The sequence below is a fragment of the Schistocerca serialis genome, chromosome 2 (assembly GCF_023864345.2).
Source record: "Schistocerca serialis cubense isolate TAMUIC-IGC-003099 chromosome 2, iqSchSeri2.2, whole genome shotgun sequence".
NCBI classification, from domain to species: Eukaryota; Metazoa; Arthropoda; class Insecta; order Orthoptera; family Acrididae; genus Schistocerca; species Schistocerca serialis.
The window spans coordinates 125,297,746-125,369,834 of record NC_064639.1 but is presented as its reverse complement, the minus strand read 5'-3'; the positions used below and the strand labels follow the sequence as shown (position 1 = coordinate 125,369,834).

At 44.2% G+C, this 72,089-nt stretch overlaps 1 protein-coding gene and 1 pseudogene across 1 annotated transcript; one reads left to right on the top strand and one right to left on the bottom strand.

Moving 5' to 3' along the window:
- Nucleotides 1–3,857: 3,857 nt before the first annotated feature.
- Nucleotides 3,858–3,975, bottom strand: LOC126459255 (5S ribosomal RNA; annotated as a pseudogene).
- A 10,936-nt stretch (nt 3,976–14,911) lies between these two features.
- LOC126456808 (farnesol dehydrogenase-like) lies at nt 14,912–68,627 on the top strand. Its single transcript, XM_050092600.1, has 5 exons — nt 14,912–15,070; nt 19,394–19,523; nt 47,282–47,411; nt 57,061–57,204; nt 68,452–68,627. Exons 1-5 carry the CDS (start codon nt 14,947–14,949, stop codon nt 68,497–68,499), a joined length of 576 nt encoding a protein of 191 aa, XP_049948557.1. The 5' UTR covers nt 14,912–14,946; the 3' UTR covers nt 68,500–68,627.
- Nucleotides 68,628–72,089: the final 3,462 nt, after the last annotated feature.

The following is a 72,089-nucleotide window of genomic DNA, read 5'->3' as shown; positions in this document are numbered from 1 at the left end:
CGTTCGCTGTGCTGTTTGTAGTAGCTTACCCGCATTCCTATTGCTTTATTCATTATTAAACCTACTCCTGCATTAGCCCTATTTGATTTTGTATTTATAACCCTGTATTCACCTGACCAAAAGTCTTGTTCCTCCTGCCACCGAACTTCACTAATTCCCACTATATCCAACTTTAACCTATCCATTTCCCATTTTAAATTTTCTAATCTACTTGCCCGATTACGGGATCCGACATTCCACGCTCCGATCCGTAGAGCGCCAGTTTTCTTTCTCCTGATAACGACGTCCTCCTGAGTAGTCCCCGCCCGGGGATCTGAATGGGGGACTATTTTACCTCCGGAATATTTTACCCAAGAGGATGCCATCATCATTTATCCATACAGTAAAGCTGCATGCCCGCGGGAAAAAATTACGGCTGTAGTTTCCCTTGCTTTCAGCCGTTCGCAGTACCAGCACAGCAACGCCGTTTTGGTTAGTGTTACAAGGCCAGATCAGTCAATCATCCAGACTGTTGCCCCTGCAACTACTGAAAAGGCTGCTGCCCCTCTTCAGAAACCATACGTTTGTCTGGCCACTCAACAGATACCCCTCCGTTGTGGTTGCACCTACGGTACGGCTATCTGTATCGCTGAGGCACGCAAGCCTCCCCACCAACGGCAAGGTCTATGGTTGATGGGGGGAGGACGAGACGTATACTGACATATATGGCAAAAAATGGTAAACGTAAGTTGCGTCGATGAATTGATAGTTGCTCAGTTTGGTAACATTTCTTCCAAGAAAAATTAACTCGGGATGTACGATGCGTTCGATTAGGTTTCTCCATTAACTGCCGAGGGAGCCCTAACATCGAAAGAAACAACATGTTAAGACTGCAGCCCACTAGTATCTGTGGTTGTATATAGATTGTATATGGATTGAAATACAAGTCGAAATAATCATATCTTTATTGTATATCAGTTACGACATTTTATTGAAATTACGTATTAACAAGGGACGCTCACTAAGCAATGCAACACATTTTTCTCGGCCAATTTCAGTTTAAAAAACGCAGAATTTGTTGTGGGACATCGTAGAATATTCTCGCTTCAGCTCCCATGCTTTCATGGAATTCTGATAGGTGACGGCCCTATACGTAGCATTCAAAATGGCGTCTATTGCAGAGGTGCCTTCCAAGAGAGAGCTGCCATTGAGTTCCTACAGGTGGAAAACCAGAGCATCACAATAGCCGTAGCCGCTTGCAGAATATCTACAGAGACCTGGCAGTGAACAAAAGCACAGTGAGTCGTCATCGTAACAAGACCGCGCAAAGCTGTCCGGCTTCCCGGGCACAGCTTACGTGCTGCAACATTGGAACGTGTTTTAAAGGCACATTTATGGGAAGGGCTTGGATATGTAGCAAAAACGTAGATATAGGTTCAGAATATTAATATGTTATGTTATTCTTTATTTATTAGTATACGCGGTTGTATCGACCGTGACGCGCAACCGTTAAAACATTGGAATAATTACGCAGTTCAGTTGGCATGCCGAGAAGACGGCACTTTTTTTTTTTTTTTTTTTTTTTTTTTTTCTTCTGGAAGACGTCCTGATCGGACGCATATCTGCCATTGCTGCATATAATTATTCGGCACACCACCATTATTATATGTATTGAGACGCAATCTCACTAGGCGTACTCCTAGTTGCACACAGCAACATAAATACTAAATTCAATAACACAGACACTGACATTATAAGATTTTGTGAGTACAGTGATATAATTTGTAACACGGAACCTTTACCCTTGCCGAGACGCCGTTTAAATTGAACAATATCTTGCAATATAAATGAATCACAAGATTGAATAATTCCCAAGCTTTGGTTCGTACTGGACCTTTGATTCTTTATCGGACTTCGTACATTAAATAATTTCTGACACGGTAAAACTTACGATGAACGAACCTTACGCAAAAAGCCATTGTCAAGCGCGAAAAGTGTGTATAAACTGATCACATAATATGAAGATAGTAACTGCTTCGAACGAACAGATACCATTCATGACCATGCACCTTCTCTAGAAAGAAATGATAACTAACCGAAACTCTAAGCTGCCAACAGGTGGTGTTGATATGGGGACAGCTGAAAATGTGTGCGACGAACGGAACATTACGAATGTAGGTTGTGGACAGTTGGGAATGTGGGTCTCACGGGAAGTGTGCAAGAGATAAGTCCCTGCAGTCGCGCTATCCTGTGTGCCCTCGGTGGCTCAGATGGATAGAGCGTCTGCCATGTAAGCTGGAGATCCAGAGTTCGAGTCACGGTCGGGGCACACATTTTCAGCTGTCCCCATTGAGGTATATCCGGCAACACCTGTTGGCAGCTGAGGGTTTCCATTAATTATGCTTTGGTCACATAGTATTATTAAGATTTATTATTACTTATCTGTTGTCCGATTCCTCTCGCCGTGGTTTTCCCTGTCTGGTTTGTGAATATCAAAGTGTGGAGACTCTCATTCGAGGAGATCGACGGATCATATTCAAAGTGTTGCCGTTCAAATGGACGCCCCTAGTGGTAGTACTGACACACTCGTCCACCAGCTGAGTTTCTCGCAGCCTAACAAATGGCCACAAAGAGCAACGACGAACCATCTGTGCTGAATTGCTTGCGCCTTACCAGGCTGATCGTGTAAATTGCTTGTGGAACATCCTCACAGGCGATGAAACATAATTTCATTACTTCGAACTGCAAGGAAAACGGCAACCTATAGAATGGCGCGACACCGTCTTCTCTCTGAAGAAAAAGTTCAAAGCCGCACGCTCAGTAGGTAAAGCCTTGGCGTCAGTCGTTTGGGACTGCATCAAACGGAATAACCCCTTCAAGCATGCAGTGCCTTGTGCTATCCTCTGGAAATTGAAGAATCGACTTCAGTATTTTTGTCGGCACGAATATGAAAACGAACGTTTTTTCCATGATCTTCCTCATCACCCTACGCCTTCGGATTTCCATATTTTTGCCCAATGAAGGATGTACTCTGCGGGAAGCAGTACGTGCATGATCGGGATGGCGAGCATTAGTGTGGTTCCATGAGGAAATACAGGCCATACCAGTAAGGTGGTGTAAGGCGGTCGCATTGTACAGAAATTATGTTTCTTTTCTTCTAGAAAATATTGTAGCTTCCTCCTGCTACAAAAATTTTATGGATTATTATTACATATTTTATTATCAATAAAATAATTGTAATAGAGTTTCTATATTATAGCTGTAACGTGCTTTACATTTACGCACACTATTGACAAATTTATGTTATGAAAAATAGTGTACAGTTGAAATTATGGTAACTCAGTTCACCGAAACGGATTATTGAAAATAAAGGTTTTATAAGTGCGCTTTCTTCTGAGAAGCTGTCTGCACTACAGAGCGGAATTTGTCAGACAGGATATAAAACGCAGATACTAATGAACCTCTTTTTGAGAAAAGGTTTTGTTGCCAGTCTACCTCGGCCACCGTCAGTTATTTCGCTGCCCAAACAACAAAACTCACCTCCTACTCTTCAAGGTCTCATTTCCTAATCTGACTTCACCTACTCAATATTGCCACATTCCGTTACTTTTGTTTTTTTTTTCTTTGTCCTTAATCTCTTTTCAAAATTCTATGCACTCCGTGTGTAAGTAAGCAGCAGCAGCAGCAGTAGCACTACTCCATCTTCAGGCGACAAGTGGCCCACCGTGTCATCCTCAGATGAGTAAGCGGGTAGGAGGGACGTGTGGTCAGCACACTGCCCTTGCGGTGGTTATGATGGTTTTCTTTCACCGGAGCCGTTAACATACGGTCGAGTAGCTCCTCAATTGGCATAACGAGGCTGAGTGCACCACGAAAAATGGCAACAGCGCATGACAGCCCGGATGGTCACCCATCCAAGTATCGGCCACGCCCGACAGCGCTTAACTGCGGTGATCTAACGGGAACTGGTGTATCCACTGCGGCTAGGCCGTTGCCGCCATATTTAAGTACGTCATAATTACTTTATGATACTTTTCGTGCGTTGTAATCAATCTACATTGTTACATTTACATTTAGGTCGTGGAATGTATCTCATTTACGAAGAGACTTCAAAAATTAAGTGGCACATTACTGTGGCAACAAAGTAAGTTTATTTTTCATCCATCTACGTCATTTTGAAGGTTTCGCAGTATAGTATAGTGTCAACATAGTCGCAGAGCATCCCTAAATCGACAGCAGAAATCCGCTTCTTGGGCGAGGAGCCATTCGACAACTACTTGGTGAACGTCCTCATTGTCGGAAAATCTACGACTGCCGAGACACAGTTCCGCGACTGCCTGCAGATTGGTTCTGACACAGGAGGAAGACCATCGACATCGACCAGTGACAACACTCACGCCTTTGCGACATTTCGTTACTGCTGGTGGCGACATCGTATATTGCCAGGATTTCAGACTATATGCACAGTGATTCCTTGAGCACTTAATCCTACCTACGTCTCCACTCTTTAAAACTAGACAGGCATCACATGCAGCTATCATCACAACAGTTGAGGACACGTACTGTTTTTGGACAATGTTATATACGGCGATTGTGTAGCTCTGATTTATATTTTGTGTTTTCCAATACGCACATTTTTTTCAGGGGTTCACGATTGCCTAGGTACTTCAAAGTCGGTTTTATAATATCTAAATGAGCATGTGGCACTGTACACAGCATCATCGGTTCCTTCACTAATTTTCTTCTTCGATGAACTCTGTGACTTTGTCGAAAATTGTTACAGATGCTGCTCTTAAGAGTGAAGAACACTTGTCGAATTTCACGTGTAGAAGGTACAGGAAATTTAAACGTTTCCTCACTTTTTTAAAATTATTTCACGACCCATTTCGGATAAAACAGGTTGTTATATGCAAAACTAAAAACTGTAATACGTTTGTAACATATATTGTTCAAAAAACACTTTGTAAACGAAGGAGAAAGCAAAGTTAATCTTTCTTACGGCATTCTATGCCCATCTGCAGTTCGTTACGAACAAACGTTTTTAAAACATATTTCTAGCCAGAATTATTTATGAACAACATCACAAAGTTTCAATATATAATCAATGTAATAAATTACGCAATTAAACAAAATGGGATTTATCGCAATTATGCCCTACATCTGCCCTTACGACGTTTTTCTCACATGAATACTACTGTACCTCGTATTTTAGCACTGGAGTGCGTTTCTTGTTGTTGCACCATTTCACTCGCACACTGTGATGAACCGGTTATTCGTTCCGGAGGAGAGCAGTATCAGCAGTAAACCCGGAATAGGTAGTCTCTTCTGACACTGCGAGAATTTTGTTGCGCAATGGTCTTTAGAGTGTGGCAACATGTGTAACTTACTTTTTGAAACAGCCTCGTATTTTCCAAGTTGCCACCGAGGTTGCCGGCTATAGTCAGATGGACTGAAACTGGTATGAAATAAAGGTCTGTTTAGCAGCAGCCCAAGGTGTTCTACGGAAATGACATTCTTTAAAAATCTGTCGGAAACATCGTTCCGATTTTCATAAACGTTTGCAAGTATAGGGTGTCGAAGTGTCAGATCCCAGTAGAATAGGAAACAACTCGGCTGGAACCGGACGAAGTCCGTCATGCTGAGCATGCAGAATTTAATCTAAATACCGAGAGCGAACAAGGCAGCTATCGTTATCGTGTTTACGCATGCGGCTGGGTCACGGCGGGAAGGCCCTCAGCAGCCGCAGCGGACGGCAGAGGTCTGCAGGCATCGGCATGGAGCGGTACGCCGGCCGCGTTGCCATGGTGACGGGCGCCAGCTCCGGCATAGGGGCCGCCGTGGCGCGCGCGCTGCTGCAGCGCGGGCTCACCGTCGTGGGGGTCGACCTGCGACCCGACAGGATGAAGGTGCGTGCGCCCGTAGCGGACTCAGTACTGGTGACCGCTCACTGTATTTCAAGTAGGTTCAAAGCAACTCGAACGTGCTCTTCACAGACAACAACAACGAGTTATCTGAAGGAATAAGAAGTCGTTGTGGTAGCGTATTTCCTCAGGAGCGCCAGAGGTGTCAGTCTCGGGCCCGGCATTATTCTCTTTCTATGTGAATGGGATAACATTAACGAAAGGACGCAACTGACGAAATTTCTGTTTCGATTATCTACAGTTTTAGCGAGGTTTTCAGTATTAGAAGGTAACCGATATCGAAATTCAGATCTAATTCGTTAATATGCCGTACTACAACTGCTTGAGACTTCTTCGCGTTTAGTTTGAGGTTTTGAGTCCACCCTATCAGCTGTTTTTTTTTTAAAAAATAGGTCAGGTTTTTTGTAGGTCTTATTAAGACGAAGGAACAGCATTAGATTCTAGAATGAAACAGTTAGAAACACGTGCTCTGCAGTTTCGCACACGAGCTATACCTTGACGTCTACCGCAGACGTCCAGCTGTGTACAAAAACAAGAATCGAACTGGCGGAAACAGAGTCTGTGCGAACCTCTTAAGCCGGCCGGTGTGGCCGTGCGGTTCTAGGCGCTTCAGTCTGGAACCGCGTGACCACTACGGTCGCAGGTTCGAATCCTGCCTCGGGCATGGATGTGTGTGATGTCCTTAGAACTACTTAAACCTAACTAACCTAAGGACATCACACACATCCATGCCCGAGGCAGGATTCGAACCTGCGACCGTAGCGGTCTTGCGGTTCCAGACTGCAGCGCCTTTAACCGCACGGCCACTTTGGCCGGCTACCCGAACTCAACTGGCTTACAACTGGGAAGATACTACGGGAGGGGACATATCGACAAGCGCTGCTAGCGCCGGTCACGGTCAGGCTAAGCAGCAACTCAGTGACAGTAGTAAATTAAATTAACGTAGTGAGGTGGAAGTACGTTAAAAACAGGGTGTAAAATACGTGGTGCATTCAAGTTCTAAGGCCTCCGATTTTTTTTCTAATTAACCACCCACCCGAAATCGATTAAACTGGCGTTACTTCTCGACGTAATCGCCCTGCAGACGTACACATTTTTCACAACGCTGACGCCATGATTCCATGGCAGCGGCGAAGGCTTCTTTAGGAGTCTGTTTTGACCACTGGAAAATCGCTCAGGCAATAGCAGCACGGCTGGTGAATGTGCGGCCACGGAGAGTGTCTATCATTGTTGGAAAAAGCCAAAAGTCACTAGGAGCCAGGTCAGGTGAGTAGGGAGCATGAGGAATCACTTCAAAGTGGTTATCACGAAGAAACTGTTGCGTAACGTTAGCAGCCCTTCCCAGACGTTTTTGTTGCAGTGCAGGAAGGAATTTGTTCTTCAAAACATTTTCGTAGGATGCACCTATTACCGTAGTGCCCTTTGGAACGCAATGGGTAAGGATTACGCCCTCGCTGTCCCAGAACATGGACCCCATCATTTTTTCAGCACTGAAGGTTACCCGAAATTTTTTTGGTGGCGGTGAATCTGTGTGCTTCCATTGAGCTGACTGGCGCTTCGTTTCTGGATTGAAAAATGGCATCCACGCCTCATCCATTGTCACAACCGACGAAAAGAAAGTCCCATTCGTGCTGTCATTGCGCATCAACATTGCTTGGCAAACTGCCACACAGGCAGCCATGTGGTCGTCTGTCAGCATTCGTGGCACCCACCTGGGTTACACTTTTCGCATTTTCAGGTCGTTGTGCGGGATTGTGTGCACAGAACCCACAGAAATGCCAACTCTGGAGGCGATCTGTTCAACAGTCATTCGGCGATCCCCAAAACAATTCTCTCCACTTTCTCGATCATGTCGTCAGACCGGCTTGTGCGAGCCCGAGATTGTTTCAGTTTGTTGTCACACGATGCTCTGTGTTCGTGGGTGTGACAGTTTAATGAAGGCACTTTTGACACATCCATAACTCCATCACCACATGTCTCCTTCAACTGTCGATGAATTTCAATTGGTTTCACACCACACAAATTCAGAAAACGAATGATTGCACGCTGTTCAAGTAAGGAAAACGTCGCCATTTTAAGTATTTAAAACAGTTCTCATTCTCGCCGCTGGCGGTAAAATTCCATCTGCTGTACGGTGCTGCCATCTCTGGGACGCATTGACAATCAACGCGGCCTCTTTTTAAAACAATGCGTATGTTTCTATCTCTTTCCAGTCCGGAGAAAAAAATCGGAGGCCTTAGAACTTGAATGCACCTCGTACATGATGGCGGGACCACGGGCCACGCACAGCTCAGTCTGCATATATACATTGCATATTTTTGTAGGTTTTATACTAAACCAAGACGTAATTACAGTAAGCGAGGTGGTTGGTATTGTTTCTTTATAACATTCTTTTTTATATTGGGTTTGATTTCAGCCACTGCACATCATAAATCGTGCTCAAAGGGCAATCGGTGCCTTGCTTTTGTTTACATTGCCATCTTAGTCGAGAATCCGCTGTCCTGCTTGTATGATGTGGCGACTGGAAATAGTATTCTTAAGCCTTTTTATGGTAGCAATAGAGACTCGTCACCATGCTATCCCCAAAATGTTGCTACTTCTGTTTTAGAGAAATCTATTTTCAGTTTGTTGATTTGACGTGCCCCAAGAAGTTCTTCTTTGGCATGGACTTCAATTTCGTCGAATGGAGGAACATTTACAGGCAATGGTCATAAAACCCACGCACTTACTTATCATCAGTAACAACTCTTTCATTAACTATTTATCTGAACCGGAGAACCGATAAGTGCTGACCTGTTCCATGTGTGACTGAGCATTTTTCACTGTTGGTGTCGAACATTACTATCAGTTCTGGAAACACTGGAATGTGTTTAACTTTGGCAACTTCATCGACACAGGGCTAGTTTTCTTCGCAGATTGGAACTTCATCTAGTGGTGTCAAAGTACTCACCATATTTCCTTGCAAGCCGAGGTTAATCTTATTGATTTCTACCACGAGACCCGCAAGATAAGTCACGTTTAAAATAAATGTATTATCCGTTATTCTGAAATGGAACTATTCTCCTTTTCCCTGCAATTGCCCTTTCCAGGCACAAAGCAATTTATTGTCAACCTCCGAGTGCGGTTGCAACTTCTTCCACACAGATGTACTATAGCTATCACGTGTCAAGAAGGCGCATTAAGGGAAATTCAAACTTCTTTGCTACACAATCTCCGATATCGTTCACAAACTCAAAAATTATGAACGAGTGTTACATCTTAACTGTCTGAGCGAGTTCATTCAAGAAATCAGTGGATGTATTTTCACCGCCAGAGTATGACTGTGAATAATGCAGTGACTGAACATCGCATTTTAAGCAATTTCTTTTACCAGTGTGTGGAATTCAGAGGTAACGCTCAACATGGAAGACGCTGCGTATGTGCCTACACCTACCAACGTCAACCAACGCATCTCATTTTTCTCAACAAAATTCCCCACTGATTGGACATAACTGCACGCGGAAAAAACGTTTTACAGTGATTCGGAGAACAAGTATTCTTATTTGAACACAGAGAAGCAGCTGAGATAAATCGACCGACTTTGAATCTTGTTCTAATTGCAGTGCGAGTAGCTGACTATGTTATTTAGTTGAGTACCGTTTCCAAAATATCCAAACTTATGTATTCGATACGACTTCTCATTGTGTTGGGTAAAAGGTAACTAAACTATTTCTTTCTAACATGATGATCTCCTCGACCTAGCTTCAGTGCGCCTAGTAAGCAAGGCTTGATGAGATCCTCTCCTGTTGTATGAGATTTCTTGGTTTTAGCCATTCAAAGAACGATTCATTTCCAGTTAAGTGCTTCTGGGACAGGGTTTCGCAACTTTAGCGGAACTGGGATAGTCAGAGTCGATATTGCAGAACATAGTCAATGCAAACATGAGTCATCGATAACAGGCAAGTGAATATCGCACTGCACAGCCATCCAGTACACGATGTGGCAAGTCACAACATCCCACAGATTGCATTGCCCGCATCCGTGTTGAGGCAGAGAGCGGGAGGGACAGCAAAGAAATGCAACAACTTGTAGCTCTTTACAGAGAAAACGGAGAATAGTGAGACCCTAACGATATTAATTATGGTTCTAGAGTTGACCGATAATAGGTCGCATATGGTGTCGGCTGCAAAATCGATCAACAGAAGAACATGCAAACTTCGATGACAATCACTTCACTTTGCACTTCAGTATATACATCAAAGCTATTGCTAGAATCTCTTTGCTAGGAATTGCAGTTGTATCTGAACCACGAATAACGGACAGGAACTGTACAACGTCTGTTGTGTTGTGGCCTGGCAAGACAGCCAAGCCACTATGAGTTAGCCGTTAGGCACGCGTTTAAGCTCACGCAGGCTGCCGTGAGGTCTGGAACAGGTAAAGTAATTGAGACTAGCAAATAAAGTACGTAGCTGCTGGAATACTTAACTTTAATCCATAATTGGTGAACATCGCTCTTGACAGTACATGTTTTACAGCATCAATAGTAACTGGTAATGGCGCCTTGCTAGGTCGTAGCAAATGACGTAGCTGAAGGCTATGCTAACTATCGTCTCGGCAAATGAGAGCGTAATTTGTCAGTGAACCATCGCTAGCAAAGTCGGCTGTACAACTGGGGCGAGTGCTAGGAAGTCTCTCTAGACCTGCCGTGTGGCGGCGCTCGGTCTGCAATCACTGATAGTGGCGACACGCGGGTCCGACGTATACTACCGGACCGCGGCCGATTTAAAGGCTACCACCTAGCAAGTGTGGTGTCTGGTGGTGACACCACATGTCGTAAGTCCTAAAATGTTCGAACGGTCCATTACTGCCATCAAGTGGTACACTCGAAATATTTTTTTCTGCCTTACGTTGCACTACTTTCTAATACTGGTGTCACCCGCTGACGATAGCTTTTCTCTCTTTTGTAAACGACGGTACAATCCCATAAATGCAATGTCGACTTGCTCCCGCTGTGACCTTGCATGCCCTCCTACTTGAATCACTATGTTCGCTGCAGTTCAGCGCACGGCGCACTCCCATCCGAAGTTGGCACACGCAAATGCTCTGCTTCCTCTGATGTACCGACAACAGGTGGGACATGTTCGGCACGGGGCAATCAGTGTGTATGCACCTTGACGTGTTCAGATTTTATTTGTTTGGACAGTTTGAAATTATGCGTACGACTGCTAAACGATAAACGAATCTCTGATACCGCTTTCTCCCCAGCAGTCTTGTACGCTCATATATTCACACACAGCAATGTATAGCCTGAAGTGCGCCAGCCGAAAAGTACCAGCATTTCTCGTAAACGTTGGTGCATTTGTGAGCTTCGCAAAGAAGGAAACAGACATGGACACAACTTTCTTGACCTCTTAATAATGGATGATGGAATAGGATTCAGTAATTCCTTACAGATGACTATCGATGTTTTCGAAAGACCACTGAACATTTTTGGGGGATGCGATTGGAAAGAGAGATTTTCTACTCCCAGTTTCTCCTTCCCTCAGATTAGAAATTACAGTTTCCACTCACAACACTGGCTTCTGTCAAAAAAAACGCTTTAGACCAAAAGTAGACGGTCCTTACACGTTTGGATGCTCTCACCGTGAATATTATGTTAAAACAGTCGTCTAGCTCGTGATGCTACTATAAAGTTCCAGCGTACTTGTAACCCTAAGGAAACCGTAAACATTAGGTAACTTAAATTAACGTTTGTGTTCTAGTTTATTAGCACTGTTTCATTGTCTTTCTCCTGTGGATGGTATCTGGAGCACCTCCCTGTAGAACCCAGCAGAAATCAGCATAATTGACTACAGCCATGTTGGCTGCATGCTATGGTTCCATGAGAAAAATGAGCTCATCGAGCGTTCCGACTAGGACATCACTCAATGCACCGCATTCCTCAGGGCACACATCGAGGTAGGAATAAAGGAAGGGCATCTTCAGGGTCACGTTGCCGCCAGTGACCTCATAAGCAAAAATGAGTTCACCCAAAAGGTCTCTGCTGTACTTCGGAAACAGGTGAACCGAAACTTACAATGATCAATGGCATGAGGATGCAGAAGGCAACTGAAACCATTGTAACGTCCCCTTAGAAAAATTAATGAATTACTGTGCTGGTAAAGCCCTTGCCCAGCTGTTTGAAAATCAGACATTTCTCTCTTAACTTATTCTGATCATCACTAAACTGACACAAAATATTTTTAGCGCAACGCAATCTTTCAGTAATCCCTACAAAAGAATGGCCCTGACTAACAATAACCTATACCTTTCATGAATCACTTACCTCACACAATTCTTCGTTACTCGAACTACTGCAATACAGCGAGCGCCAATACTGCCAGCTAAATACAAGATTCTAACCACTGAAGGCACTAACTGTGGTGTCACCGCCAGACACCACACTTGCTAGGTGGTAGCCTTTAAATCGGCCGCGGTCCATTAGTATACGCCGGACCCGCGTGTCGCCACTGTCAGTGATTGCAGACCGAGCGCCACCACATGGCAGGTCTAGAGAGTCGTCCTAGCACTCGCCCCAGTTGTGCAGCCGACGTCCATAGCAATGGTTCACTGACAAATTACGCTCTCATTTGCCGAGACGATAGTTAGCATAGCCTTCAGCTACGTCATTTGCTACGACCTAGCAAGGCGCCATTACCAGTTATATTGAGCTTATTATAAAACCTGTACCGTCAAGAGCGATGTACACCAATTATGGATTAAAGTTAAGTATTACATCATCTACGTACTTTATTTGCAATTCTCAAGACATTGTCCTGTTCCAGACCTCACGCCAGTCTGCGTGTAATTAAACGCGTGCATTTCGGCCTCCTCTAGCAACACGGTGTTGGCTCTTCTGCCAACACTACACTAACTACCGGTAGGCATAGTCAACAAATGAAAGATTTTGATAGAGAACAAACAATGTATTTACCTTAATAATGTGGAAAAGTCATCATATACATATCAATTCATGACGTACAGTCTTACAAACTCACTGTCTCTGATGGACACACGTCCAGATCATCCGCTCTCAAAACTTCGCCACCTCTCTCCCCACATCCACCACTGCTGGCGGCTCACTTCCAACTGCGCAACACTACGCGCTGTTCACATCCAACTGCCCAACACTACAATAGCGAATATTACAACAATGCCAACCAGCCACAGACTGCATACAACACAGCCAGTGATTTTCACACAGAGCGCTACGTGGCGTTACCAATATAAAAACCTAAACAGCCTACTTACACCACTGTATTAAAGACGCACAACGTGCACCCACAGGACATGAGGCCTGTAATTGAATAAGTGTCATGATGATTTCTCCATTGACAGAAGATTCTGGGATAGTCCCCCATTCGGATCTCCGGGAGGGGACTGATAAGGGGAAGGTGACCATGAGAAAAAGATTGAATAATCAACGAAAAGATAACATTCTAGGAGTCATGACGTGGAATGTGGAAGCTTGAACGGGGTAGAGAAGCTAGAAAATCGTAAAAGGGAAACGTAATGGCTCAATTTAGATATAGTAGTGGTTAGTGAAGTGAAATCGAAAGAAGACAAGGATTTCTGGTCAGATGAGTATAGGGCAATATTGACAGCAGCAGGAAATTGTATAACGTGAGTAGGATTCGTTATGAAAGGGCAGAAAGTGTGTTACCGTGAACAGCTCAGTTACAGGGTTGTTCGGTTCAGAGTCGCCTGCATACCAACACAGACAACAATGTTACAGGTGTAACTCCAACGTCGCAAGCTCACGATGAAGACAGGGAGAAAGTATATGGCGATATTCACAGTGTAATGAAAGGAGATGAAAAGCTAATAGTCATGGGGACTTGAATGCAGTTCTGGGGGAAGGAGTAGCGGAAATGATTACATGAAAACATGGGCTGGTTACAAGGAATGAGAAAGTAGAAAGACTAATTGAGTTCTGTAATAAATTTTAGCAAGTAATAGCGAATCCTCAGTTCAAGAATCACAAGAGGAAGAGGTACACTTGGAAAAGGCCGGGTGATATGGGAAGATTTCAGTTAGACCTGGAGAAGAATCCAGTAAGCAGATTCAGAAGGATGTAGGTTGCAGTAGTTACTCAGAGGTGAAGAGGCTTGCACAGGATACAATGGCATGGAGAGCTGCATCAAATCAGTCTTTGCACTGAAGACCACAACAACATCAACAACTCGTTACCGACTGGTGTTCTGAGTAAGACGGTGTAATATATTGACGTATTAAGAACTATTTACTTACGTTTATCGTGTAGTTTTCTTTTAAAATTGCAACCTTAATAGAATTATCAGCTGAACAGTTACGTTACCTAATGATTGTTGTGAATAGTGCTGTGTTTGTCTGAATTTAAATTACACAACGTATTTTCTGTTCGATCAATAATTGTTTTAACTGAAATTTAATAGTACTTAGCAACCGTTGGTTTGGGTAATTGCCATTTTTCGGCGTAGTACATGTTCTAATGGGATTTTCAACGATGAAAGCAATTGTTCTATGGAAAACGCAATTGTAATTTGCTGAGATGTGAACGTTTCTTGAAAATAAAACTGTTTTCTTTAATGCGTATGTCACTCAATCAATAGTTTCCATCCTTTTCTAATTTTCGGGTCCCGATGCTTCTGCACAATATGTACATTTCAGTCAGGTCGAGTTACTAAATTTGTTCTCTTGAACATTAAATATAGACATTCCGCATTTCATTCAATATTCGGCCCTATTTTATCGCGACCTTTGTACGTTGTGTGCGTGGCGCAATATAGACTGCGCTCAAACTGCTATGTCGCCAACTGCGTTTTTGCTCTCTTATCTTCTCTACCACGCTCACTGTGCTAGCTACAGTCGAAAAGTAAATTGTACAGTACATTTTCGTGGTCTACAGTCGTACTGTTACAGGCACTCAAGCACTCATTGTCTCAATTTTTAGACGTTTCTTAAGAATAAATCTTCTCATAGTAACAGCAATATGTTTCTCTTTCCCTAGGAATGGCAACTGAAAAATTCCACCAGCCAACTGCATCCAATGTATGGAGATGTCACTGACGAGGAAAGCCTACTTACTGTATTCAAATGGATTTCTGATAACCTGGGAGGCGTCGACATTCTCATCAACAGCGCGGGATTATTCCGCAATCCTCTCTTGACTTGTAAGTGACTAATACTGTCTATTAGTATACGAAGTAGATATATGCGATGGTCAGAAACAGCTTGAAAAGTTTGTAAGGGTGTTGCAGGTTAGGTTGTGCTGAGAAAGAGTTGTTAAACAAATTTGATATGTTGCGCCGTTTCCGATTTAATTGGCACTGACATTAGCTAATCAGGTCGTTGGACACGCAAATTCAGACAATTTCACCCGCTAAAATGCGGGAATGCACACATACCTGTGGATCCATGAGTTACCACTTGTTGCAATGGTCATTACCATTTAAAATGTGCATTTTTCGGTACGGATAAATTTAAGCTGGGTGAGTAAAAGCTTCGTTTGTTTGGTTTGAGGAAACCAAACGAAGAACACGTTTCGCAATACTGTCCCTGGCAGGCTACTTAAATTTCCGCGCGCAGCGACCTTGCTTGCTGACTTCAATACTATTTTATTGGGAAACGGCGCAACGTATCGACTTTTTATTTTAACAATTTTATTCGCAGCACAGCCCGCCCTGCGACAACATTGCAAGCTTTTCAGACTCTTCCTGACCACCCCGTTTAAGTTAGGCTGAATTTTTTTGTAACTTACCAATTCACTACTCAGTTGTCCATCCCGGTAGCTGCGTCGTCATCGTGGCGGATTGCCGAGCGAAGGCGCCTGGGTTCAATTACCAGCCATGTTGGAAATTTTCACTGCTCTGGGACTGTGTGTTGTGTCGTCGTTACGTTCGTGTCGTCATAATTGACATTCCACTTTTGAGATGAGTGTATGGGCTGGTCCCGAAAGCCGATAATAATAAAAAGAAAACTCAGATGTTACGGAAATCGGAGGACGCCGAAACCTTCCCGTCTTCTCTATATCTCTTTTGTTACTCAACCTTCCCTTCTACAATAACCTATGAAACTTTCACTTAGGATTTCTATCTCTTGCTTAATAATAACAAATGAAATCTTCCCTTTGAAATTTATTCTCTTTCTTAATCTTCGCATACAAATTTAATTGCTGCTTATTGAAAGTGATTTTCTGATTATTTCGACGAAACATAGAATGTGTCGTCGTCATGGCCCTCAGTCGTTACCTGCAATAACCCAAAACTGTTCCTTACCTTTTTTACTGTTACTGGATCGCCATCTGACTGCTACATCGAACTGCGACATGAATATACTTACTGTTTTACTATACTCTATTAGCTGCTGGTGGGCTTTCATAATAAGTGGCTGTATTTATTACCAAAGCTGACATTATTCTTTAATAGCAAACCTGACGTTATTCTTTGCAAAATTTTATTGTTGTCAAGAAAACGTTTGACTGAAGTTACGTAATTCATAGTTAAATTAATTAAAGTTTTACGTTGATGGTTTTTTGGATGGATTATAACCAGAAATGCAATATTTCTGGCAAAAATTAATTATATTCTTAATGAAATGATTTTACAAACGTTCAAATGGGACTTATTTCTTACAATAATCTTACAACTAGCATTGCGCAAACGTACCTTCAGCAGTATTGAGTTTCTCAAAAAAAAAAAAAAAAAAAAAAAAAAAAAAAAAAAAGTTACATAATATTAGTTCCTCTTATGACAATAGTTAGCTTATGTCTCTGTACATCCGTTTATAATCTCTTGTAAATCATAGCTTGTGGCTGGCAGGGACACCGCTACTCTTAACCTCTCGCTTCAGACCTGCTACCGACTCGCTTCACTTCTCACTTACTACTGACTTCCTACGAACGCTAAAGTGCGGTCTCTCCCACCAACAATGCTTTCTGTTGCAGACAGTCCCTGCTACCATTACAAAATGTATCAGTGCGCGGTCTTTCCGGCCCTTTTCTTAAAATGTATCCATACGCTGTCTCTCCCGCCCTTTTTAAAATTATATCTACGTGCGGTCTCTTGCCAACAAAACTTTGGTGCAGACATTTCCTGCTACCACAATTATTTCCAACATGACATATATTAATTATTCCTACTTAAACCTATTAATAAAATATAAACATCTTTCATAAATTGTGGTTTGACAATAGACAATAGAAATATACACGTCTTACAACGTGTAGGTTATCGCATGCTCAAAGTTGTCTGACAGAGATGAAAACCAAATAGGAGGAACATTTAAATCTCTTTTCAGCTCAATCATTTGGTTTTGCTAGTGAGCTCAAAATGAGGTGCCACTTCTTAACAATCTGTTAAGAGTGTGACGGAGATACTCTTAGCTTCTCTGTAAGAGACAATAGAAGTGATGTAAGCTTCGGTCGTAGACCCAGTGCGCTGATTTATCTTTCACTACCAGTGTGACAGTGGCCTCGTTCGTGAGCGGCTGCGCTGCTTGTACCTCTTCCAAGCAGCTGCCAATAATGAGTCGACAACCTCTGACCACAGCCTAAGACAATTAGTCTGATGCACAGTGGCACCGACATCGGTGGATTCCACCAATGACCGACATCGGCCGCAACACGCCAATCTTTTCTAGTCAGTAAACCAATACGTGAGGTCACAATACAACCGACTTCATCGCGCAAAGGTGTGGACTTAGGACGTCGGCCGAATTTCACAGATTGTTGTCTTAATACACGAAATATGGACTGTGAGAAACTCGTAAGTTTCGTCCGGGAAAGAAAGTGTTTGTGCCATCCTGACAATAAAAAATGTGAACGGGATGTAGCTCGACTGGAAATCACAAGTAGAGAAAACCTATATCGGAAGTTGTGACCGTAAATTATCGGGGGCAAAATGCTCCTATCGGAGCACAAAAGACGAATATGCCCTTGTTTAAAAGACTATGGCTCAAAAGTGATTATCAGCTATCTCATTCCACCTTCCTCAGCACCTTTAAAAATTCCCACAAATTATGGCACACGGTTTTTAAAAAGGAACTAATCTGATACCCTTGCAAGAAACCCGAACTGTAATTGATGTACAGCGATGGGCTAGTGAGTGTGAGACAGTCATATCCATCCACTCCCGGTTGCCCATTCTCTCTCACTCTTTCAGACCAACTAATTGTGTCAGAGAGACACAACGAGATAATGACAGTACTGGCAGGGCAGAAGGAAGACAGTGACAGTAACAGAGAGCAGTAAGGAGACTTCCTCAATCATCCTTCTCACTGCCGCTACCTCTTTTCACCGTCACTGCTCTGAGCACTATGGGACTTAACTTCTGAGGTCATCAGTCCCCTAGAAAGTAGAACTACTTAAACCTAACTAACCTAAGGATATCACACATATCCATGCCCGAGGCAGGATTCGAACCTGCGACCGTAGCGGTCGCACGGTTCCAGACTGTAGCACCTAGAACCGCTCGGCCACCACGGACGGCTCTCTTTCACTAGGTCACTGTTAAAGACTCTTTCATCATCACTGGCTGTCACCGACTTCCACTTTCTCTGTCTCTCCATTCCTCGTCCACTGCACTGTCTCTTTCACTCTTTTGGCAGCGTTTTTCTATCACGGTCAACTGTGCTCCACTGCCACTGTCTCTCTCTATATCTCACATTCCCATCATCTCCTTCGTTCTTTCAATACAACAATCACTACCGCCAAATTTTCTTTCCCACCGCCAATGTCTTCTCTCAGCATAAACAAGCGCGAGTATGTTCGAATGCCAAAATTTTTGGGAAATGTTTTGAAAGTGCTGAGGAAAGTAACGTACCAACAGCCCCGTTCTGTCTATTTAACGGAGCATATTCCTTTTTTGTGCCACAATAGCAGCATTTTTCTTTTCCCTCCCACAGCAGGGCGTGTCACTCATACGAAAAGAACTTCATAGGATAGTAAAAGTTTGATTGTTTACTTACGTGAAATTGAAAAAAAAAAAAAACGCAAAACAAATTTAGCACCTAAAACCAAATTTTATGCACACAAAAAGTTTGCATCTGCTTCAGAACTCCTCTTAACATGGCAGAAACACTTTACAGCATATTTCTCTGTGCCGCATCACTCTACAAACTATCTTTCGCCGCACACCGAAATTTACGTGCGTATTTTACTTGTTCAGGTAGGATACCTCGGAAACGGATAATGATATCAAGAAAAATTTTCGAGGTTGTTCGAGAACTGAATCTGAGGAATATATCGTTCAAATTTCAGCAATTTGTTGCGCATGGTCGTCTTGGAATCCGTGGCTTTTTGTGGGGTGAAAATGGTAAGAAAATTTGTTGGATTTTCTAAGCATCTGAAGGTCTCATTACGGTGGTTATTGCAATCTTGCTGGTACTTAAGCTTTTCGAAAAAGTTTCTGCGACCCTAAACTGTAAATATGTTCGCATGCGTGTTTTTAAGGATTCTTTTGATGCAGTTTCGATTTCACTATTTACACTGCCAACAGCTACTCCAACGTCGGAAATAAAAAAGACGCTGGACGTGAACGTGCTGGGTCTGAGCATCTGCACCAGGGAGGCCGTGCAGGACATGCTGAGCAGAGGCGTCGACGACGGCTTCATTGTGCACATAGGCAGGTACGAGAACGCTGATTTTTACACAACTGTGAACAAACAACATTACTTCACGACACCAACATTGGACTTCGTTTGTAGTATTTCTCAGCCTCCGCTCACACAAATAGTATCACGACCGGTTTCTACGTCTCAACAAATCATAGTGAGACGTTTTGCCGTGAGTTGGTGACGTTTTGCCCCGCTCATCAGGTGGCGCCAAAGCTGCAAGTGTTTTTCGCACAGAAGCCAGCGGGTGCGCGAATTTAAAAGGCCATTCGCACTGGCCGTTGCGGCACCGTCACGTCGTGGTGTATTCACGCTGTCCGTCACGTCAAGTCAATTCAGTTCAGGTCACGTGATCTCAACCTGCACGGGTATCCTCAGCTGTTTCCTCGCGGGAACTGCCGTCTTCGCAAAATGATTCTCAGCTGTCTTTACGCAAGAAGTGCATATAAGTGAATCGCCTCAATGTAACACCCGGGAATGTTATGTATCTTATTCTGGAGTGTGCTTGGCTGTTCAAGTCACTGAACACGCTCCTTTTTTTTTTTCTCCTCCTTCCGTTTTGAGAACTGCGCAATGTCGAGCTAGAGTTCCGCTATTTTATGTGTTTTTGTAATATATGTCTGCAGCGTGATTAAATTATTCTTTTAATCCCACTGCAAGAACCTATTGTTCACACACACACACACACACACACACACACACACACACACACACACACACACAACACCTCTGCGCTACTTTACTCGGATCCTTTTTAACTAAATTCTCAGGTTACGTTTTTGCGGTTACTGTACTCATTTCTAATACAAATATTAAGGAAAGCAGAAAAGATTTTTTAACTGTGATCCAGTAAAAATGGTGTTTCGGCACAGTGGTGGGAGCCTACTGAAATAGCTACACAAATGTATTATCTACATCTACGTCTATACTCCGCTAGCCATCAAGCGGTGTGTGGCGCGAATTGTGCCCTCCGCCAAAGTCATATTTCCCCCCTCTGTTACACTCGTGGATCGCGGGAGGGGAAAACGACTGTCTGTACGCCTCAGTACGAGCTGTTATTTCCCTTATCTTTGAATGGTGATCATTGCGCGATTTGAAAGTTGGTGGTAATAATATATGCTCTACATCGTAGGTGAAGATCGGATTTCGGAATTTAGTGAGCAGCTTCTTCCGTTTAGTGCGCCCGTCTTTCTGCAGGTGTGTCCCACTTCAAACTTTCTATGAGATTTCTAACGCTCTCGCAATGGCTAAATGTACCAGTCACGAATCTTGCCGCTCTTCTTTGGACCTTCTCAATCTCGTGAATCAGACCCAACTGGTAAGGGTCCCATACAGACGAACAATATTCCAAGACTGAACGAACTAAAGTATTGAAAGCTGTTTCCTTTGTTGAAGGACTACAACACTTCAGGATTATGCCAATAAACCGCAATCTAGAGTTCGCCTTGCCTGTTACTTGTATAATCTGATCATTACATTTGTGATCATTTCGAATAATCACACACAGATACCTGACGGACGTTACCGCTTCCAAAGACTGGACATTGATTTTGTACTCGTACATTAATGGGGGTTTTCGCCTTGTTATACGCAGTAGGTTACACTTACTTATATTGAGAGATTACTGCCAGTCATTACACCACGCATTTATTTTCTGCATATCCTCGTTGATGTGTTCACAACTTTCGTGTGATACTACTTTCCTGCAGACTACAGCATAATCGGCAAACAGTCTAATGCCGCAGTCAATACCATCAACCATATCGTTTATGTAAGTCGTAAAAACAGCTGACCTATTACGCTGCCATGTGCCACACCTTAAGTTACGCTTGTTTCTGTTGAAGTCACCACGTTCAGGACGGCATATTGCTCCCTGTCTGTTAGAAAACTTTCTATCCAACCGCATATGTCATCGTATAGACAGTAAGCACGGACGTTTTGTAGCAAGCGACAGTGCGGAACTGAGTCGAACGCCTTTCGAAAGTCGATAAATATGGCTCTAGAGACCGGCTCACAGGTTGATGCTTGTTGTATATCATGCACAAAGAGGGCCAGCTGTGTCTTCCATGACCGCTGTTTCCTAAAACCGTGCTGGTTTCTGCAGATGAGCTACTCAGAGTCTAGAAAGGTCATTATGTCTGAACACAAAATATGTTCCAAGATTCTACCACAAATTGATGTCAGTGAAATTGGTCACTAATTATGTGAATGCGAATTTCTACCCTTTTTATAGATTGCTATGACCTGGGCCTTCTTCCACTCCCGTCGAACTTTCTGCTGTTCCAATGATCTCTGATAGATGATGGATAAGAATGGTGCTATATTTGTAGCATGTTGTTCTTGTTGTTGTTGTTGTGGTCTTCAGTCCCGAGACTGGTTTGATGCAGCTCTCCATGTTACTCTATCCTGAGCAAAGTTTCTTCATCCACCAGTACGTACTGCAGCCTACATCCCTCTGAATCTGCTTAGTGTATTCATATCTTGGTCTCCCTCTACGAATTTTACCCTCCACGCTGCCCTCCAATACTAAATTGGTGATCCCTCGATGTCTCAGAATATGTCCTACCAACCATCTTCTAGTCAAGTTGTGCCACAAGCTCCTCTTCTCCCCAATTCTATTCAATACCTCCCCATTAGTTATGTGGTCTACCCATCTAATCTTCAGCATTCTTCTGTAGCACCACATTTCGAAAGCTTCTATTCTCTTCTTGTCTAAACTATTTATCGTCCACATTTCACTTCCTTACATGGCTACACTCCATACAAATACTTTCAGAAACGACTTCCTGACACTTAAATCTACACTCGATGTTAACAAATTTTTCTTCTTCAGAAATGCTTTCCTTGCCTTTGCCAGTCTACATTTTATATCCTCTCTACTTCGACCATCATCAGTTATTTTGCTCCCCAAATAGCAAAACTCCTTTACTACTTTAAGCCTCTCATTTCCTAATCTAATCCCCTCAGCATCACCCGACTTAATTCGACTGCATTCCATTATCCTCGTTTTGCTTTTGTTGATGTTCATCTTATATCCTCCTTTCAAGACACTGTCCATTCCGTTCAACTGCTCTTCCAAGTCCTTTGCTGTCTCTGACAGAATTGCAATGTCATCGGCGAACCTCAAAAGAAAATTTCGCAGTACGTATTAAAATCCATGGAGAAGAAATAAAAACTTTGTTTCCTTCACTGCTTGCTCAATATACAGATTGAATAATATCGGGGAGAGGCTACAACCCTGTCTCACTCCTTTCCCAACCACTGCTTCCCTTTCATGTCCCTCGACTCTTCTAACTGCCATCTGCTTTCTGTATAAATGGTAAATAGCCTTTCGCTCCCTGTATTTTACCCCTGCCACCTTCAGAATTTGAAAGAGAGTATTCCAGTCAACATTGTCAAAAGCTTTCTTTAAGTCTACAAATGCTAGAAACGTAGGTTTGCCTTTCCTTAATCTTTCTTCTAAGATAAGTCGAAGGGTCAGTATTGCCTCACGTGTTCCAACATTTCTACGGAATCCAAACTGATCTCCCCGAGGTCGGCTTCTACCAGTTTTTCCATTCGTCTGTAAATAATTCGCGTTAGTATTTTCAGCTGTGACGTAAAAATTACCGAACTATCAGTTTAATTCATCTGTCAACGCCTGCTTTCTTTGGGACTGGAATTATTATATTCTTCTTGAAGTCTGAGGGTATTACGCCTGTCTCATACATCTTGCTCACCAGATGGTAGAGTTTTGTCAGGACTGGCTCTCCCAAGGCTGTCAGTAGTTCTAATGGAATGTTGTCTACTCCCGGTGCCTTGTTTCGACTTAGGTCTTTCAGTGCTCTGTCAAACTCTTCATGCAGTATCATATCTCCCATTTCATCTTCATCTACATCCTCTTCCATTTCCATAATATTGTGCTCAAGAACATTGTTCTTGTGTAGACCCTCTATATGCTCCTTCCACCTTTCTGCTTTCCCTTCTTTGCTTAGAACCACTTGCATGAATATGAAGAGCTCAGATGGAAACATAGTTCTCTGTTCTCAAAGGTCTCTTTAATTTTCCTGTAGGCAGTATCTATCTTACCCCTAGTGAGATAAGCCTCTGCATCCTTACGTTTGTCCTCTAGACATCCCTGCTTAGCCATTTTGCACTTCCTGTCGATCTCATTTTTGAGACGTTTTTATTCCTTTTTTTCTGCTTCATTTACTGCATTTTTATATTTTCTCCTTTCATCAATTAAATTCAATATTTATTGTCTTACGCAAGGAGTACTACTAGCCCTCGTCTTTTTACCTACTTGATCCTCTGCTGCCTTCACTACTTCATCCCTCAGATCTACCCATTCTTCTTCTACTGTATTTCTTTCCCCCATTCTCGTCAATTGTTCCCTTATGCTCGCCCTGAAACTCTGTACAACCTCTGGTTTAGTCAGTTTATCCATTTCCCATCTCCTTAAAATTCCACCTTTTTGCTGTTTCTTCAGTTATAATCTACAGTTCGTAACCAATAGATTGTGGTCAGAGTCCACATCTGCCCCTGGAAATGTCTTACAATTTAAACCTGGTTCCTAAATCTCTGTCTTACCATTATATAATCTATCTGAAATCTGCCAGTATCTCCAGGGTTCTTCCATGTATACAACCTTCTTTCATGATTCTTGATCCATGTGTTAGCTATGATTGATTTATGCTCTGCGCAAAATCCAGGGCGGCTTACTCTTTCATTTCTTAGCCCCAATCCATAATCACCTACTATGTTTCCTTTTCTCTCTTTTCCTACTCTCTAATTCCAGTCACACATGACTAATACATTTTCGTCTCCCTTCACTATCTGAATAATTTCTTTAATTTCATCATACATTTCTTCAATTTCTTCTTCATCTGCAGAGCTAGTTGGCATATAAACTTGTACTACTGTAGTAGGCGTGGACTTCGTGTCTATCTTGGCCACAATAATGCGTTCACTATGCTGTTTGTAGTAGCTTACTCGCACTCCTATTTTTTTATTCACTATTAAACCTACTCCTGCATTACCCCTATTTGATTTGGTCAGGCGAATACAGGATTATAAATACAAAATGTCTTGTTCCTCCCGCCACCGAACTTCACTAATTCTCACTACAGCTAACTTTAACCTATCCATTTCCCTTTTCAAATTTTCTAATCTACCTACCCGATTAAGGGATCTGACATTCCGCGCTCCGACCCGTAGAACGCGTTTTCTTTCTCCTGATACCGTCACCCTGAGTAATCTCCGCCCTGAGATCCGAATGAGGGACTATTTTACCTCTGGAATATTTTACCCAAGAGGACGCCATCATCGTTTAACCATACAGTAAAGAAACATGCCCTCGGCAAAAATTATGGCTGTAGTTTCCCCTTGCTTTCAGCAGTTCGCAGTACCAGCACAGCAAGGCCGTTTTGGTTAGTGTTACAAGGCCAGGTCAATCATCCAGACTGTTGCCCCTGCAACTACTGAAAAGGCTGCTGCCCCTCTTCAGGAACCACGCGTCTGTCTGGCCTCTCAACAGATACCCCTCCGTTGTGGTTGCACCTACGGTACGGTTATATCTGCATCGCTGAGGCATGCGAGCCTCCCCACAAACGGCAAGGTCCATGGTTCACGGGGGGATTTGTAGCCTAGTCAACATAAAATCTTACCGGGATACCATCTGGGCCAGATGCCTTCGTGGCGTGTAAGGATCTTAACTGTTTTACAAAACCAGATACTCTAAACTCTATGTCAGACATCCTTTCGTTTGTTCGATAATTGAAAGGAGGAATGGTACAGCAGTCCTCTACCGTACACGAGTTTTTGAAAGCTAGGTTTAGAATTTCGGTCTTCTGTTTATCATCATCAGTTACATTACCCATACTGTCAGCAAGAGAAGGTATTGAATTATTTGCAGCGTTCATAGATTTTACTCACGACCAAAATATTTAGGGTTTTATTTAGAATCTGCAGATAAAATATTGCTTTAAAATTCGTTAAAAGAATCTCTCATTGTCCTTCTGACAGCTGTTTCCATTTCGCATAATTTCTGTTTGTCAGCGGGGCGGTGACTACGTTTAAAAACGACTGTGCATAATTTTATGCTTTCTCAGCAACTTCCTGATATGTTTGTTGTACCAAGGTGGATCCTTTCCCTCCCCTATACTTCTGCTAGGCACATACTTCTCTAGCGCATGGTGGACAATACCTTTAAATTCCGACCAAAAATGCTCAATATCTTTGTGTCCCGCGGTGAATGCTTGGAGCTGACTATGAAGATATTCATTAATGACGCTTTTATTTGCTTTCCCAAACAAGAAAACTCTACGCTGTTTCTTAGGTGTTTTTGCTACTTTCACTGACATTAGCGACCATAATGTCGTTGTGGCTTCTATACCTTCTTCTAGATTAACTTCCTCAAAGAGACCAGATCTGTTTGTCGCCAAGATATCTAATATGTTCCCATCTCGAGTTGGTTTTCTAACCAATTGCTCAAGGTTGAATGTTGAGAGCGCCCCTAGAATAACCTCACACGAGTCTTTGCTTCCGCCCCCTGTGATAAACGTGTAAGTCAGTGGATGCCAGATTAAAGTCTCCACCTATAACTAATGGATAATTTGGATATTTACTATGTACTCAAGACTTTCCCTGAAACGTTCTGCGACGTTTGTTGCGGACGCTGTTGGTCTATAAAAACAACATAATACAAAGGTCGATCTTAGTCTGATTGACAGCTTTATCCAGACTATTTTACTGTCCGACCCAGTATCGATCTCAACTGCGTTTAAACAGCTTTTAACTGCAATGAACACACCACCTCCCATAGCATCAGTTCTATCCTTTCTAAACATTGTCCAATTTCACTGCTTTTTATGTCTGGCTTCAACCAGCTTTCGGTACCTAATACAATATTGGCATTGCTACTGTTTATTTCGGAGATTAACTCGGGGATCTTGCTAACATGAGATTAAGCATATTTAAATCCTTTGGAATGACCTGTTTAGGCGAACTAACAATTTTTACAGTTGGCACACCCACATCAGTGACATGAACTGGTAGTTTTTCAGGCCAGCTGTTTGTTTCCCGTTGGGAGGAACCTAATCTTTAAAAAAAAAACCATGTGCACGCCACAAGTACTGTGCTACCCATGTAGCTGCTTCTTGTGTGTAGAGTAGCCCTGATCTATCGAGGGGCGTCCTACAACATTCCACCCCACAGCGTAGGTGGATCCGTCACAGAGTCGACGCAGCCTCTGGTTTGGAGTCGAGTGGAGAATCTAAACCAGAGGACCCCAGTCCATCCTGGGTACGATGCTGCAGATCGTCGGCTTGGCTTCCACTCCTCGAGAGATGGAGGCCGCCTTCACCAATTTAGCCAGCCGTCGAAAGGGCCCAAGGATTTCCTCGGAACCCCGATGACAGGCATCGTTGGTGCCGATATGTGCAACAATCTGCAGCTGGGTGCATCCCGCACGCTCGATAGCCGCCGCAAGAGCCTCTTCGACATCACAGAAAAGGCCCCCCAGCAAGCACACCGAGTGAATGTTGGACTTCTTCCCCGCCCTAGCCGCTATGTTCCTGAGAGGCTCCATGACCTGCCTAACATTGGAGCTCCCAATAACTAACAAACCCCTTCCCCCCGTGCCTGTCTGGACCTTCTTGAAGGAGCGGCCACTATCCTGGCAGAAGGTGCACCCTGATCCGGCTCAACCTCCCCCCCCCCCCCCTCCCCCGCAGCATCAGATAGCACACTGAATCTATTAGCAAAGTGCTTGGGATTTGGCAGGAGCCTGCATCCCCCACGCAGCCTTCGCCTTGAGGCTCGAGATCTCGACACAGTCTGCCCCCCACACTGAGGTGAGAGTGGGCCGGCTGGCTCAGTTGCACCCGAGGTCGGCTCAGTGACAGAGCTGTGACATCCCCCCTGCACCTCTAGTACAGTAGAGGCTGCCCCAGGCACTCCATCCCCACCGCACCTCAAGGTGGCACTCTGGAGCTTGTTGACTGTGCCCAACAAAGCTTCCAGCTGCGTTTGGACTGTGACCAACTCCTCCTGCATCCGTACACAACAGACACAGTCCCTATCCTTCTAGTTAATAACTGATTTACTATAAAAGACTACTCTCTAGTTGGCAGAATGGAACTCAATAATGAAAATAAAAATTTATGGTAGAAGATAGATCTGGTGCTTATTTTCCTACTAGGGGCTATTTAGAGAATACGAAAGAATAAGACAGTGACCTACAGTAAAATGGTAGGGGCTATCTAGTGAATATTATAAACGAATTAAACAGTGACCTACGGTAAGCTGCACCTAGTGATTATCCCACGTATTTGTAATTTAAACAAGAGTTTAGGTACACGCGAAAGTGACCTAATAAAACTATAAAACTGCTACCTTCAATGTATCGAGTCTAAATGAAACTAATAATCGCAAATATTGTGTATTGTGCACTGAATTAGTTGATAATCCTGCGTATTTAACGTCGGTTAAGAATATAAACAAACGTTTGCGTACAACCGGAACTGTTCTAAACAGAAACTTCGCTTGTCTTATTCAGACGCAAATAAAAACTGAAGCCTTTAATTTGTCACGTGTATCTGACACTAATGCACGTAAATACTATAGAATAGACAGCAAAAACGATCAATTACTAGCTAAATTACTTATTTTGTAACACAGCGAGCGAAAAGATCTCGTAGCCGGCGTCAGGGCTGCTAGTCACTCCTAACCCGTGGTATCAGTGCATTCAGTGGGTTGGACAATAGTGCGTACAATGTTCAGTTAATAGATTCGCGTCATCTGATGATGTCTTACAAAGAGTACGAAACCGGTCATGATGCTGTTTGGCTGAATCGGGGATAAGAAACACAACAAAATTATTTCGTTACAGGACACCTGCTGTATTTTAATGCCTAGTCTGTGATGCCAATGCCGCGCGGGATTAGCCGAGCGGTCTTGGGCGCTGCAGTCATGGACTTTGCGGCTGATCCCGGCGGAGGTTCGAGTCCCCCCTCGTGTCTGCTTTTGTCCTTAGGATAGTTTAGGTTAAGTAGTGTGTAAGCTTAGGGACTGATAACTGCTAAGGTCAAGTCCCGTAAGATTTCACAAACATTTCCACATTTTTTTCTGTGATGCCAATACCATTACTTTTGCCTTTGCCTTCACCATTACCAGTACTATTACCAATGAAACGGAACTCGCGAACTGGCACACTGTTGGCCTTATCCTAATCCCAGTTTCGTTCTTCAGTAATTTACATGTTAGTCTGACTTAATGTAAACTTTTCAAATAATAGAGGGAGAAGAAGGATTACGGTAGGAGTGCCTGCGAATGTACATGATTTTTGTCATTACTATCGCGTGCACAAGTTATAGAAGGGCAGTGCATTGGCGGAGCTATCATTTGTACTCAGGCGATTCATGAAGAGAGATTTCCGACGTGATTATGTCCACACGACGAGTATTAACACTCTCTGAACGTGGAATAGTAGTTGGAACTATCACAGGGGTCGTTCTATTTCGGAAATCGTTAGGGAATTCAGTATTCCGTGCTCCACAGCGTCAAGAGTGTGCCGAGAATACCAGATTTCAGGCGTTACTTCGCACTACGGGCAGCGCAGTGGCCGACGCCCTTCACTTAAAGACAGAGCGCTGAGGCCTTTACAGAGTTGTTAGTGCTAAGAGACATGCAAGACTGCCTGATATAACAGCGGAAATCGATGTGAGATTTACCACTAACGCGTTCGTGGGTGCAATGCGACAAAAACTGGCGTCATTGGCTATGGCACCACACAACGGACGTTGAGTGCCTTTGCTAACAGCACGTCATCGCCTGCAGCATATCTCCTGGGCTCATGACCGTATGTGTTGGATCCTAAACGACTGGAAAATCGTGGCTTGAAGATATGAGTCCCAATTTCAGTCGGTAAGAGCTGATGGCAGGGTTCGAGTGTGGTGCAGGCCCCACGAAGCCATGGACCTAAGTTCTGAACAAGGAACAATATAAGCCGGTGGTGGCTTCATTCCATTTACACAGAGCCCACGCCTTCATGGTCTACGTCCTCCGGTCGAACTGAACCGATTATTGACTGGAAATGGCTGTGTTCGGCTACTTGGAGACCATCTGCAGCCATTCATGGACTTCATGTTCCCAAAAAACGATGTAAATTTTATCGATGACAATGCGCCATGTCATCGGACCACAATTGTTCGTGACTGGTTTGAAGGACAATTTGGACAATTCGAGAGAATGGTTCGGCCACCCATATCGGCCGACATTAATCCCATCGGATATTTATGGGACGTAATTGAGAGGTCAGTTCGTGCACAAAATCCTGCAGCGGAAAGACTTCCGTAATTGTGGGCGGTTACAGGGGCAGCATGACTCAATATTTCTGCACTTCCAACGATTTGTTGAATGCATGTCACGTCGATTTGCTGCACTACGCCGGGCAAAATGTGGCCCGTCACGACATTGGGAGGTATCCACGACTTCTGTCGGCTCAGTGTATCTTTACGAGGGTTGGAACTTAAACAGTGGCAACTATTTATTCACAACCGGTACAAAAGAGTTACAGGTTTGCACCTGTTACTGTCCTTCAAAGTAGTCACCGGCGTTGTGTAGAACCCGTTGCCAGCGAAGTGGAAGGCATAGTATACAGTTAGCAGAGCCTGTTCTGTTGATGGTGCGAATGTAGCGGTCTGAAGTTATGGTGATTCTCGTGTACGACTGTGATGGTTTTATCCTAACGCATTAAGTTCCTCCACGGCAGACCGTCAATGCACAGTATTACTGTTCGTTTTTGGAGCATCAAGAGCTTTTCGAAAGAAGCGGAGACACTTTCTGCGCAACCCACCCAACATTTAGCACGACAATGTGCGGGTACATACTGTGCAAGTTGTGGCTGTTATGTTCGATCTGTGGGACTGGGAAGTACTGTACCATCCACCATACTCCCCGGACTTAAGTCTTTGTGACTTTGATTTGATTCCGAAGATGAAGTAACCACTTCGTGGCATTCGGTTCAGAACTGTTCCAGCGATTCGACAGGCAGTAGACCGCTCCATTCGCACCATCAACAGAACAGGCTATCCTAACGGTATACTGCGCCTTCCACATCGCTGACAACGGGTTCTACACGCTGGTGGCTACTTTGAATCACAGTAACAGGTGCAGACATGTAACTCTTTTTTATCGGTTGTGAATAAATAGTTGCCACTATTTAAGTTCCGCCCCTCGTATTTTCACAAGAAATTGAATGAATAAATATGACTAAAGATTTTGTTACGCCTCATTTTACGTACTTCAGAGAGACAAAATGATAGTTTAGTTTAGTTTTGTTTTAGGTCAGAAAAACTAAGGTCTTACGCACCCACGTGAGAAACTTACAGCACTAACAAGACAAAGGAGTTAAAAGCGACTAGACGTTAAGCCCAATTGACGGAAGGAAAGACAGCTAGAAAACAGCGACTCTCTCTTGGACGAAAAGATCATGAAATACGCCGTTGAGACAACAGAGATCCCGAAGTAAAGATATTTCGCCGTATTACTACAATGGATAAAAAGTAAAACGCGGTCGACAACCCGAGCGTCGTTCGCTAAACGGCATTAACCCGGGCAGCAAACGTACAGTAGAACGTAAGTGGGAAAGCAATGGGCTTTCGGTCAGCAAATGATGGACCGTCAAAGAATGAGCGCAGTGAGTACGAAATGGTAAGGGAACACTACTTAATAAATAGCGATGCCTAAAAAGACAGTGCCCAATGCGCAACGTAGTAAAAATGATCTCAAAGCGAATGAGTCAAGAGGTCATCCAACCCGATGGGAGAGGCTTGTTACCCTGAAGGAAGGACCAGTGGTGATGCCAAAGGGCCACCAATTGCTGACAGCCTGGTAATTCTTCCATTCGCTTCGATGGTCTTTGTGTTGCCTTCTGCGGTAGGAAGGCTGCAGCTTTGATAGCAGCATCAGTCGCCTCCTTTCGCGTCAAATTATTTGACCAGGAACCCACATATATACATCACGGTGGCTCCATCAAGAGTGAGCACGTGGAAGCTTTCCTGGACCCGTTGCACTGAGGGATGGACGGTACAGCAGAGAGGTTCTGAAGAGCACTAAGAGCAGATGACTCAATTGAAATGCGGGTGTTGCCGGATGTACTGCGTGGCGTGATACAGGGCGAAGAGCTCTGCTGTAAATACTCAGCAGTGTTCCAGATACCAATACGGAAAAAAGTCGGCACCAGTGACGAAGGCACAGCTGACACCACGATCAGTCCGAGAGCCATCAGTGTACACGAAAGTACTATCGCTAAGTTCCGTGCGAAGGTAGAGAAACTTACAGCGACAGATCGAATCTGGAGCAGTGTCCTTACGAAGCGAAGAAGGCCAATGTGAACACGGGCTGTGGCACGAAGTCTAGGTGGTGAAGGATTCACAGCCATCGATAAGGTGGCACGTAGAGTGAAGTTAAGCTACCGGAGCAATAGCCAAAAGCGAACAAGTGTCCGCATGTGAACCATTCAACGAAACATCATCGATATGAGCTTCCGGAGCCGAAGGACAACTCGTGTACCCTTGATGACTACACGACACAAAGCTTTACGCCTCGCCTGGGCCCATCAACACCGACATTGGTAACATGTTGCCTGGTCAGACGAGTCTCGTTTCAGTCATCAACAGTCCAAATTGTATCGAGCGCATGGACGTGTACGGGTACAGAGACAACCTAATGAATCTACGAACCCTGCTTGTCAGCAGGGCACTTTTCAAGATGGTGCAGTCTCTGTAAAGGTGTAGGGCGTGTGCCATTGGAGTGAACCCCCCTGCGGGTTCGGGGGTAAGAATAGGCCCGCGGTATTCCTGCCTGTCGTAAGAGGCGACTAAAAGGAGTCTCAAACGTTTCGGTCTTCTGTGATGGTCCCCTCTTGGGTTTGACCTCCTTTTTTTCCAAATTTTCGTTGTTAGTGCGTGCCATTTGGGGAAGGACACCTTACGTGGTGTTTTTCTATTGGTCCATCATGCTCCACCATCTTGCATGTTACCTATTGTCGTGTGGGGGGGAGTACGCCCAACATCTTCTGGGTTGTCTCCACCTCGTCTTGTGCGCACTCTTCTTCTTCGCGCCCACGACAACTGTGGACCCTTTCAACACCTAAAATCCAGCATTGTAGCCAGTCCGTTGTGGTGGGGTCGTCATGTACCCTCTTGGTGGTAGCCCCCTGACCACGCAGGGATCGCACTACAGATGCCAGAGCTGTTTCCTCCCCATGCATGCCAAGGAGTATGTGCGCATCTTGTCTGGGGCACGGGGACTCCGGGCAACGGGATATCGGCCAGGTACCCATTGCTTTGGCTGGGTGGCGCCCTTGGGGAGAGCCCTCGATCGGAGTAGGTGGCATCTGGGCGGATGTGGCGCAATGAAGCGCAATAAATCACACCAAGCTGGTGGTCGCACGGCCACCAGCGTCTCTAAGCGAGGTAGAGTAGACTTTGATGCTGCGCAATATGACCCTCAGTCGTTCCCCTCGTTGGCTGCGCCATGGGAGGGACGCCGATCTAGTGCCAAGCGGGAGCCTTACGTACCGCAATACCTTGTCTGCAGCAGGACTGATGGTGACTCCTTTCTTACGACGAAGCCTCTGTTTTTTGTGGAACACCTGGAGGATAAGTTTGGGGAAGTGGCGGGGTTGTCTAAAATGAGGAATGGGTCCATCCTCCTCAAGACGTCCTCCCCAGCCCAGTCACGAGTGTTGCTCTTGTGTGATAAGCTGGGTGACGTCCCTGTTACCGTCACTCCCCACAGTAGCTTAAATATGGTCCAGGGGATTATTTACCATCGTGACCTCTTGTTACAATCCGATGACGAGCTGAGAGCTGACTTGGAACGACGTGGTGTACATTTTGTCCGTCGTGTACATAGAGGACCCAAGACTAACAGGGTGGCCACCAGTGCCTTTATCTTGGCCTTCGAGGGTGATGTCTTGCCCGAGAAGGTCAAGGTGATGGTTTACCATTGCGACGTTAACCCATACGTCCCTTCCCCGATGCAGTGCTTCCAGTGCTGGAAGTTTGGGAATATGTCCTCCCGTTGCCCATCCAGCGCTACATGTCGAGATTGCGGACGCCCCTCTCATCCCGATTCTCCATGTGCGCCTCCGCCTGTATGTGTCAACTGTGGGGAACTCCACTCTCCATGCTCGCCGGATTGCCCCGTTCTTCATAAGGAGCGGAAGATCATGGAATTTAAGACTCTGGACCGGCTTACTTATCGAGAGGCAAAATTGAAATATGAAAGGTTGTATCCTGCTTCCATTCGAACATCTTATGCTGCAGCCACGTTATCGTCGCCCACGCTAGCGACGGTTGTCACCTCATCTGTGCCACCTTCAATGGGCCCTCGGGGCCGTGTATCTCTGTCTGCCCCCCTCATGCCTGGGGGCAAGCCTTCCTCTGTTGCGCCCTTAACAGTTGGGGGCAAACCCTCTTCTGTCGCCCCCCCCACGCTTACTTCGGGAGTGACATCTGCTCCACAACCGGGAGGCTCGATCCCTCCCCCTCCTTCTCCACCGGCGTTGCCTCCGCCGGTTCCTCTCTCGTGGAAGGGGTCCCTCGGGGCTCTCCCTTCCTCCGTTTCTTCTCCTACCCACCCGGATGTCAGCCAGTGGCTGAAGGTTCCGCCACCTGCTGGTCGTAGGGCTTCTGCGTCGTCGTCAGCTTCCGACGCTCCTTCAGAGAAGCTCTCCCAGCCCTCTCACCCTAAGGGCCGACGTGAGAAGAAGGAACGGCATGTGTCCAAGAAGAAGGACGTTGCGGCGCTTTCAGCACCGCTTGCTGTACATAGTCCTGGCTCCGGGGATGAGGTGGAGATCCTCGCCTCTGCCGCGGATCTCGCCCTCACGGAACCCTTGGGGGCCTCTCCTATGGACTCAGATGACTCTCCCCCGGTGGCGGCAGTTGGCTCTGAGGCGCTGTCTGCCTCTTAGTCGCATTCACGCCCTCCCAGTCCCTTCCTGCTTCCATTCTCCAGTGGAACTGTGGCGGTTATTTCCGCCACCTGCCTGAGCTCCGGATGCTTCCGAGTGTTTCCCCTGTTCTCTGCATTGCTCTGCAGGAAACTTGGTTTCCGGTAATGCGGACCCCCGCCCTTTGCGGTTATCAGGGATACTATAAGAACCGCGCTGCCTGTCAACGAGCGTCAGGTGGGGTTTGCCTATTTGTTCACCACTCTGTCTGTAGCTTGCCAGTACCCCTTCTGACGTCTTTAGAGGCAGTCGCTGCCAGGGTTGAGCTCTCGCCGGCTATTATTGTTTGCTCTGTTCACATTCGTCCAGATGGGGAGCTCCCCCAACATGTCTTGGCTGCACTGCTGGCTCAACTCCCGCCACCTTTGCTGCTTCTGGGCGATTTCAATGCCCACAACCCTCTCTGGGGTGGGACTGTCTCCGATGACCGCGGTCGGACCGTGGAGCATGTGTTGGCTCCGGACGACCTTAGCCTCTTGAACACCGGTGCTCCCACGCATTTGAGTGCGGCCCATGGCTTGTTCTCGGCCATCGATCTCTCTATTGGCAGCCCTGGACTTGTCCCATCCCTCCACTGGAGAGTGCATCCTGACCTGTGTGGTAGTGACCATTTTCCCATCTATTTGTCACTGCCCCAGTGTCGTTCTTCTGGGCGCCTGCCCCGCTGGGCTCTCCACAGGGCTGACTGGCCGGCTTTTACTTCCGCTGCAACCATTGAGTCTCCCCCACAGGGTGACATTGACGAGGTGGTCCGTGTTATAACCACGTCCTTCATTTCAGCGGCCGAGGCTGCCATCCCCCGTTCTTCTGGCCTCCCTCGGAGGAAGGGTGTACCCTGGTGGTCACCGGAGATTGCTGAGGCTATTCGCGAGCGTCGGCGGCCTCTCCAGCGTCATAGGCGGCACCCGTCTTTCGAGACCCTCATCGCCTTTAAGAGGCTCCGTGCCTTGGCCCGTCGTCTTATTGCACGGCGTAAGCAGGAGTGCTGAGAGAGGTATGTCTCATCCTTGGGCTCCCATGTCTCCCCCTCGCTCGTGTGGTCCCGGATCCGGCGGATTTATGGATACCAGACCCCTATGGGTGTCCCTGGGCTCTCCTTGGACGGCGCTGTCTGCACGGACGCTGCCGCCATTGCTGAACGGCTTGCCGCGCACTTTGCTAAGAGCTCTGCGACTCCATCTTATCCCCCCGCCTTTCGCTCTCTAAAGGAGCGAGCCGAGCGGACGCCGTTCTCATTCCACACGCGTCGTTCTGAAAAATACAATGCTCCTTTCAGCGAGAGGGAATTCCTCGCTGCCCTCGCCGATTGCCCTGATACAGCACCAGGACCAGACTGCATCCACGCGTAGATGCTGAAGCATCTTTCCAGGGACTGCCAGAGACGTATTCTCGCGATATTTAAGCGCATTTGGAGTGAAGGCGTGTTCCCGTCGCAATGGCGAGAGGGTGTTATTGTCCCCATCTTGAAGCCCGGTGCGGACCCACTGGCGGTGGACAGCTATCGTCCCATTACCCTCACCAACGTTTTGTGCAAATTGCTCGAACGTATGGTGGGGCGGCGTTTGTGTTGGGTCCTTGAGTCGCGTGGTCTCCTCGCTCCATCCCAGGGTGGCTTCCGTCGGGGCCGGTCTGCAGCGGACAATTTGGTGCGGCTGTAATCTGCTGTCCGCACGGCCTTTGCCCGACGTCAGCATCTCGTTGCTGTATTTTTTGATCTGCGGAAGGCGTATGACACCACATGAAGGCATCACATCCTTGCTACGTTACATGACTGGGGTCTTCATGGTCAGCTCCCGGCTTTTCTTCAAACCTTTTTATTGCGTCACTCTTTCTGGGTGCAAGTGGGTGCCGCCTCTAGTTCATCTTATATGCAGGAAAATGGGGTCCCGCAGGGCTCGGTGTTGAGTGTCTCCTTATTTCTCGTGGCCATTAATGGTCTGGCTGCAGCCGTGGGGTCTTCGGTGTCTCCTTCTTTGTATGCCGACGACTTCTGCATCTCATTTAGCTCCACGACTACAGGAGTCGCCGAACGCAGGCTGCAAGTAGCCGTTCGCAAGGCAGCATCATGGGCTCTGACTAACGGTTTTCAGTTCTCTGCAGCCAAGACTCGAGTTATGCACTTCTGCAGGCGTCGGACGGTCCACCCTCATCCTGACCTTTACCTCGACGGCCACCTGCTTGAAGTGGTGGACACTTGCCGCTTCTTAGGACTCGTGTTTGATGCCCGGCTCACATGGGTTCCTCATCTTACTCAGCTGAAGCAAAAATGCTGGCGGCACTTCAACGCCCTCCGCTGCCTTAGCCACACGTCTTGGGGTGCAGATCGCTGCACACTGCTGTGATTGTACAGAGCCCTTGTGCAGTCCCGGCTTGATTATGGGAGCCTGGCCTATGGGTCTGCATCACCCTCAGTGTTGAAGTTGTTAGACCCCATACACCACTGTGGGGTTCGGCTTGCAACTGGCGCTTTCCGTACGAGCCCCGTGGATAGTATACTGGGGGAGGCCGGGGTTCCCCCGCTGCGGATTCGCCGCCATCGACTGCTCGCCGACTATCCTGTCCACGTGCATTGCTCGCTTGGCCATCCCAATCATTGCCTGCTTTTCCCTGCCGTGGTCCTCCATCTGCCCGAACGGCGACCTAGGTCTGGGCTTTCCATAGCTGTCCGCGTCCAGTCCCTGCTGTCGGAACTGGACTCATTCCCTCTTCTGCCTCCCTTCCGTGTCCGTGCACCTACGCCTCCCTGGTGTTTGCCCCAGCCGTCCGTCCGTCTGGACTTGGCACAGGGACCCAAGGACTCGGTTCCGCCTGTGGCCCTCCGTCGCCGTTTTCTTGCGCTCCTCGCCTTATTTCCAGGCTGTGAGCCTGTCTACACAGATGGTTCCCTGGTTGATGGTCGCACTGCCTACACTTTTGCTCATGCTGCCCATGTTGAACAGTGCTCCTTGCCGGCTCGCTGCAGTATTTTTACTGCAGAGCTGGTGGCCATATTGCGCGCTCTTGAGCATATGCTTTCCTGCTCAGGTACGTCCATCGTCATCTGCAGTGACTCCCTGAGCAGCCTCCAGGCCATCGACCGCTGCTATCCCTCTTCTCCTCTGGTGTCCTCTATTCGGGAGTCTGTTTCCACCATTACCCGCTCTGGTCGATCGGTGGTGTTTCTTTGGACGCCAGGTCATGTTGGCATCCCGGGGAACGAACGTGTTGACAGGCTGGCCAAAGGGGCGATCGACGCCCCAGCTTTGGAGATCGGCCTTATAGCTCGCGATCAGCAGCTGGTGTTGCGCCGTAAGGTGCTTGGAATGTGGTCTGTTGAGTGGCGTGGCATGACAGCCCCGAATAAACTGCGGGCTGTCAAGGAGACGACCGATGTGTGGCGCTCCTCCCTGCGGCCTTCTCGCAGGGACTCTGTAATCTTGTGTCGGCTGCGCATCGGCCATACCTACCTGACGCACGGCCTTCTTTTGCATCAGGAGGATCCCCCTCTGCGTCGGTGTGGGTCCCGGCTGACGGTCGCCTACATTTTATTGGAGTGTCCCCGACTGCGCACCCTCCGGCAGTCTTTTAATCTCCCGGGCACTTTGCCTTTGATTTTATGCGACGATGCCTCCATGGCTGACAATGTTTTACATTTTATCTGTGGTAGTCCTTTTTATGGTTCCATTTAGGGGGGTCCTGCACCTTTCCCTTTCTGTGTCTTTTGTCCTCGCATGTCTCAATATTTGTTGCTGTTTTGGTGTGTCGTCGGATGGTTGACTCTTTCCCTTTTTTTTGTTCTTGTGGTCAGTCAACCGGCCTCCGGCCATCTTCTTTTCTTTCTATTTCTTTCTGTCTGGTGTTCGTCTGTACTCTTCTTTTGTGTAGTGTTCGTTGCCTAATTTGTGTTCTTTAGCGCCTGGGGGGGGGGAGGGAGTCTCCTTCCCCTTGGGGATTTATCTGCCCCGCGACTTTGTCTCGCCTGTTTTTGGAATGGGGGACTGATGACCTTAGCTGTTTAGTCCCCCTTAAACATCCCAACAATCACCACCACCATTGGAGTGATATGAGATCCCTGATAAGTCTAGATACAACTCTGGAATCAGGTGGTCAGACAGGATCGCCTGTCATTCATGTCCACTGTGCATTCCGACTGACTTGGGCAATTCCAGCAGGACAATGTGACACCCCACACGTCCAGAATTGCTACAGAGTGGCTCCAGGAACACTTCTGAGTTTAAGAACTTCCGCTGGTAAGCAAACACTCCACACAAGAACATTTTTCAGCATATTTGGGATGCCCCTTGCAAAGTAGTACTCCACCCCCTCGAACTCGTACGGATTTATGGACAGCCCTGCAAGGTTCATGGTGTCAGTTCAGCACCACTTTAGACAATCCGTGCACTTCTGCGTGCTCGTGGGGGCCCTACACGGTATTAGGCGTGTGTACCAGTTTTGTATTTTTTTCCACGTCCTAACAGGCCCTGAAATGCTGCTCTCAGGGCTCAGTATTCGTTCGCTTTTAAGTAGGCTGTTTAGGTTTTCTTATTGGTAACGCCACGTGGCGCTCTGTATGAAAATCACCGGCTGTGCTGTGTGCAGTCTGTGGCTAGTTTGCATTGTTGTCTGCCATTGTAGTGTTGGGCAGCTGGATGTTAACAGTGGATAGCGTTCGGCAGTTGGAGGTGGGCCGCCAGCAGTGGTGGATGTGGGGAGAGAGATGGCGGAGTTTTGAGATTTATAAGACTGGATGTCATGAACTGTTATATATATTATGACTATTAAGGTAAACACATTGTTTGTTCTCTATTAAAATCTTTCATTTGCTAACGATGCCTATCAGTAGTTAGAGCCTTCCGTCGTTTGAATCTTTTATTTAGCTGGCAGTAGTGGCGCTCGCTGTATTGCAGTAGTTCGAGTAACGAAGATTTTTGTGAGGTAAGTGATTTGAGAAAGGTATAGGTTATTGTTAGTAAGGGCCATTCTTTTGTAGGGATTATTGAAAGTCAGATTGCGTTGCGCTAAAAAATATTCTGTGTCAGTTTAAGCACAGTCATGTATAATTGTTCAAAGGGGACATTTCACCCTGAGTACAGGTTTGGCGACCCCTGAGCTGCGGACTGGTAAACGTTGTCAGTCCTTTGTCTCCGTGAGCTCTGGGTATGCTTCATCAACCATCACGCGGCGCCACAATAGAACTTTGTGTATCACAGGGAACTGGGATTTTCGCTTGACTGCCCAGATCATGAGGATGGGACAAACCTCTACAACAATAAAAAAAACCTCAGTCTCAAGCTGCGCTGTGCACCGATGAGATGCATGGCCTGTTAAGGTGGAGCAGTCATTGATGGGCAACCTCTGGGGAACCTCATACACCTCAGTTGTATAATGCTTACCTAGGGACATGAGGCTCTGTCTAGGTGACTTATTTCCCTAGCTGCTCGTGGGACTAACCAAATAACAACGCTCATGTAGCCCATCCCCACACACTGTGGTTACATAGTATTTGTCACTGAATAATAACAGAATGCATGCTGCTGGTGAGAATGTGTTTTTGAATGTGAAGCGACAAGAGGGCAGCTTAGAGAAGGTATCGCTTTTTTATATTCAGAAAGGTTTAGAGGGCATTGCAGTCACTATGAAATCGGTGAACTGGTTGCGTTAAGGATACGCTGTTAATTGTAACAGCTAGTTTCCAATAAGTCAGCATCCTCCGGTAAGATAAGGACCTTGGGGAATATGCCACAGAAACGGAGTTACAAAACACCTTGAACTAAAACGAAGGTGTTGAGACCTGTAGTGATCTACGTTCCCAAGGAGTTGTTGGGAGATGAGTGGGCTCAGGAAGCAATCGTTGATAGGCTAAATATACTGAATAGAATGGATGGAAGTCTCATAAAATCTGATTCCTTCATCTCACTTTCAACAGCGAGCATATTGAGACAGATTTCGTTTGCCTGCGTGTCAGAATGTAAGGTGGTGTGCCCAAAGCACTAAGTGTGGAACCACTTGGGCCACTTGTGTCCATCCATGATGGAGTTGGTTACTGCTCCCCTCTGAAGTGTGTCAATTGCTCTGGGGTCACTTTGTGTGGAGTAGCAACATCAGTGTCTTCCTTGAAGAAAGAAAAAAACAGGAGTAAAACATTGAAACGCATCCCATATGCTGACCGCAAGAAAATCTACAAGGGCATTTAGCCTCCCTCATACACTACGTCTTTTACTTCAGCCATTAAAAATTCTCTTTCAACAGCAAAAGCTTCTTCACAGACAGAGGTTGCCAGTGTCAGCATTAATACCTGCGTTTGTCAGTGTATGAAGCAACTGCAGCTTGATATAAAGCCCTTAGTTCTCCTGTGAATCTCAGATAAAGCAATCCGAGACAGGTGGGCAATTCTCTGATGGTATGAATGCTGTTCGATAGCAGATAACCTCCCAGCCTTGACATTCGCGTGAGCGAAGGCTCAACGCGTAATTGAGGAAAGGAAGGAAAGGTCACGGCAATCGTTCCTAGACTCGATCAACCGTTCCACTTGTTCTACAGAAGTATGCTTACTGGGAATCCTCCAGATGGCTTCACAGAGCTGTTCACCAGTAGCAGCAGTGTTGAAAAATGTGTGTCTCCAAACAACGCCCAGACACTTTCCTAAGAGGACGGCAGAGCCTTTTGCAGAACTACAGCCACTGCCAGCCAGGATCCGGTTTTTCACTGCTATCGTGCTACCGTACAAGTTGTACTGTTCAGAACTGTTGGATCTGAAATCAAACTACACTTTATCCATGTCAGAGGGGGAATCTGCAGGCGATATCACGAGGTTCGGAAAGTGCCGCCACGGCCAAACCCAGAACAACATGGTTCGACACTTGTCATTCGAGTGATACCTCTCCTCATACCAGGAAAAGATCACACATGTCCCAATAGTTACCGGAGCGTCATCTCAACAAGCCCTGGAGTCCATGGTTAACCGTCACGTAGTCTAGTTGTTTGAGAATGGCTGAGGAGTTATCCGGTCTCTGTGTTAACTCTGGAGATTTCGGTCCACTGTCATGGTTACCACACCTGTGGGACTGAAAGCCAGAATCCAGAAGGCACTAAATATTGTGAAGTGCCTTAGTCACAGGTCTTCTGGAGCAGACAGGGCACGTCTGCTCCAGTTTTACATGGCTTTTGTGCGTTCATGGCTAGACTTTGGATGCACAGTGTATGGGATCAGCGAGATCTCCTTATATGAAGATTACTGATGCTGTTCACCATGAGTGGATTAGGCTGGCCACAGGTGCTAACAGGACTAGCTCCATACCCAGTTTCTGTGCTGAGGATGCGGTACCACCACTCACGATCTGGCAACAGTTCCTCTTGAAGCTGCGAGTAACATAGGCCTGATGCACCGACTTCTCCTGCTTATTACACTGCTACTTGTCCACCTCTGGATCGCCTTTTCTCCAATCGTCGACAAGCAACCATGCTAACTGGGATCTGCGTGCAGCACGTGCCGGAGTCGATTTGTATGGGGTATATACAACCCCAAACCTAGGGTCTTAATCGCCTGTCGCCATGGTTACTGCAGTGGCTCAGAGTAATTTTAGATTTGGTGAAGTACAGGAGAAACTGCACTTCTGCTTCTGTCTTCAATGCGATATCTTGTGAAACTTTAAATGAGGGCCCCAACTATGTCTTTACGGATGGGTCTCAACAGGGGGATTGCGTTGGTCACTCTTATTTTCCCAGACTGTCTCCTCGAGGTCTGACTCCCTCGAGAATTATATGCGCGGAATTATATGCGATCTTGCGGGCACTGGAGTAGATGAGACGTTCTTGAAGTGCTAATTTCCGTAGCTGTTCAGATTCTCTGAGTGTTTGTTACTTCATTCTCTACAATTGTACCCAGCCGATAAAGTGGCCCAGAATATCAGGACAGCCTCCTCCAACTACAACGGATGGGGAAGGTGGTGTCTTTCTGCTGGGTGCTATAATGCATGAGTATTGCAGGGAACGAAAGGGCGAATCTGGCAACCAAGGAGGCGTGTCGTGATCCTAAGTTAGTTCAAAGTGCCATTCCACTACATGCTAGAACCTAGCTGTTGTGGTACAGAGTCTTGCGTCACTGAAAGTATGAATAGCTGGAAGCTCCGTCTAGCAAAGCCCACAACGCGCCTGTGACGCACCTTTTTTAAGTCACAAAGACGGGATGAGGCACTCCTCGCTCGTATTTGCATTGGTCACAGCCCTATGACGCATGACGTCTTGCTCCGGCCGGAAGAGACTCCAATGTATGGTGCTTGTGGTGTACTGATTACTGTACAGGGTGTCCCAAAAAGAATGACCAGATTTTAACTTGTAATAATATTGAGACAAATGCTACTAGGTAAGTCAAACAGCGCTAGATGTAATCGGCATGGTCCAGAGTTTCAGAAAAAAATCCGCTAGATGTCGCTACGAGCGCTGACCTGGAGCGTGCAGCCTGTCTCGCGCAATATGGCGTCCGCGCAACAGAAGGCGTATTATGTTATTGAATTTAGTCGTACTCAATCAGTGATCGCAGTTCAGCAGGCGTTTCATATTCGATTTCGTGCTAAAGCACCATCACCAAAGAACATTCGACGTTTGTCGAACAGTTTGAAGAAACAGGGTGCCTCTGTAAAGGTAAAAGTCCTGGCCGGCCACGAGTTCCTGAACAAACAGTGGAACAAATCCGACGAGCATTTGAGCGAAGCCCCCGCAAGTCTACGCGTCGTGCTAGCCGAGAACTTGCGTTACCTCGCACAATAGTGTGGCGTGTGTTACGGCGTCGTTTGGCCCACAAAACATACTGATTGCAACTGGTACAAGCTCTTCGAGATAATGACAAAATGAAGCGAGTGGACTTTAGCAATGCTATTCTACAGGACATGGAAGATGACACTTTTATGTCACGATTGGTATTATGTAATGAGGCAACTTTCCATATTAGCGGTAAGGTTCTCTATCATAATGTGCGTATATGGGGGCTAGAAAATCCTCATGAATCAATTGGACACAAAGGGGTTCACCAAAAGTGAATGTTTTTTGTACTGTTTCGCAAAGCAAGGTTTATGGGCCCTACTTTTCTATTTTGCAATGCTACATAACTGGTTGTTCCCACAACTTGACGCTGACAATTTCATCTGTCAGCAAGACGGAGCACCAACGTACTGACACAAAAACGTGTGCAGTTTCCTCAATGCCAACGTACCCCAATGTTGGATAGGGCGTACAGGGCTACGAGACCAGGCTTTACACTCTTGGTCTCCTAGGTCCCCTGACTTAACACTATGCTTAACATACCCCCACAGGAAGAAATCACAATGTGTTTACGTTCCTCCCTTACCTCGTGACATTGTAAGATTGTAAGGTGTCTTCTGTCACTGATGAACTAAAAACCAGCTGCTGTAGCTTCACTCATTCCGGGATGAATTCGTCTATCGGCTAGATGTCGTCTGTGCAGCCAGTGGAGGTCATACTGAACATTTATGATGGGTTTTTATAAGCTTCTCTTTTCTAAGTAATTTAGTATGCAATTTGTTGGTGTTAAGCCCTTCTTCCTAATAAATAATTCTATTTAAAATCGGTTCATTCTTTTTGGAACACCCTTTAGATCCTATTTTATTATGACTGTTTTAGTTTCCGACCAGAGGGTAGCGGCAGGTTTGCCAATAGATCACCCTCTACTTTAAGTAATATTCAAATCAATGTGGTGAGAGTCTCAAGATTCTCTAATGTCCAACTTTTTCCTAAAATTTTAGGGAGATGATTGTAAAGTGTTTACATGTTGACTAAAACACAGGGAAAAATAAATTGGATGAGTCATTTTTTTTATTTTTTATTTTTAGCTCTTCCGTGATATTAACACTGGTTTAGTCTCAAATGTAGTACCTTTCATACTTTGTCCATTTTCTTAAAGTATGTGAGATGGGTGATTGCATGAGTGAATTCGAGTGAGGTGTGAGTGAGTGCTTGTAATTTTATACGCTTCCTCTTCGCTGTGTGATACACACCTAACAAACTTTCGTGACATATATGGGGGCAACGGAAACCCAGTACTGCTCGAAAGTAGTGTACGTTAGAATACAGCACAGCGGCAAATCAGCTAAAGAAAACGTTGGCCCAGTGCAATGCAATGAATAGCAACTACGATCAGCACACCACAGTTTAAGTAATTGTGTTCCGCCAAGTGCAATGCGGAGACACACGGTTACAAAATAAAACTTCAATAATTTACTGATTGATATATCAGAGACTAGCATTTAAAAATTGTATTATGAACCTGACTTTTATCTATGACAACGATCCCTAAAAATATTCATTTCTTATATTAAACAACTGGGAGTCCAAGGCAGAGTGCCGCGCGGAGTGGACGCGCGGTTTGAGACGCCATGTCACGGACTGCGCGGTCCCTCCCGCCGGAGGTTCGAGTCACCCCCTCGGGCATGGTTGTGTGTGTTGTTCTTAGCATAAGTTAGTTTAAGTAGTGTGTATGTCTAGGGACCGATGACAGGAATTCACACATTTGAACATGGCAAACTGCTAAGGGACCAGAGTTAGATTTATAGACTCGCCGCCCCATTAGCATTTCATTAACGTATTACAAGCCATGTGGAAAGATAATATTGCTTATCTCGTCTGGACAATCAAACAAAGCGACTCAGATCAATAAAGTAGAACTGTACTGAAAATGTGCGTTTTAGAAATTCATCATGAATTACGCACGAGCAAGGTATGCTGTGGTAATATTACCTCAGCCGGCCGCTGTGACCGAGCGGTTCTGCTGCAGGTTCGAATCCTGCCTTGGGCATGGATGTGTGTGATGTGCTTAAACCTAACTAACCTAAGTAGTAATAAGTCTAAGAGTCTGATGACCTGAGATGTTAAGTTCCATAATGCTTAGAGCCATTTGAACCATTTGAACAGTACCTGATTATCTTCACACTTCTGAAAGCAATCTTTACAAAACTGTATTTCCAGAAAATCAACGTCCTCTGCATTTGCATCCCTGTGTTCTGCTAATTATTCCCAGACTGCTCAGCAGCGTGATCGGTACGAGATTCGAATGCTCTATAGGCAGCGACAACAATACTGACAACCAAACACCATTTTACTTGTACTGGAACCTCTGTGGCGTAACATGTCTACCATTAAAAGCTTCTGTCTGAAAAAGTATCCGGCTTACAAGTACGACCCATCGAATAAAAAGAGGGACATCACTTTCATCACACACCAAAAACAAGCTAGAAACCTTACGGAGTCAACCAGCATATTTGTTCCTCCTACGTTCATCTGGTGAAAACACCACGAAGGTAAAATTAGAGAATAGTTCTTCCATACCATTGAAACAGAAAAATGGGAAAGTAGCAGTACCGTCCGCCAAACACCATGAGATGGGATGAGATGTTCCGCCTTATGCAAAACGCCTTGTGTGGTGTCTTGCATAAGGAGAAACTTCTCATCCCATTTTCTTAGCAAGCACGGAGACGACAAGAAGAACTGCACCACAAGATGATAACCATGAGATGGCCCGTGAAGTGTAGGTGCAGATATAGAGCGCAGGCCATTCTTTTTCTGTTGGCAATTTTTTCCGTTTGTGGGTGACCTTGTGTTTCAAAGGATCCGAAGGTGAGGGAGCGAAGTAGGAACAGAACACTTGGGCAGCCATCTCGCACACTGACAGCCGCTTGTAAGGTTTGCACTCGTTAACAGCCGCAACATTAGCCAAAATTGTACGGCAATCAATGGACTGTTACACGAGTATAGATTGTCAATCAGATCCTGATTTTCACACAGCACTTCGCTGTAGATAATAGCATCGCTTGCAAAAAGTCTGAGCTCACTACGTGTATTGATGATATCTGCCATGTTATCAGCAGACAGAATTAACAGCCTCAATACGTTGCCCTGGATCACGCGTGAAATTACTTGTACAACCTTCCGATGGTTCCTCCCCAATCAAAATAACAATCTATGATCTCCCTACCAAGCAATCCTCAATCCACTCACACATTTTGCTTGATACCCCAATGGTCATGTTTTTGTTAATAAGCGTTTTTGTGGTATTGAGTGAAATGCTTCTGGCTTTCAGTGGGCCACGTGAGGAAAGTGAAATAGACCTCAGAGTTCATACTTAAAACACTAAGAGTATACAACAGATGCATGTCAAGAATTTCGGACGGTAATTTTGTGGAATACTTATTTCACCCTTCCTGTAGACAGGTCGGACGTGTGATTTCTTAAAACTATTGGACACAGTTTCTCATTTGAGTGATCTACAATATACAATAATTGAAAGACATGATGGTTCATCTGCAAATTCTTTGTAGAATTTGGAAGGGATTACAACAGGCCCTGAGATAATATTAAGTTTTACCGACTTCAGTTGCTTGCCAGCACAAGTGACGGTAATATCTATTTCATTCATACTCGCAATGGTGCGAATTAAACTGGGGCATTACTCCTGGGATTTCCTTAATAAAGCAAAATTTGAAAACTTTCTGCTTTTCCTTTCTTACCTTCAGTTTCGGCTCCTACGTCCACCATCACTGTCTGGAGAGTAACTTTGGTACCACTGACATCGAAAGCTCAGTGCACTCTGGTCACATTTACAAGCTAAGGTTCTGCAGAGTTACTCATTGAATGCTTCACGCATTATCCTTTTGAGAGCGAAATACTTGCCATTCGGGACTGTCTATCCATACCCCTATGCTTTGTTTTATATCTACTGTGTTATTTGCGTCTGATGAATGTTTCTCCATGACTATTAAAAGGTATACATGTCTCTATTTATTAGCCTCGCGTCCCATGTGCCGGTAAATGACTCTGGGAACTCGATATACTTCGCTAGCAAGGTGGCTGTGAAGGCACTGCTCGAAGGATTGAGAAAGGACTTGGTTGCAAGGAAAAGCAACATACGAGTTGGAGTAAGTATAAATCAGTACTGCACACAATAAATACTAAAGTTTACAAGAAGTGTATGAGTTACCTTTTTTGCCTTCTTATTTTTAATGAATAGATCTATATTTTTGAGGTCAGCTGATGTAGACTTTTCTAAGGGTATCAATACCTTCCTTTAGCGCCTTTTAATGATATGCAACACGTTAAACATTATAAGAGAACGCTCCCTTTTTCCCCTGCCACATGCTCATAGGATCACGTTAGGAAAGCCATTAAACACAAACTTAACTTTCACATTTATATTAAAGATATAATTCAAACAGTTTCAATGTTTCGAAGTTCGAGGTTTACCTAGGGGAAAGTTTCAGCAATGGGGTGATTGACAAGAACACCTTAGTACCCCGTTTCATTCCAGAACACTGAATTTCTATACACTTAGTAGTGCCACCTTAACAGATGTACAGAGTATAATAATGCCAGTATATAAAATTAAGAAAACCACGCCAATGTATATTAGGTATCACTAAATGACATGCCTTTTTATTGTTTACAAAACTGTTTCCATCACACATTTTATGTGCAGCCACCTGCGTTTAAACTGAAACAGATTCATTTTATTTATTGCAGTTGGTGATCAACACTGTAAGTGCACTGTTTTATTTGCTTTTTGACTCACAATCTTCAAAAGGCGGCCGTTGTGGCCGAGCGGTTCTAGGCGCTTCAGTCTGGAACCACGCGACCGCTACGGTCGCAGGTTCGAATCCTGCCTCGGGCATGGATGTGTGGATGTCCTTAGGTTAGTTAGGTTTAAGTAGTTCTAAGTTCTAGGGGACTGATGACCTCAGATGTTTAGTCCCATAGTCCTCAGAGCCATTCGAACCATTTTGAATCTTCAAAATGAATGTGCATTTGGGAGAACGATGGTTCAAACCTGCGTCCAGCCATCCTGATTTAGATTAGCCGTGATTTCCCTAGATCGCTTCAGACAAATGTTGGGATGGTTCCTTTGAAAGGGCATGGCTGACTTCCTTCCCTAATCCGATGGGACCGATGGCCTCACTGTTAGGTTGGTTGATTTGGGAGAGGGAACCAATCAAAATGGATTATATGATCAGTGGTGTACTGTTGTTTTGTTCAAATGACAGTTTAACACTTCCTGCTGATTGGTATTATCCTTTTCTCATGAATATTCTTCCAACACTCACAAATGTGAAAGATTTAGGAAACATTCATTGTGTTATCATCGTTTTTATCATCAGGATTGTTGTCAGTCTTGCTCTATGTGGTTTTTTTTCTTTGATCATCTGTCCATTGCTGATCGTAGATATATTTGAAAATTTAGTCAGTAAACACGGAATATTTGCAACAGATGTGTAAATATCCTAAATCATGTTATTTTGAAAATTATTTTCTTTTGTGTGCCATATATCTTTCTCACATATTTTGAACATCTGTTATCAACATTGCAAAAGCAAGACGGAAAAGACACCTTGATTACATTTTACAAAACCATTGCACTATTTATCACGTTGAAATAGATGTGCAATGTGAAACACCAAAATTCATCTACATGTTTTGGGCCAAATAACTGAAAATGTTAATGTGGCCTATAGTATTGCTATAATTGTTTCCTCAGAGGTACTTCTTTGTGAAGCCATTAGTTTTTTTAAGTTAAAAATTGGTAGATCAATTTTTTGCTTACACACTTTGTGGATAGAATACACCACACCACAAACTACCTTTGCAGATGATCAACTTTAAAAAGTGAACTCTGTCACTAGCTAATTTAACAAATTTTAAATTTGGTAAATGTTTAACTACTGAGTACTACTAATAAATTACCCTTTTTCCTTAGCCACAAGTTCGCAACTTCCTTCTCTTGTCTATTCCTAAATATCAACACCTAGAAGTACAAAGATAATTTTAAAAAACGTTTTTTTCTATTTCCAGAGAGAAGAGATTGATTTCGATTGAGCTTTGCAATTTCTGATAAACAAGTTTTCAGTTTTTCTCTGCCAGGGATAATTTAACAAAAATGGGCAAATACTAGTATATAAATGTAAACTTATTTTTCGGACTTCATTTAATTTAAATGCTTCATGCTGTTATTTCTTGATCGAAATCAACCTTATGAGGAAAGCCTAGCAAGGTAATGCCCCAGGCTGTATTCAGAAAAAGCATTCACTTTCTAGCGTATATTTTAGAGGGAAGTATACAGACAAACAATACAAATGTGCGAACACAATATTACACATCTATTTTTTTTCTCTTGTGTGGAATGTCTTTCCTGTCTCTAGTGATACTCCTGTAATATTCAACCAGAATTTTAGGCATCTACTTTTGTTAGCGCATCCTTATGGAATGTTTCTACATTTTGGCCCGATTTATCGCTGCAACTCTCTGTGAAGAAGTCTGCGAGAGTCCAAGAAATGTACTTGTAATGACATGTTGCAGCCGTTATCTTGATAAGCGTTCATCATTTGATGGACTACGTTCTTGTAATTGCAACTACTCTTCCAAGAAGGTTACATGACACTTTCCTAAAACTTTGAAGCAGAAACATGAGCATGGCAATCAGGCATGTTTCATAATTTCCATCTAGCTGAAGTTTCTGATCCGAGTATTTACAAATACACCTGTTATTCTCACTGTTGAAAGATGAAGAAATTGTTCAACAAGATATGCAAATCCTCTGCCAGTTTGACCCATCACTTTGGCAAACTGTTTAATTAATCCGAGTTTGACGTGAAGAATTGTGAGGAGGATAGCTTTGGGAGCTACCAGACTTTCGAAAGAGGGTGGAAAAAACGTTCGTCGTTAGCTTCATTAAGGCCACTTTTTTCTTTATGTAGTCACGTTTTCTGTCACCACTATCCTACTCACACAGAAAACCAGCGTATTGTGTCTACATTTATTTCATTCCAAACAACAATTACTTAAGAATCGTTGCAAATCTTTTATTTATGCTCACTGTATTTACTTAACTTGTCAATATTTGCTAAAGTTTCGTAACTTTCTTCAGCCAGACTGGCGTGTGCAATTCGAACTGTGGGCATTTTATTCCCATTGTGGAGCAATACACCCTTCGAGACATTTTCGACGTGTGTATAAACAGTCTCAACAACTCCTGTGGGCTGTATTTGAAGTCGAGTGCTTTCATTAAGCCTGCAACATCGTTGAAATACATCAGCACCCCCCCCCCCCCCCCCCCCATGTCCTGGTGTAGTAGGAAATAAGCGAATTTATTCGGAGAACACATTTTTATGTTGCTACTTTGAACGTTGAACCAAACAGTACTGCCTTTTGTTTACTTACCCCTATGCCATGCACTAAATCATACGCATTTACCTGTGTCAGTGTGGCGTTGAAGTACTACATCTGTCCTGGTACAGAGGACCCTATCTTTCAGGAAATGTTATATCCTCATTTTCATCCAGTTCGCTGTCACCAGTGATTTGTTCATCTGAAAACCTTTAAGAGGTTGGTACAGGACTTCGTGCAGAAGGTAGGTCCGATAATCAACGTACTTTTTTCATTTCACGGTTGTTACTGCCAGAATATTCATTACACAGAAATAACAATCTGAGATATAGTCTTTTGATGTTATGTTCTCCGTACCATAGGTACAGCAACTAACATACCTTTCCCTTTTTCCTTTCTGCCAGTTAATAATTTACGACGACGGGTCGTGTAATATACGCAAGGTGTCGTAGGAGGAATGGGCAGTTTTCACGAATATGACAGCTCCGATTATTCGAACAAGAAATTATGGTAAACATGGCTTCTAAAGTGAACACCTTAAGAGTTACGAACTCTTTTTCACCATTGCTACTGTGAAGCACATGACCGCTACTTGATGAGTGCTCACAGCTCTTAAAGTGTGCAGTTTAGAGCCCATTTCTTGCAAATGTGAGGTCTTCACAAATGTAATAGGAATTGTCATGAACATGTGGACCACAGCGCCGACAAGACATTTCCTGGGTAAACAATATACTAACGTATTTTTCATTTAACTCACGCAGTATAAAACATTCCTATTTACTCTATTACTCCTGAGTAAATTACTTGTCATTTATTGTATTCCAAAAAAATAAAAAATAAAAAAAACGGAACTTATCACTTCAAACACAGTATCACTTGAGACTTCTTGACAGTGTCTAGGAGGTTAGGTCTGATGAAATTCGTATTTATGAGGGTACACAATAGCAATTGGAGTACGGACATGTGAATATCAAAACAACTGTTATAAATGCCGAAATTAATATTGTCAACTATTATTTACAAAATGTTTCTCTATTTACCACAAATAATGGCTTTCTTATTATATATTACTGGAAAACTATCCCTGACAGTGAAAGTCTGATTCTACAAGAAATTTAGATCAGCAATTTAGATCTGAAAACACTCTTATCCCAGAAATACAAATGTTCTACAACAGTTCTCACTTATGTTACATATTTTGATTTCTATAGAATGTAACTATTCCTTATTTCGTGGAAACGTTTTCTTTCCTTAATTTGATCAAACTCTCTTAGTTACAGGCAGTCGCATTTTATTTATGAATTATTTAATCCAAATTAGCCCTATGTTATTTGTCACAGTACTTGGCTAAATCGTGATCATCATTAAAGATGAATACCTTTTTGCTTTCTAATGGTAGTAATCAGTTTGGTAAAAATAAAAGTCAGTTCAGTGCTGCCTGATTTTCTATTTTAAATATGTGTAGTACTTATGTTTCATCAGAATAGAAACTATTTTTTCTTCATTATGTAGTTATGAATCTGCTGAAAAGAATTTACAGAAGTAATCATATGATTGAGTAATCAGAACGATTAAAAACCAGAAAACGTAAAGCAGCTCAAATTACAATTTTGTACTGTCGCTTCATAGACGTCTGGTCTTTCTTTAGAGGATGCAGATAATCTTTTTCCAAGAAGCTAGACATACATCTTCAGGTAAAACATTTTTTACATGTGTCATGTCCCATTCTATACTCGAAACGAACCGGAAGACAATAGTTACTTATTTACATTAAGTAAAATTGAATAACAAAGATTGCTAAGAAATGTTGCGAAGGAAGAACGCTGTAATTTACAGTAGGATTCACATAGTCTAAAGTATGTAATTTAAGAAATGTGTAATACTTTTGCTGTAAATTTGCTACTTGTTTATAGACACAAATCGATCTACAACATAGAAAAAAATTACGTTACTCTTTTAATGCACCACATTCAGCAAAGCAGAATTGCAGTCATCAGCTGAAGGATCACAGATTTAGGCTGAGAGAGTGATGCTACCACAATCAGTTCTAAAAAAGTTTTTGTACCGTAACTATGGACATCATTTTTCTTTCTGAACTCGTTAACACAATGCTTACATCACAAACTGTCAGGTACACAACTGTTTAAGAGCATCACAGCACATATATCACAAGTTGATGATAGGCAAGAACAACTTACTTATCTTACAGTATGCTTCTGTGGGATGAAAACTTCTTACAAGAAACATGAATTGAACAAATAACATGTTTTTCTATTTTCATTTTTCTGGTTCTAGTTTTACAGATAAACAAATTGACAAAGTTGCTTAAGCACATAAAAAAAGTTTCTTTTCAAATTTAAAATCTCACCAGTAAGTTTGAAGTTTCATATTCACCATAAATGTCACTAAATAGACATGAGTTACATACTGAGTGAACCAGAAGTCCACTAACAAAATTTCAGATGGTGATGAAGGATATTTTCTGAATATTGTCATTGGCGGTTGCAGCTAAAACAAATCGAATATTCAAGAGAGATGTAGGGAATTCAGTTTATTTCTTGACTTGTAGTTACACTTTGATATCTGGAGACATTCTCATCTACTTGTATCTTCATTTCTACATGACCTAAATATTTTTCCATTCTTATTGAGAATAAGGAAGGTACAATACTTGAGTGGACTTTTGGACTCCCAGTGGCCGTATTTTGTTACGTATACATTTATATCTGTAAAAACGTATTCGTTACGTCCGTTTTGTTGAAAGCAGCAACATTTGTTATTTGTGATTGATTAACAATGCACAAGACAAAACTCAAGAAACAGTGCATGATCGTATTGCAGGTTCACAGTGTGCCTACTGAACTCTATAAACCCACAGTATTCCCATGGGCTGTTCGATCAAATATTTTGTGTTTGCTGTCCTGTACAGCTCTGCTGTATTTTATAGGAATGCCTTCTCTGTGTGTGACACTTCTAGTGGACGACCCTGAGATGAGATTGTAGCAAACACACACACACACACACACACACACACACACACACACACACACACACACATAATTTGATCAGGTACACAGAGATTCGTTTTGTTTTCTTTTCCCAGCAGCTTTACACATTTCTCCTAGGGGTTCCGTTAATTATTATTTTTATTTTTTATGTATAGTAGACGTGGTATTTGATATCCATTCATGGGATATTATGTTCTTATTTCGGTAGTCACATATTGGTAATCAGACCTCTGTTTAAATCTGAATGGAAAAATGTATAGGACTACAAGGTATTTTCCTCATTTTCTTTCGCTCTTAGTCTATCTGTTTTACTGAAAGTAAATTTACGGAAGCAACAACATATTGTAATGTATTTCAAAATTATTCATACGTAGCAATTCCATACTATGCATTGCAATAATTCTTTTACTAATTTTTACAAGAAACAGGTGGACCTCTCACTTCTCGAAAACATCCAGAAGGTTTTACAGGTGCACACTGCAGTGTTTTTTTTTCGTTTTTTTTTTTTTTTTGTTTTTCATATACTTTCTTCAGTCAGTCCCCGCCAAGAAAAGTTACTGTCACTACAGGTTCAGTTAGTTTATCGTCATAACTTCAAATGTCAGCTTTCAGCTTTTAAATTGCACATCAGTTGTTTTGAAACTGTCACGTATACTATTTCCCCTCGCTATCTTGAAATTGCTATCAACCCTGATTCTGACAAATATCAGTATATTTTAAGACTTACGCAACCAGCACAAATACTGATCTGATTACAGTGTGGATATTAGACGTAATTTGATTTGTTCCAAATAGCTTAGACAGTTGCCTTGCAATTAATTTATGGAACATCGAACTAACACGGTAAGGTCCTCCGTCGAAATAATCGTTGCACAGTGAGGTAAAAGTTACCATAAACTGGCGCCTTGATGTAAATTAGTAAGCATCACTTTCTTATTTTGAAGAACTCGATATTGTCAAGAATGTGAAAAGCGTTTTTAGCTTACAGTGCAACCTTTGTCTAGATCGCGAATTTATAAAATTGTATGACTATGATTGTTAGCACAATCGAAGCTATTCTGACCTAAAATGTGCAGAAAAAATATTGTTCATATGAAGTTCAGTTCAAGTCAGGAAGAGGACCATTGCGAGGTGTTTTACAGCGTTAGGAGAAAACTGAACAATTACGCTCCTCCTTTATTACTACCTCAAGTCTCCCTCATATCCCACCCCTTCTCCACTCTCAACAACATCCAACGGAACAACAACAGGAATTGTTATACTTTTAATCATTGAATTAAGGTTATCAGACGTCCTCATTTTTCGAGGTCAGTCCTCAAATTTAATTCTTCGTACTCAGTCTTTGTCCTCATCAGTTCTAAAGTAACTAAGAAAGTGAGGATACTTATTATCTTCAATTTTTGAAATTTCTAGAATAAGTAAAATATGTAGCATTTTCTTTCTATATAAAAATTGAGCTCAACTGAATATACCACTGCAACGAAATTCAACATAAATATAGTTATTAGTCCATTTTCTTCCAAAAAAAATAAAATAAAGGTGTGGAACTACGTATTTTCTGTTGTGAATGAATTTGTCCTTCAATTTAGAAACTGTGCTATAATCGCAGGAGATATGCTAAAGCATCAACTGTCTTGAAATAAAACCACAATTGTCCTCGTTTCTGTTTTGCTTGAAATATTTGTATAATGAGGAATAAATATCATTTTTTCAGCTCCCACTTTCTTGCGATTACGTAAATAAATGACGTCTTGTTTCCCTATTCTGTTGACAGTAGTTTAACTTTTATTAGCTGCCCTGGTGGTGTAGTCCTCTGAGCTGGCTTCTGATCATTCGCACCCTGAGATGGGTGCTGGTTTGAAAACCTGTGAGGCATGGATGTGTTTATCAAAATGCATTGGCTCTTTTCCTTCATGGAGTCAGTGGCCCTAAAATAGGAATGGGTGGTAGCTCATAGCCCTTGAGTTGCTCACGGTGGTCGTACGTAACGTAAGTTTTTTCCTCATTCTACCTTTTTTACATAAAACGTTCACATGTTCAAGCAAAGTTACTGGACTTGGGAAAAAAATCTGAAGCCAAAAATCTACCGTACAGAGGAAGGAATATTCCTTCTACAGAATCCCATTGAAATGTCAGAAACAAAGCTACATCTTTATTTCATACTATGTGCTGGCCCCTATGCGTAAATTTAAGATTTATCTGAAGTAATACTCTGAATGATAATACTTTCTTGTTACGTTCTACGTATTTCACATGACAAGTAACATCTATCTTCATCCTACATTTACTGGACAATCATAATACCGTTGATAACTTTTTCGCTAACCTTCGGCTTTACCATATTTAACTGAATTAATTTTTTCCGCTCTTCGGTGCCACTAAAATTTTGGGGCCTTAGGCGGCCGCCCTAGTCTTGCCTAATGACAGAAATGGCCTAGGTCAGGAAATTACGAAATAATTTGTCAAATAAAATGCAGAATACAGAAGAGCAGAAAGATTACGTTGTGCCGCCGACTAAATTCATTGCAGCCACTAGTTACCGCTGCATTGAAGCGCTCTGTCTTGTTGTTGATGCCAGCTGCCGACGTTCTTTTTTCCATCTAATACTGTTCCTCTTGTATAATGGCTCAAATGGCTCTTAGCACTATGGGACTTAACTTCTGAGGTCATCAGTCCCCTAGAACTTAGAACTACTTAAACCTAACTAACCTAAGGACATCACACACATCTATGCCCGAGGCAGGATTCGAACCTGTGACCGAAGCAGTCACGCTGTTGCAGACTGTAGCGCCTGGAACCGCTCGGCAACCGCGGCCGGCCCTTTTGTATACCTCACACTTTATTAAGTTGCGAAATTATTTGTTAAACTAAGAGCACCTTTAATCATTAATTAACAGCCTGCTCATTAAGAATTATTATTTTATCGTGTTATATACTCTCCCCAAATTACATGATTTTCGGCTGGGGAACTCTGTTACTACAATACGCTAACTGGCAAATTTTCTTTCATGTCGGCTACGATATGTTGTTTGACCCTTTTTTCCTGTTTATATCTACTTCCAATACGTGCAATATAACTTGTTATGAGCTACACCTTTTTTATCTATTCCAGATCTGAAAGTGATTGCTTGCACAATCGAAAGCTGTCATAATTTATAAACCCGCGTTCTCGACAAATAAATGTTGCCCATTCTTACATTTCACGGCGAAAAGTTTGTGCCGCTTTTCTGTAAAGATATTACTGTTTACTAAGACTCTTATTTGGAAATAAAACCTTGAAATCAGCTTACATTCAACGAAACGAAGCGTTGACGTTATTTATCCGTCAAAACTTGGATCTTATCGCCTTTGTTGTTCGAATTACTTACCCTAGTTGAAGTTACTCACGCATTCATTTATCCAACAGCAAGTGTCTCCCGGACCCGTGAGGACGGAGCTCTTTAACCCGCTGATTGGTCTACCAGACGACTTTTGGGAGAGCCAGTTTCTTGAACCAGAGGACATCGCAGAGGCCATCATCTTCATGCTCTCACAGCACCCACGCACACAGGTGAGTCCCTGTCCTGTACAATCAGTTTGAGACAGGAACAGTTCATTTTTAAAAGTTATACTATACTTTCATGGATTCACATTAATGTGAACACCGCCAACGTTCGTGTCAACGTGCAATAACTACTCACAGAGGGGACATGGCAGCACTAGCAATGGAGGGTATATAAGACGTATTGGAGGAATGCGCTGAACATAGCAGTGGTTGTAATGCGGAAATGGAGCGATTTATCTGACGTTCGAAAGGGCATGATTGTTGGCTTCAGGGGCGTGTGTGGAATTATTTCCGAAACGGCTACGTTTATAAACTGTTCGCATGCCGCTTTGGTCAAACTGTGCACGGATAAATGGTGCTATCCGAAACTGGCGCCGAGGCACTTGTATTCACCCCTGTCGTCTATGGCCCGCGGTGCACAACGACTGCGGAAATGTGAACAGGCAAGAAGAGGAGCACCGTTGAGTGACTGACTGCCCAGATGAACCAAGAGGCCACCAACAGTGTCACCTCAACGACCACCCAGCGAACGTTTCTGCATAGGATCCTCCACAGCAGGCAGCTAAGTTCATGCACTGGTGCTGACTGTTGTTCATCACCGATGAAGGCTGGAATTTGCACTTCATTACCACAGCTGGACGTCCACTGAGTAGCGACAGGTGGCCTTTTCAGATGTATCACGTTTTATACCGCATTGGACAGAGAGTCTACGGCGTGTATGGCGTAAAAAGTTTGAAAGCAAAGCGTCCAGGTCGGCTTGGGAAGCATTATTGTCTGATGAATGTTTTCGTGGCATTCCCTGGGTGTTATTGTCATTCAGGAACGCATGTACCCTTTGGGACCATGTCCACCCCTAAAAGCAGTTTGTTTTTCTAAGCACAGTGGCATCTACCATCAGGACAATGCAACGTATCACAGAGCTCGCAATGTATGTGCATGGTTCGAATACCACCAGGATGAATTTATCGTACTCCCTGACCACAAAACTCCTCTGTCCCAAATATTCTCGATCGGGTTTGGATCTATCTCGATCGGGCAGTTCGTGCCATGGATCCTGACGTTCGAAACGGCATAATTGTTGGCCCGAGAACCCTAACGCAGCTGGCCTCCGCACCGGGATCAGGATGGCTTCACATCCCTGTCAGTACCTTCTAGAACATGAATATATCTCTTCAAGCATGTCTTGCAATGGCCTGCAGTGCAATAGGTGGTTATTCGAGCGTCTGACGGTGGTCACATTAATGTGAATCGACAGTGTAGTAGTCAGGCGAATGGCATGGCCACTGCAGCCACCGGTACTATCTGGTTGCTGGACTCCAGGGCATCGTCTACCGAAGCCAGCCACAAGCGAGAAACCCCTACTCTTGCTGAACATAGCAGCGTGCTTATTTACACTGCCAGACCACAAACAGCAAGCTGCCAAACTGTGTGCACACCAAACAACAGCAACAAATAGATGTGTTGACGCTAGAACCTAGCGGGCTTCAGGAGGGGCACCAACATAACTCGCCAGCAGCATTCGCACCTGACCGTGTCCCTACAAGCACGATACTACGTTGTGCCCACATCTCATGTTTCACCTCGGGGAAATCTTTCTACAAGATTAATTAAGATGATGCGCGACTACTAGCTGGGAGGTTTAGCTCACGCCCGTAGCTCAACGTCAGCTATTCTCAGCAGGCCGTCTGTAGGTGGTTTCATCAACAGCTGTTCCAGTATCACACAGAACTCTGACCAGATATTCCTAAAGAATGTTATCTATCCCTTCTGCAGTATTTTATCCCAGGCTGTTCAAAGCACTGTTAGAATCTGTAATACTGGATCCCTTACGTCTTCCATATCCACTTTCATTTCTTTTTCTGACACGCCATTAGACAAGTCCTCCCCCCCATAGAGACATTCAACGTTTTCTTTCCACCTATCCCACCTGCCTCCCGCGATTAACAGTATAATTCCTCTTGCACTCTTAATGTTTACACTTCTATTTTTAGTTCCACCAGAAGTTGTTTAGACTGTCCTTCATCGAGATGCACTCCTTGTGCGAACCATTTCTTTTGACAAGAAAACGTCTATTCGCTCGTGAAACAAGCTCCCTTGTGTGACAAAATATCGTCGCCTTTGTATATGCATTATTCGTCTCGTAGGTGGTAGAGATTCACACATCAAAAAAAGTTTTTAATCCGCTCGGTTCCGAGAGTTCCGGAACCGGTACAGAAAATTCGAATGGAGATCATCAGAAACATAATTTCCGCCCTTTTTATTGCCCATGAAAACTAGTTCAGAGGGTTCTGAGCACTATGGGACTTTAAATCTAACTAGGGGACTGATGACCTCAGATGTTAATAGTTCTAAGGACCTCACAAACATCCATTCCCGAGGCAGAATTCGAACCTGCGACCAGACTGAAGCGCCTAGAACCGCTCGACCATAACGGCCCGCTGCTCATGAAAACCACCCATTGCATGTTGCACCACCATACAGCGAGATCTTCAGAAGTGGTGGTCCACATTGCTGTACACATCGGTATCTCTAATACCCAGTAGCACGTCCTCTTGTATTGATGCATGCCTGTATTCGTCGTGGCATACTATCCACAAGTTCATCAAACAACTAACTATTGGTCCAGATTGTCCCACTCTTCAACGGCGATTCGGCGTAGGTTCCTCAGTGTGATTGGCGGGTCACGCCGTCCATAAACAGCCCTTTTCAATCCATCCCAGGCATGTTCGATAGCGTTCATATCTGGAGAACACGCTCTCTACTCTAGCCGAGCGATGTCGTTATCCTGAAGTAGGTCATTCACAAGATGTGCACGATGGGAACGCGAATTGTCGTCCATGAAGACGAATGCCTTGCCAATATGCTGGTTGCACTATCAGTTGGAGGATGGCGTTCGCGTATCGTACAGCCGTTACGGCACTTTCCATGACCACCAGCAGCGAATGTCGGTCCCCACATAGTGCCACCCCGAAACAGCAGGAAATCTCCACCTTGCTGCACTCGCTGGACAGTGCGTCTAAGGGGTTGGGCCTGACCAGGTTGCCTCCAAACACGCCTCCGACGATTGTCTGGTTGATGGTATATGCCACACTAATCTGTGAAGAGAACATGTTGGCAATCCTGAGCGGTCCATTCCGCATGTTGCTGGGCCCATCTGCAACTACGACACCATGCAGCGCGGTACAAAGATGGATCTCGCCTTGGACGTCGGAAGTGAAGTTGCGCATCATGCAGCCTACTGCGCACAGTTTGAGTCATAACACGACGTCCTGTGGCTGCACAAAAAGCATTATTCAACATAGTGACGTTGCTGTCAGGGTTCCTACGGGTCATAATCCGTAGGTAGCCGTCATCCACTGCAATAGTAACCTTTGGGCGGCCTGAGCGAGGCATGTCATCGACAATTCCTGTCTATCTCCTCCATGTGCGAACAACATCGCTTTGGTACACCCCGAGACGCCTGGAGATTTCCCTTGTTGAGAGCCTTTCGTGGCACAGAGTAACAATGCGGACGCGATCGAACTGCGGTATTGACCGTCGAGGCATGGTTTAACTACAGACAACAGGAGATGTGTACCTTCTTCCTGGTGGAATGACTAACTGATCGACTGTCGGATCCTCTCCGTCTAATATTCGCTTCTCGTACACGGTTGTTTACATCTGCACGCGGCTTTCGTGATAACCACTGTCAACGTCTCTGAACAGTCAAAGAGATATTGTATGACAGTTCATCTTCAGGAGTTCTGGGAACCGGGGTGATGCAAAACTTTTTTTGATGTGCGTATAATCACAACGCATAGATTATGTATGTATGTCTGTCTATCGCCCAATATTTCTTTTGCCTGTGATGTCATCGTACCAGCGTAGGCGCATGTGTGTTACTAGGAATTAGCGTTCTCTAAAATGCTAAAACAATGTGAAGCCGAAACCCATATCCACGCTACGCCAATCTGAGCGTCATCATGAAGAGCCTGTAGAGTCAAAGTCCAAAGTGAGACTATAAAAATATGCTCTGGAATGCTCGATATTGAATTGAAAGTTACAACATATAGAAAGTGCGAGTCATATAAGACGGTATCTTTTACTAATTTCAAGTGTGTTTGCAAGTCAGACGAAAGCTCGTGTTGAAAGGAATCCAAAAAGCCTTAAAATTCCACTGACAAGAGACTGCGAGAGGTACGGCAGCTTAGAAAAGGAAATGAAAAAATGGCGCCAAACGGTATGTAAGTGCCCACCGGGCATACGGCGGCCAGTGACATTCCAAACTTATGATTTATCTTATCTGTAACCACTACACTTCTCCGTGTGAACTTTGTATTAAAGAGATTGATAGTAAAATTTTGTTTTAATATGAAACCCTTGCGAACTTATCCCGACGTTTTCGTGAAATATCTACGGCGCAGACCCGAACTGAACACACACATTTTTTTTTTCGCTTTCTTCCCATTTTTCCTGCAGGCATTTCGCCTCGGATATCCTTCACGTATTTCGTTATAAGTGACTTTTATTGCTGAATTCCTGTAATTTGCTAAATATTTGTGTAATTCCTTCTCTCGTAGGTAAACTGAAGTATTTGTTCTGTGAAGTGGCTGTTCTTCGAGAGGGGAGTATATTTATTTATTCGGTGTTTGTAAAAAGACGCGTGAATTTGTGTGGTCCAACATGCAAAAATTGTTACATGATTTACTTCCAAGAATATTGCACGAGACTGAAAATATAACAGTATTATAATTAGCCTCGGCGTGTTTGTACATTACGAGCATGGACTCAAATATTGAAGCTATTGTGGACCCACTCAAGAATACTCGTCTTACACCGAGAGCCAGGATTCGACTACCACAGCCTGAATATGATGGTAAACTGAAAAGTAAAATCTTAAAACTAAAGTTGGTGTCCCCTGCGGCTCATCGCTGTAAAAAAAATGTTTGTTAAATGTTAAAGCGGGCGATCTCTGCGCTTCCGCCATAATTTCGCTACTTAAATCGATGTGTAAGGGCGTCCGTTGAAGTAGCGGCTGCTAAAATTGTGGAGCTGTAAACGTCTTAAAAAAAATTAATTCAGTGCAAGGAACATGACAGAAAGCTCACTGCACATCGAATAAACTTTAACGTATTATATTAAAAAGGTTAAGAGCATAAATGCTTACATTACTTTCGTACTACGAGATGTCTGCTTGTTAACACCAGAAACAAGAATAGAAACACGAAGAGAAGAACAATGTAGGAGCGCTCTTCTGCCGTAATATCATGGAGGTTACTACATAAATAATTTTACTCCTTGATACTACGATTAACTTTAATACTTACTATAAAACAAGGATATTTTACGCGGCCTATGCGGCCGGTGAAACACACAAGATTCGTGTATATTTATTCCGTCGTGAGATAGTCTTCTTGTTCCAAGTTTTTTTGACTTAAATGTCTTTACGGTACAAATGTCGCTGGGACGGCACATCTGTTACCCATGGTTTCTTCGCTGTTACCCCAGTTGTACTTATTTCCTCTGTTAATATTCAGTGATTGCCCTCCTTGGGCACGTCCGTTTCTCTTTGACTGCCTATTGTAGTATTCGTTACCAAAATATCTTCAGCCAATATAGCCTCAAACGCATCTCTTCACTCCTTAGTACTTCTGTATCCTACCTTCCTCCACATTGATTTTTCCAAACTAGTCTACTCTTCATCACTGTTAAATTGTGATCCGTAATTTAATGGTTCGAGTTAGACATTACGCACAAACAACGTTGAAACACACTATCAGTGCAACAACACATTTAAATTAACAGTCCATAACAGTTTATGGGCTTCAGCGTCTTCCATCACCAGTGTCTTATATGACAATCGTCTTACAGACGATTTGCACACAGGCTGGTGTACTGCACAGAGATTACTCCATAGATACAGATTACTTGTAAAACTTCCACGTAAGCTTTATAGGTACAGCACTTTGAAAATGTGTGAAGCTCTCTTTCAGTTTTTCCGTGATCACCAAAGTATTGTTGCAGACATAGAGCTGAAGGTGCAGTGCTCATGTCACTGAACTCGAAGTTTGCATGAGATTGGAGTCACGCTAAATGCAACAATTTTGTTGTTTGTGATTCCTATAAATGGAATAAGGCGAACGCTGGACTAGTTCCATAGAAAAGGATGTTTGTAAATGCCTTCTTCATCCTTTGCCAGTGTGAGTGTACTCTGCATTTTTAACCCTGCTTTTGCAGGGACAGGATTACTTGCTGTATTCCTTTTACTCTTCGGAAAGAAAATTTGACCACTCTAGATTTTACAAAGATCTGCACTATAGTCACCCCTTCCAAATCTGGATTCGCTTGCCAGGTAAAGCAGTGTCCAAAAGGTAGTGAGCTCTATGGGCAATTAGCGAGCCTTACAGGTTGTACTCCATCGAAGATTATGTGGATAACATCACCTGCTTCATCCATCACGTCAGCAATACAACCGTGGCAAAGTCTTTAGAGATGGTTCAGGAGACAGGCTGCAGAACATAAGATCTTATTCGAAAAGGCAACATTCTGATGGGCACTACTCAAAGTTTGTCAGTGCGGATATGTTTGACATCGACAATTATCATCTGTATTCTGCATGTATACAATAGTCTTGTGCACAAAACAACATGCTCTATCTAATTCATTGTTTTGTTCCAATGATCCTACTACACAACACATTTGCAGACAGTTATGTTCCTAAACACACCAAAAGAAATTTCCCTTACCTTGTAGTATTTTGCCACGTGATTTGAGCGTTAGTGACTTTGCATTCAGTTTAGTCAGTTTGCACTTCATGAAAGATTAATCTAGTGACAGGGGTTCATCGACTACAGTTTTCCCAGATGGAACCATGTTCCCTCAAGTTCTACCACGCATTGCTCAAGGTCAACTTCAGGATGATGCTTATACAGGAAATATAACCATAGAGTGGACATTTTCCCCATATAGATACATACTTTCCCAGCATCACTTTGCCCCAACTTGATGATGAAATATTAACATCGCCGAACGTAGCAATTGTACATCTCCCACTCGACATAACCTATTATGGGAAAGATGTAACTTTTCCAGTCTCACCATTGGCATCTGAGCGCCCACCTCCAACAAAAGTGTCTATTCCCTACCCTTTTGTACCCTAATCAACCGACATTCCGGCTCCTATAACGCTGACGAACTCAGAATTTGCACCAGCCCTTTCCCGACTTTTCCTTCCGTCTTTATTGTACATAACCTAAACTTTGGCTTATTCTTTCAAGGGCAACTTGGTCATCTGGAAAAGCGCTTCATCTGTCCACAATCCCAGCTTCGCAGCTATCAACAGGTTATCTATAAATGCCAGTATATTCTCCCCTGCCTTATCCGAAAAAGTCTTAAATAATCCACTGCTAATTTAATCTAAGGTGGGAGCCATCAAACTGTACTAGACCTTTTCCTCTCTTATAGCATCTATTCGCTTATGCAGTTCAGTGTTATATGGTCTAAACTGAACTACTTACTTGAATAAGGATTGTACAGCTGGCTTGTTGGCAACAACTTTTGTTCTTGCCTCAGTCATTGTAAAGTCTCTATCCCATACTAGAAAAACAACAGCAGAATGAAAAAAACAAAATGGAAGTAATAAGCGTATAACTAACCATATTACTAAAATAGTCCATGCATCAAATGATCAGCCATCTGGACTCATGACACTGACTAGCATAATTACTTAACAGCAGTGTGTTGAACATGTCACTGGGGCTGATCCAGTTCAGAGTGCACTAAGACACAACAGATTATATTTCACACACGTCACTGGACACATACCTGCATAGATGTCAGACTCATCTCGACATCCTCATCCATATTAACAAATCTAATCATAAAACCTACCTGCCCGACGTTGTGGTATCTAACTTCCACACAAAACCAACACGAAAGAACAAAGAGGATGTACAGCATAAAGAACACAGTTGAGTGAGTGTCGTGACTGTTCTGATGGCTGTCGACATCGTCCCAAACCACTTGGCCACTTCTTCTTCCAGTCCCCAGTCAGGCACTTCTGACGCCAGTTGCAGCACTATGGGTCAGTACAGCGGCTGCAATTTATTAACGTACTATAGTTGTGAAGACGCAGCACGTTCATTAGCACGGCATCAAATTCATGGAGCTACGTGGATGTCCGCTGTAATCACAGTGTGGTTCTCAGTAATATGTTTACAGTGTGTAAGGCACAGTGTGGTGACTGCACAAAACAGCATTAAAATTAGTCAGCAGCTGGGGGCGGACATCAGCCCTGGAGTATGGACAGGGTGCTTGACCTCAGGTGGGAGAGGTCTTCAAAGGCCCCAGCAGGCCAGTGGCAGTGGCAATGCTGCGGAGTCATGTCGCTACCTCTCTGGCGAATAAAGAACCACAGTGTCAGGCCCTGAGGGTAGGTGACAGGCGTGCAGCTCCAAAAAGAAGTGAGTTATGTTGGCTGATGCAGATGCACAGCTCTGCACAGGAGGCACTCGAGCGCCCAAATGTGAGCCATGGATCTGCACCAAATACAATGGTAGTGTCCTGCAGTGCAAGCCTGTAGTAGGAGTATGGTTTTGCACAGGGCAAGTGGCTGATTGGCAGCTTGTCTTTATCAGCCATGAACTGTAGACTCCTAGATAGGCAGCTGAGGTCAGTAGAAGTCAGGCAGCAGAAGAATCTGCAGCTAAAAGGCACCATTTTACTCCCAATGACATCAGAGCTAGGTGCAGTCAGTGTAACGAACTTGGCGTCTAGTAGCAGTTTCTAGATGACTCTCCACAAGTTGATAGCTGTCGCCACCTGCTGACAACTTCGAGATATGTTGTATGACAGAAACTACATAACGAAAATGGGAAGATTGTAGAGTTGTTTGATCCACTGCTATTCTGTCAAGGCATCGATCCACGTCGCTTAGACGAAGGAAGTTGCCCAGTGCCAGGCATGGTTATATGATAATAGAGGTTGCTATTGCTGCAGTCTGATTTCGTACTGCTGCTGTTCAGTCGCATGCACCCCTGGCAGTGATCATCAAACCTATATACGTAGATAACTTCTTGCCATCTAAGGCCTCGGCAGCTACTCTTCCTCTATCAGCAGGCCCACTTGTAGATTCTTGCAAAAGTATACCTTTCTGGCTTCATCTACCTATGGCTTCTTGTGCCAGCCCATAGCTTTATTGGCAGCTGAAAACTTGTTACAGTTTTGGGTTGCTGAATCAAAGTATCTTTATTTTTTGCTAACTCAGCTACAACTTGCCTCTCGAATAGTAATAACTTGCTCTGAAAGTGCAATAAATTACGACTATTTTCCTCCTCAACAACCCCAAATATTGTGGGGTGGGGCAATGATAGTTTCGGTTCAACTTGCCTCAAACTATATAATTTTCCGTGGAACAGTGACAAGTTGTTACATTCGATCCCCTCCCCTCTCTCTGTCTGTCTCTCTCTCTCTCTGTGTGTTTCTCTGTCTCTCTGTCTGGCTCTGTCTCATTTCTTGTACTGCTTTATCACGAAATTTCATCTCAATGTTTGTGGCAATGATGGGGCAAGTGTTTGCACAATCGTTCAATCACCAACTGTCCACAGTAACACAATCTTTACCCTACCTTCGATTCATAACGAATCCTACTCCAGTTATACCATTTTCTGCTGCTGTTGATGTTCTTCTCACAGTCACCTGCACCTTGCCAGGTAACTCCTGAAGATCCCAATGGAGGACTATCCTCGATTCTTTTGCCAATGGAGAGATCATCATCACACTTTTTCAGTTACAGGCAAGATGTCTTGTGGATAGACGTTATGTATATTTCATTCAGTGGTTTTCATTGCCTCCTGCATCCTCATGCCACCTTTAGGGGCAGTTTCCCACCACAAGGACAAGAGAGTGCCCTGAACGTCTGTCCGCTCCTCCGCCCTCTTTGACAAGGCCATTGGCTAAATGAGGGTGACTTCTTATGCTGGGAGTCTTCAATTTTAAATAAAAATCATCAGTATTATTGACTGAAGTAGTAGCGGGACCGATGATGTTTTGGTTACTAGTCAAAGACGCTACCCCTAGATCACGGTACTCAACGTTACAGTCCGCTATTCTGCAGAGATGTCGCTCCAGTTGTGGTTTCCTTATGAAGCACTGCCCAATACCATTTCACAGAAAGGAGACCACAGGGCAGGCTGGGCGGCTGACAATACACACTGTCCCTCCCCTCACATCAACAGTCACGCTGCCGATACCAGCAAGCCGCAGACAAAATAATGGCTCTGAGCACTATGGGATTTACGTTCTAGGGGACTGATGAGCTCAGAAGTTATGTTTAAGTAGTTCTAACTAACCTAAAGACATCACACACATCTATGCCCGAGCCAGGATTTGAACCTGCGACCGTAGCGATCGCGCGGTTCCAGACTGTAGCGCCTAGAACCACTCGGCCACCCCGACCGGCAAGCCGCAGACAGCCAAGGTCCCTACACCGCACTCGCTCTTCCTAGTCCAGGTGACTCTCCACTTCAAGGCCTTTACTACCGCTTAAATACCCGTTCAACAGGCACCGTCGCCTAGGAACCGTAATTTTTCGTTCCAGCAGAAGTAGTCAGATGGCACCAGTAACAAGTCACCAGGATAGTTGGCGGACGTCACAATTTCTGTATTCCTGGAGATGATAAAATACCAGGACGACCGAGCGAGGTGGCGCACTGGCTAGCACACTGGACTCGTATTCGGAAGGACGATCGTTGAATCCCGCGCCAGGACATCCTGATTTAGGTTTTCCGTGATTTCCCTAAAACGCTCCAGACAAATGCTGGGATGGTTCTTCTGACAGGGCCCGGCCGACTTCCTTCCCCATCCTTCCCTAATCTGATGAGACAGATGACATCGCTGTTTGGACTCTTCCCCACAAATCAACCAATCTGGACGAGCATCTGACAGATGGAAAAACTTCACTGAGGAATACAACATTCTCTGTTCGATATGAAAAACCTGAATGCTCATAGTTAAAAGAATTTGGAGCCATGGTTTCTCCAACAGAAAAACCTAATGTACTCTATTTCATTCGCTAAGTTACTCTGAACTTGAGATACCAGAGTGCCTGATTCAGAAATGTCCTGAATTAACGAAAATAAAATACGCGAGCGATAACCTGCATAATTATACTAGAGAATTTATCTTGCTGGCAGATATTTGGCAAGTATTGACGTTATCATAATTCCAAGATTTAGAAGAATGAGGATGTAACTGCCTAATTGTGTAATGTTACAGGTGTACGACATCGTCATCCGACCGACTGGCAGTGACTTCAGACCTTAGAGTTCAGCGAGGCATCAACAGCCGCTCACTTTCAGTAGCGCGACCATTTACGATGTCGGCAAGAGGAGTTTCTGTGAAATTTGTATTGTAGTTATTTTAAATAAAGTTGTTTCAGCGTTTTATCTGAAGTTAGTCTTGGTTTACTGTGAACACGTAGGGTCTGTCCCGATTAACAAAGGGCTAAAACGATCGCCCGGCTACTGGGTCACCATTTCACAGTAGCAGGTAACAAACGTCTTACAGCATTAGAAACGCAGTTCCTTGACGGACCACTGAAGTCAAGCAACGTTGTGCCCGGTTAGCACTTGGATGAATGATCACCTCAGTACACTGGATGCCTCTAGCACAAGGACACGCAGTTTATCGCAGAAAGTCAGGCATTAATCCCTATCACTGCTCGATATGTACACTACTGGCCATTAAAATTCCTACACCAAGAAGAAATGCAGATGATAAACGGGTATTCATTGGACAAATATATTATACTAGAACTGACATGTGACTACATTTTCACGCAATTTGGGTGCATAGATCCTGAGAACTCAGTACCCAGTACATCCACCTCTGGCCGCAATAACGGCCTTGATACGCCTGGTCATTGAGTCAAACAGAGCTTGGATGGCGTGTTCATGTACAGCTGCCCATGCACCTTCAACAAGATACCACAGGTCATCAAGAGTAGTGACTGGCGTATTGTGACGAGCCAGTTGCTCGGCCACCATTGAACAGAAGTTTTCAATTGGTGAGAGATCTGGAGAATGTGCTGGCCAGGGCAGCAGTCGAACGTTTTCTGTATCCAGAAAGGCCCGTACAGGACCTGCAACAAGCGGTCGTGCATTATTCTGCTGAAATGTAGGGTTTCGCAGGGATCGAATGAAGGGTAAAGCCACGGGTCGTAACACATCTGAAGTGTAACGTCCACTGTTCAAAGTGCCGCCAATGCGAACAAGAGGTGACCGAGACGTGTAAACAGTGGCACCCCATACCATCACGCCGGGTGATATGCCAGTATGGCGATGACGAATACACGTTTCCAATGTGCCTTCATCGCGATGTCGCCAAACACGGATGCGACCATCATGATGCTGTAAACAGAAGCTGCATTCATCCGAAAAAATGACGTTTTGCAATTCGTGCACCCAGGTTCGTCGTTGAGTTCACCAACGCAGGCGCTCTGTGATGCAGCTCTGTGATGCAGCGTCAAGGGTAACCGCAGCCATGGTCTCCCAGCTGATAGTCCATGCTGCTGCAATCGTCGTCGAACTGTTCACGCAGATGGTTGGGGACGTTTGCAAGACAACATCATCTGTTGACTCAGGGATCGAGACGTGGCTGCACGATCCGTTACACCCGTGCGGATAAGATGCCTTTCATCTCGACTGCTAGTGATGACGATGCCGTTGGGATACAGCACGGCGTTCCGTATTTCCCTCCTGAACTCACCGATTCCATATTTTGGTAACATTCATTGGATCTCGACCAACGCGAGCAGCAGTGTCGCGATACGATAAACCGCAGTCGCGATAGGCTACAATCCGACCTTTATCAAAGTCGGAAACGTGACGGCACGCAATTCTCGTCCTTATACGAGGCATCACAACAACGTTTCACCAGGCAACGCCGGTCCACTGCTGTTTGTGTATGGGAAATCGATTGGAAACTTTTCTCATGTCAGCACGTTGTAGGTGTCACCGCCGGCGCCAACTTCGTGTGAATGCTCTAAAAAGCTAATCATTTGCATATCACAGCATCTTCTTCCTGTCGGTTAAATTTCGCGTCTGTAGCACGTCATCTTCGTGGTGTAGCAGTTTTAATGGACAGTAGTGTATGTTCTCACCAATGCGGCAGCTCCATCGTGAGGGAGTAACTGTGTCCACCAGGACTAGTCTCCCACACTCATGTCAGCGATCGTGCAGTAGTAGTTTGCAGAACAGAATGAGATCTCTCTTCTCGATTGGCCTTCCTCTGCACCACCCTAAACCCTATTAAAAACGTATGGGCAGAGACGAAACGGACCATCGAGAAAACCCACCGGACCTCGACCGAAGAACCTGTCATGACCTTTGGAATGTCACTGTAGCTTCATGGGTTGAGGCGGCAGCATATGAGTGTTTTATTACCCACACACCGCACAGGCTCCCTCACTCGCAGAATGCAGACTGGCATCGAAGTGGAAGGCCACTGAACAGGATATTAAGTGGTAAGGAACCTACAAGCTGCTTTGTTTTGTGAGCCGAAAATGTCGTAATAAGGACCGTGAGGGTGAACCTTTTTTTTTTTAAGAAAAAAAAAAGAAAAAAGCAGGAAAGCGCGGACACAGTCAGCTTGAGCTGGAGCTGAGTGGACACAAGGTGGCAAGGCTCGAATTCCGAGGCTTACTCACGATGCCTCTTCCCCCTTCCCCTTAACCCCCTCTCATCCCTCTATTAATGTAGTGGCCCTACGTATCGTGCTGACCACTTTTTATAATCGTTATTTTTTATTGAAAAATTGCAACTAGTTGCTCAAAAAGGAAAGAAATAACATCAGATTTTTAATGCTACATGATTTCTGCCACAAAAAAATCATTTCCTTCTTGCCCTGCAACAATTTTTATCTAATTTTTATAAATTAGACAAAAAACAAGACAATTAAGGTGACAAAAATAAAATAAACTCTCTAACAATAAACCTGAAAAGGGACCATGACGACAATACCAAGAAAACCAGTTAGCTCAACAACTGTTTTTATCGTTTTGTTTGTTTGCTTGTTTGTCAAGTGTACCAAAAACAAGGTGACAAGAGCGAAACATTCGAACAGAAAAGTGATTCTGCAGTTCATCCAACTCCCTAGTGATCAGATACCAGGTACAGCACATTCGCAAAAGGCTCATGATAGCGTGCATCCTTTGCCATGTCGAATGGGCCATAATCATATACTGGTGAAAGATACAAGGGTCCGGGTCATACCCGCTCCCCGCCACGTAATGAACATAATACCGGACAAGCCACATAACAGTATTGTTCTGCGTTCGGGGTAAGAAAACTGAATCGGGACACAGAGGAATCTCACTGGCGATTGCCGCTTCCGTCGTCCTGGCAAGAAAGGCCAATTGTTGGTGGAGCCAACTCCAATGTCTGCGTCTGCAGGCGACCAAGGATGACATAACGTATCCGTTTCATGAAAATGATTGCATCGGCCCATCTCACTGAGCTCAATGCGAAAAAGTCGAACGTTGGTGGGGATAAGGTTATGATCGACTTGGTATGATGAGGATGCCACTTGCATCGGGAAAACAGGCAGGCTGACATTGGGTCAAACAGGCTTCCAATCTGTCTCTGGCGATAGGGTCTCCACAGAGGAAGTATGGAAACGTCCAGAGACATAACAGATGTCTGACATAGAGATCCTACTGGGAAAGAATATCAACTCCCACATAACAACATCAAGAAAATATTCACGAATAGGCCTTAATTTATTATTTATCTTACCAAAACCCATTCGAGAGGTAAAGCTCACTGGTCGGAGACAGGTAAAAAGGCGAGCTATAAGTGATTGGCGGACGTGAGGACACGTTAAAACAGTGCGTCGAAGGAATAAAGTAGAAGCCT

What these genes read in the sequence shown, in the direction of transcription:
- LOC126456808 (XM_050092600.1), top strand. Translation starts at nt 14,947, where the DNA reads ATGTATGGAGATGTCACTGACGAGGAAAGCCTACTTACTGTATTCAAA. An exon ending in TTCATTGTGCACATAGGCAG is followed by an intron (nt 19,524 to 47,281) that starts GTACGAGAACGC and finishes TCTATTTATTAG; the next exon opens with CCTCGCGTCCCATGTGCCGG. An exon ending in AAAGCAACATACGAGTTGGA is followed by an intron (nt 47,412 to 57,060) that starts GTAAGTATAAAT and finishes TTTATCCAACAG; the next exon opens with CAAGTGTCTCCCGGACCCGT.